The 72,089-nt window shown below is 42.3% G+C and overlaps 1 long non-coding RNA gene across 1 annotated transcript; it reads left to right on the top strand.

Annotated features, from left to right (window-relative positions):
* The first annotated feature begins 5,538 nt into the window (after window positions 1-5,538).
* LOC144824630 (uncharacterized) lies at window positions 5,539-52,917 on the top strand. The gene is made up of 3 exons (XR_013609025.1): window positions 5,539-5,694; window positions 45,387-45,601; window positions 52,796-52,917. It is a non-coding gene; the product is annotated as an uncharacterized LOC144824630 (long non-coding RNA).
* The last annotated feature ends 19,172 nt before the right edge of the window (window positions 52,918-72,089 follow it).

A 72,089-nucleotide genomic window follows, 5' to 3' on the forward strand; every position in this document is an offset into this window, starting at 1 on the left:
TTCTGCAGCCTCGCCTGCTGAACTTTACCCTCTCAGACACTTTTTCTCAGAATTTCTGCTAAGTCCGAAGACACACTCTGACTGGGCCCAGTCCTCTTATTGTATCTGAACAGCGCTCAATCGCAGTCTGACATATCGTTCAACTTTGGCCCAATCTTGCACGAATAGATTTCCGAGGCTGGTGCTTTGATCTTTTGGTGCTACTTTTCACAAAAATGTTTTTAAATCCATAACTCTGGGGTTCTACTGATTGGATTTTTGTAATTTTGGTGTCAAATAATTTATTACAATTTACTCTATTTTCCTAAATTGGTGTGGGGTTTTTATTGTGTTGTGTTTTCACTTTATTATTGTTTGTGTGCTGCATAAATACTTTACACAATGCCTCTAAGTTAAGCCTCGCTGATTTTTGTGACAAGCTGTCCAGGGCTAAGAACAGATTAAAATTAGAGACCTTCTGTGGTTCACCCTGCAAGTGATTGTGACTGTTGCTTGACCAGGGCTCACATCCTCCAAATTCCTTTTTATGTACTGCAAGGCCTATCTCTCCCATAGGATAGCAGTGGGTTAACTTATTGCATTTAATAAATGATAACTTTCAACTGCAAGCAGGTTGTAATGTTGAGCTTGGTGTCTAAAGCATAAGTAAGTAAGTAAGTAATAGTTTATTGTCCGGTCAATTAAAACCTTTACAATTTCTCTTTAAAAGAAAGTAGCAAAAATTACAGCTGCGAGATTCATGATTGAAAACTTCTCAATAATGTCATTTCATAAAAACATCCATGTATTGTATTTACATCTTTAGTACAAGTGTCTGCAGTTGTGTCAATTACAGTACATTGATGAGAGATTTAGTCGTTCTATTTCTTGGCAAATTTTCGGATCCTAAGCATATTTATGAGAGAAATAAGGCTAAAAGATTTAAAGTTATAATGACACTCGTCCACAGCTCGATTAGAGGAGTGGTTATACAATATTCCAATTGCTTGTTGCCTGTGGTAGAAGTAATTGGCAATTAACAGACATGCTGGAACATCTATTGTCCGGAAGAGGGGCAATCTGAGTGTGTCTTGTTTGTTGAGCAGGAAGAACTGAACAATAATGCAGTGGAGGGTGATTCTAGTAGTTTATCGGCCGAGTTTCACCCCAGCTGCTTCCATGAATTGTATGAAGCGACACGGCAGGTGGACGTTCCCTCCTCCGAGGCATACCATTACTGCTTGCCTACAAGTTCTTATCCCCTCGCTTATGAAATGTTGCTTCAGAAAATATTGTTGTTCTGCTTGTAATTCTCTGCAGATGCACAAAAGGTGTATTATTCTTTTGTTAGCTTCCTTGCATAAGCGGCTTGTTGTCTGGCCCGAGGGTCTTTACCAAATGGGAAGGTGCTGCAATGTTGGTAAGATGCCCATTCGGAGGCAAAGATATTTTTCTTTTTTCCTCCGGTTAAAGCCTACACCTAGATAGGGTTGTGGGGAGGGCTTGACGTAGCTTTGCACAACGTACCATCCATGAGTTCCTTCTGTGAGGGCCGCCTTGTCTTCTAGTAGTGATAGTTTTTTCACTGTCTTATTTACAATCTGTTTAAAACAATGATAGGACCCTGGTGCTGCCCAAAGTTCCTCCAGTCCTAGCCGGTCTTTTGATGAGATCAGGTAGTCCTTCCTTTGTTGTATTTCGGTCAATAGGTAAGAATTCAATATTCCTGCTTCCGCTCTTTTGATTTTGTACCAACTCTAGGCATAGGCTCCTTTCCAGGCTCATTCTTGAGTTTGCAGGCCAAATTTGTGCCGGTGAAACGTACTTAGGTAGGCTGTAAATCATTCTGGCCGCTCTTGAGACAATACTGTCTAATGTGGCTGCGTCTCTTCCCCTCATCCACTCGCTCCCATAAGTGATTGCCGGAATGAGCTTTGCTCGCCAAACTTGTAATAGTGGAGTAACATTTGGACCGGTTATTGTATGCTTGATGGATTTTATTGCTGCGGAGATAGAGTTGCCTCTTCTTTTGATGACATCTTTCTGTGCATTAAATGTACCTTTATTATCTATAATCACTTCAAAGTATTTGTATTGGTCTACCACAGTGATTGTCAAACTTGCCAGATGCCAGCGGAACTTGTAGGTGTCCTTTCGTTGATGAATCCTCATCACCTTTGTTTTATCACAGGTGATAGATAGACCATTCTTTGCTGAATTACTGCTGGTTGTATCTAATAGATGTTGGAGGCCAATGGGAGTCTGGCTCAGCAGCACTAGGTCGTCTGCATACAGGAGATTGGAAAGTGGCAGCCCGCCTATTTTTGGCGCATGCGAATTACATGTGTCTAATTCTGATGTTAAATCGGACATGTACAGGTTAAAAAGTATTGGCACCAGTACGCACCCCTGTTTGAGCCCCATAGTCGTTGGTATTTTCCGGTGCCTAAAGCATTGTACTTTAAGACCCTCTTTAATGGTAAAGTCAGATTTTAAGTCATACTTTTGAAAATGCCTCTTGCCATCATCTCCTTGTGTTTGCTTTGCTTGCCTTAAGTTGTCAGCGTGTGGCCAGACGTGGGTCCCTTGCTCACTTTACCACTGGATTCAAGCTAGCCTGGCTGATGAGAGTTGTTAACTCCAAACCGGTCCCAGGATGCTTATTTCCGGTCCAGGGAAGACCTAGCTTGGCAGTTCAGGCTGAAATGTTCGCACAAGGTACAGGGCCAAGACTGATTTGCATATAGCTGGATCTGAACTGGGGTGGCAAACTGAGCTAAAGAACGATGATGGATTCAACACAGATCTGCGACTGGGGGTGAGTGTCTGAAAAGTTTCAGCGCTCTGTCCATCATCTCTTTATGTTTGCTTTGTTTACCCTAAGGTCAATGCTTTAAATGGGAAAAAAATAGTGCAGGTACTCATTTAAATGGGGTGAGTGGGTGGGTCTAGGGGCGGGGCTAAGAACGAGACAAGCTGATACCTATTGACTTTAATACTAGTTGCAGCACATACCAAAACACATTTCAAATGCGTTTCTATAAATATAACAGGTTAATTCATTACACAAAACGACAGCCTAATGCGGTGATGTTTTAACATTTCCTTGTTATATAATATTTGCAGCTTCCATACTGTTATTTGCTGCTGCTTGGCACAACACAATATATTCTTGAGCGTGCACACACAGAAAAAATCAAGCAGACTTGCACACACAAAGCATTCCACACATGTCCTTTACTAAACCTCCCAACAGTGTATCGAATCTCTCCCTTTCTCTCGCTTTTTTCCTCACACAAAAAAGCACTGGCAAACAGACAAACATAAGCCACTCACGCAAAAGAATTAAAGCCATTTTACCCTCGTCGCCTTCCTTTGCTTTCTTAATTGCTCTGTCTCCTGGCTGCCTCAATCATGTGTTTGCAACACAGCAGGATGGTGAACACCGGACGATATGCAAATGAGCCCCCGCTGAATAGTTCAGCGGGCTGAATAGTTCAGTGGGGGCTCAGCTCACCAGTCACGGCTACAGAAGTGCCTTGGCTGTCAGTCTGGTCACCAGCACAAGCAGCCAATGCGCCTACCGTTTATGAGTACCAGTACTCTCCTCAGCCGTAGAGAAGTGCCGGTACTCAGAGTGCTAAAAATAAGAAGTGCCAGTACTCAGTACCGGTGAGTACAGGCCCATTTAAAGCACTGCCTAAGGTGGCAGGGTATGCCCAGACATGGGACCCGTGCTCACTTTGCCACTGGATTCAAGCTCCACCTTGGTAAAATCCTACCATCTTCACCCCAGCACCTGAACTTAGTCTGCTGTACCTCTTGACCCCCAAGTGGTGTCATGCCAGTCCTGGATCCTTGGATGTGGGCTTTGGAGATGCTTTGGCCCCGTGGGCAGAACTGATGCAGTGTGATGCATCTCCCTGCACCTCTGCCTCAGAACCGCCGAAGTGTGATGCATCCCAGATGACAGACTTCGCATTACAGTCCGCAATCTCCTCAGAACTATTTATATTTGTATTTATTTATTGAGTTTGTAAGGTGCTCAGCTACCCAAAAAGGGTTTCCCGGAGCCAAACTACCACTGCATGAAGCATTCTTCATAAGGGGCTCCGCATTGCAAACCCCTCATCAACGGCCTCCTCAATGACACGCAGGACTCTGCATTGCAGCCCTGCAGCTTCTTTGGAATCACTGATGAGTAACGAGTCTTCGATGCAGGAATTTGCATCACAATCCCTTAGTCGGCGGCATACTTGACAATGAATCAGGACTCTGCACTGTAGCTTCTCAGCTCCTGAGGCTCGTCCCTGCACGATGCATCCTCAATGCGAGGTCTTGCAATACTCCACAAACCAGGATTTACAGTACTTTCTTTAGCGAGCCTAACTTGGTCCCTGTTTGTGGCCCACTCTCCATCTTGGGTGGCCTAAGCTTGTGACTTTGTCGTGGTCTAACGCAACCAAATAACCGAGGGTGGTGCTTTGTGCTTCTGGGCCCTATTTTATTAGAAACTTTGAAATTGCATATCTCAGGTTATACTGATTGGATATTTGTAATTTTGGTCTCAAACTATTTATTCAAACAATATATTAAATGTATTCTATTTTTCTAAATTGGTGTAGAACTTTTCTTTTATTGTGTTTTCACTTAATTATTGTTTGAAGTAGTGCAGAAATACTTTACACATTGCCTCTAAGTTATGTCGGACTGATTTTGTGCCAAGCTACGAGAGGGTTAAGCACAGGTTAATTTGTTGTTACTGGCACCTGTGGCCCGTGCAGGTAAGAATGGTGGGCCAAGTGAGGGGGATTTCAACGGACGATGACGAAATCCCAGCCCCACCGCTCTTACCTGCACGGGCCGCAGCTGGTTACAGGTGACTTCACCCTAACAGATATTGTGACTGCTGCTTGAGTAGGGTTTCACCCCCCTAAACCAGTATCCCAACCTATAAACTGTGGTGATCCCCGATGATTATTGGTCACCACATTTTGCATGGGATGGTAGCATAATTTTATGTCAATCAACCATCACTTGAATTCCTGTAAGGAAAATATTCCGGCCTCTTAAAATTCTTTACTGTTGTCATAAAACAGATCAGACATCGGCGAGTTTGGTGTGCCGAAGTCAGGGCCGGACTGGCAATGCCGGGCACCGGGCAATCCCCCGGTCGGCTGTCAGGTGTGGGGGCCGGTTTTTTGGCAGGGGGCCGGTTTTGTTCCTGGGGCCGATTTTTAGGTCCGACGACAGAGTTAGTCAGAAAATAAATCAGCGAACTCCCTACCCTGCTTGACTGACTGCGTCTCTCCTCACTCCGTGCGGGGGCAAAAAAAAAGCACTGCACAACTATATCATCACTCTCTCTCTGGATTCTCTACCCTGCTGCCATCATTCATCATCTGTATAAGTAATGCATTGGATTTGGAGCACATTTATTAGGGGGTGGGTCGGGTTACGCTCCTGCGCAGCACGCTCGCCGGCGCCGCCACGTCTGCGCGCTCTCAGTTCACCCACCTAGGGTGAGGGGGCCGTGGTATTGACATGCGCTTTGGGGTTCACTCAATTAAAAGTGCGCGTGACCCTCCGCCGCCATGAGGCCAGGTCGAGAGTAATAGGAGCATTCCAGAACAACTAAGCCACCCCATAATGTAATTATATCCTGCCTGCCTGTCCCACCCTCACTGCCGACTGTCTGTTGCCCGTCGTCCGCAGGTGAGTCACTGTGATGTGTCCTTGGCCTTTTGCAAATTGCATTTGCAAATTATCATCAGATTAATCAATATTTGGCACCGTGGGTCGGGCCGGGATTAAACAAAGGGTATAGGCTGCCCACACCCTCCCGGCCCAGGGCCCTGGCCGAAGTAATGGCCTAAGGCTACGCCCACCTATACCTTTTTGTTTAATCCACGGCCCCGTTCTGCGCAGGCAGCACAGCGCACTAGCGCCCTGGGCGGCACCTGCAGTGTGAATTGTGGATTTGTTTAATTGTGAACACTGTGCAGGCCTCCTGGCTGTTGGTGAGCAGGGGCCAGGGGTGACGACCCGGCGGTGCTGACTGCTGCAGGTCCAGTGCGAGGAAGGGGTGGTTGGCTCAGGCAGCAGGCAGCAGGCTGCCTGGCCTGCCTGTGCCTGGGAGCGAGGAGTCCAGCTATGCTAGTATTGGTGTATTCGTTATATTCGTTATATTCAAATAGCAAAAGAACAAACTACGAGGTTATATCCTCACTTTCAATGTACGATTTTGTTTCTATCGCCAAGCGGTTGTTTTTGCCTATTACAATTATCAGTTAAATGTCAGAATTCGCTCTATTACAGTACCTCGATTAATAAATACAGGTTTGCAAATCTGCTCAGCCATGTATATTTCATCAGGTATCATTTGCCTAAAGGAATGATGCGTATTTGTGTGGCTTAGTGCCTAAACTTGTGTAAATGATAGTATTTGAAGATGGCGCTCCGAATAAAGGTTTCCGGATGAAACTCATGTTTGTAAAAATACCCTCGGATATTTAGCTTCATCTAGGATGTAGAGTCTCCGCAACGCCGCCCAAAGTGGGTCCATTAAAAACAAAATCCCCGCACATCTTGAGAAGTACACGTTTTCATTACAAGGATGGTCTATAATAGAGCGTTTGGACTTAAGTTGCACGTATCTGGTAACCACGGCGGTTAGCGACGATTGAAACACCAGATCAGAGCAGTCAATTTGAAAACTGCAACCCGGTCAATAAATTAATTAGTTATTCTTATTTTTAAAGGCAGAATAGCAGACCTATTCATTTAAATGTGTGTATCCTGTCCATCGGTCTATAAAGTCTCTGAGCACTGATCAACGTGATGTCATAAGTTGTTAACAGCCAATTGCCTAATTCTTTTTTACTCCTCGGATGCCTTACTCATGAGAAAGCTTACCCTTGCTGACAGACTGACTCTAGTGCTTCTGTTATGGTCTCCACCTGGTAGGTGTCATGGATCCTAGGAGATACATCATCATCACTCCAAGGGCCGGTCCTAGGATTTTTGGGCACCTGGGCAAAAAGGAATGTGCGAGGCCCCTGAAATTTACATAAGTGACACCTTCTGGGCTCGGGGAAGCTGCTTTGTGCAGACTCCAACTAGGCCGCAGCTCCTCCTCTCAGCCACCCCAAGCACAGTCCATTTCGGACTGATGGTGTGAGAATTGCTTGGGGGCTGAGTTAAACCTGTCTGGGCTAAAGTGCTGAGAATGGGCGCCCTGCGGAGTCTCTGAATGGGCAGCCCAAGTGGTGTGCCCCTCCCCTAGGCCTTCTCACACCATCCCTTAGAGGCCCCTGGATGGGGGCCCCTCTCCCTTGAGCACAATTGTAAAGAGATGCATTTCTTTCACTTTGATTGGCAGGGGTACACGAGGACTGGTGGGGTGTTGCCATTGTGCGGGCCCCCATCCTTGTAGGCAGAGTGCGAGGCCCTGGGCAGCTGACCACACTGCCCATGCCTAGCGCTGGCCCTGATCCTTCCCTCCATGCCCTCAGGCCTAGTACCACCAGTACCTACCCCTCCTTTTGCAGGCAACCCTTTGGTTCCTCCTGCCACCGGCAGAGCCGACTGCTGCCAGAGCGAGGTGGTGGTGGCTGGTTGCTAGGCCTGCCTGTGCCTGCGAGAGTCCGGCTATGCTAGTAGTCCTTCCTTCACCCCCCTTTTGCAGGCAACCCTTTGGTTCCTCCTGCCACGGGCCGCCATCCTCTGCCCCAGCAGTGCAGCACTGACCTCAAACATGACACATGAGCTCAGGTCAGAGTCTGTAAAAATGGAAGGGCAGATTTACAAGCCCGTTGCGCCATTTTTGCGCCACTTTTAACATGGGAAAAGTGTCGAAAAAGTGGCGCAAGTGGCTTGTAAATGTCCCCAGGATTTTCTAAATTTTTTCTTTTCGTCAGGGCCGTGTGTGTGTCACTGTCCGACTCCATGCAGGGCCAGCTGAAATGTTCCGAGCCAGCCCAGCAGGCAGGATACGTGTGACTGTGCTCCCTTTGGTGGCGCTGTTGTGCTGCTTGACTCTTGGGCGCTGTAACTGGGTCGAAGGTTGGGGTCAGTAAGTCTGCTTAAAATATATTGGGCTTTTGCTGAAAAATGTATTTAAAGCAAACAACAGGGCTTTATAGTGTTTTTTTTACACAAGTGAGTCCTGTTTTGTTTTCCACTGGCCACTGGTGTTGCCATTGGGCACTGGCACTTGCCAGCGCCACTTAGGCTAACGTGGGGGGGGGGGGCTTTAGTTTGTCCTGAATATAACATGAAAGCCTTTTCTTTGGGATGGAGTCCGAGCCATGTTGGATTACCGAATTTAGAAACAGATACTGCCAACAACACGTGGCAGTCAGCCTGGTTGGTGTGTTCAATCCTTCCATTAGGGTGGTTGTTGTAGTCACATTGATTTGTTTCCTGAATTAGGTTAGATGTTTCGGTGTCAAATTATTGTGTGGTGCACATGGATTTTTCTTGTATCTAGATGTCATTGTGCAGTCAGTAATATTCACGCTTAATAACCGATGTAGTGTGAGACAGCACCCTTAACCAGCTGCTAACACAGTGCCTATTTTTTTTATTCGCTGTAGAAAGTGTGCTTCGTATTCAAGGCACACAGCGACAAGATGCACAGAATATTTTACTGCCTTTACTTATCTCAGTAATTTCAGCATCGAAAATATTCGGCGAGTGACCTCAACATGGAAGAGGGCGTCACAGAGGGCATTGTATAGAAACACAGACATAGGCAAGTCCATTTTCTTGGGGGGGGGGACAAGTTCAACCCCCCAAACTCCCCCTAGTAGTTGTTTCTCACTGCGCTTGTTCACTGCACACCATGTGGGGGCTGGTTTCTCTTTTACTTTGTTCTCCGATTCACTACTTGTGCCTATTTTTGGTGCTCTCTGAAAGAATGCCTATGGGTACCTATGACTGGGAGGGTAACCTGGTGCTCTTTAAGGTCATCATCTACTATTTAATGTGCTTTGAAAGTTGATACTATTGAATATGTAATGAAAAATATGCTGTAAAGTTAACCATTTTGGTCGGTTGTTTTCGAAAATCTTCCCCCAAACCCTCAGAGTATCGGTCGGGCACACTCCCTGCGCTCGCACGCTACGCACTGGACGGGGGCTGGTCTGGCAAAATTTGCCAGGGCTGCTTTCAGTTCCCAGTCCGGCCCTGGCCGAAGTGACATCTATATCGCTGTCTGGAGGAAAGTGGAACAATGCACGCGGAAAATGATATGCCTCGCGGCGAAACGGCAAGTGGAACGAGGCAATGCACACAGCGCGACACTGAGGATATATTACAAACAGAGAAACACGAGTGCCCGCTTGTTTCCTTGTGCTTGTATTTGTTATTGAAAACCTGCGTAATTAATCATTTGAGAACGTTCTTGATGTGAAATCGTTTACTCGGCTTTCAGCCCACGTCGTCTTTAACAGGCTTTTGTTTTTTCTTGATGGTATTTGTGTGGTGATGTTTACTGGATTTTAACACATCATCCCATTCTTCAAAAACTATTTAAAATCTCATTCTCACATGAACAAAGAGAAGAGTGCCGGCAAATTGCAAACAAAAAAAATACGCTGTCCAACGTCAGCGCCTTTTCTCAATATTCAAATTAAAAACCACATATTAACGTATTTATCTTTTCTCAGGGGGAAACTCTGTTTACTAAACTCTCACCTGCGTAGCACGAATAACAGTCTTTCTGCATAATAAATATCCGGATAAGAGAGAGAGAGAGCTCTGCCAAGTGAATATCCGACTTGCCAAAATATTTCTTTTTTTCCCTCGCTGTTTTCGAGCTGAAAACAGCACGGCTATTGATAACAGAGGCTGATGAACAAACGCACGCAGATGTAAACAGTTGCTTGTGGGCCCAACACTTTCGAAAGCAGAAGCAGCCCCCCCTAAAGCACGCCCCCTGGTAATGGACAGATAGCATTTCATGATGGCTCTCTCTGAGGAGGATGTGGGTTGCTGAAATTTCTCTGCATTTTGATATAAAATTAACTTAAGCCAAAACTGACTCCTAACAGGGGCAGGCACATGGGAATTAGAAAAAGAGAATAAGAGGATACGTTGCGAAGGAGACTAAGAGAGAAAAACTAAAAGAGGAAGATAACGAGAGAGATTGACAGGGATTCGGAAATCTGGACAGAGCTATTGAAAGTAATGGAAAATACAAATGAGAATTGGTGAGGGAAATAGAGAGGTATAATAAAAGACTGACGAAAGGTATCCGAGACAGAGAGAGATTGGTAGGGAGTTATAATCTGAGAGTTCCAAAAGAACAAAGCGCCAAATGTTGGTAATCACTATTTACCGATTTTAAATACCGAATTTTACCGATTCGGTATTTGAAAACCGGTAAATAGTATGTAGGTAAATATTCGGTAAATGTAACCGAATCGGTAATATTCGGCATTACCGATTCGGTATTTACGATTCGGTAATTCCCATTCATGCCTATGGGCCTGGAGGCCCATAGGCATGAATGGGAAGCCATTCACTATTATTGATTCGGTAAATACCGAATCGGTAATAGGGGGAACATATTCAAGGGTGGCAGGGTGTCACATTGACACCCTGTTGCACCCCTGAATCGTACATGTGTGCACATGTGGCAGACATACATGCCCTAGGGGCATGTATGTCTGCCACAATGCACTGACAAAAAAGCAAAAAATTGCTTTTTTTAAGGTATTCAGTATTTACCACCAAGTTATAGTCGGTGGTAAATAACGAATCCTGAATGCTAAAATGCATTCACTTGAGTGCCTTCTACATAGGAATTAAGGATTCGGTAATTTACCGATTTGGTGAATTTACCGATTCGGATGATTTTGGGTCCCCTACATCCCAAATGCCCAATACCGGTCGGTAACGGCCGAAATTCAGTAATTTTGGCCGTTTCCAACCAGTATTGTGCCACCTACATCTGGCCCACAGTAATTTACAGATTCCTTAAATTACCGATTCGGTAAATTACCGAATCCTTGAAACCTGCCTCCTACATCTCTAATCCCTAAATACCGGTCTGTAACGGTGAAATTTACCGAATTTCACCGTTACCGACCGATATTGCCTCACCTACATGTGGCCCAAAGAGAAAGAAGTTCAATAGCGATAGGTACAAGTGTTGTCAACAGAGAGATCAAGTATTGGCAAAGTTAATAGGTCTCCCCTATTCGAGATCATAGTGCACCATGGCAGACGCGATCAATGCAAGCTGCATCATAGTTCTTTTTTTTCACTTTCATCTATGCTGCACAACAGCTGCGTGGCTATACAACATGGCTAAAAAAACTATGCCAGAGCTATTTGGCTATGTCAATTTTGTTTTTTTGTGGCAAGACGGGGGCAAGCAACTCAAAGTAGGTGTGTTACAATTAAGGAAGTCAAAAACCCTGCAGGGCGCTGCAGGTTAACAAACAAAAAAAAAATAAGGTTAGGGAAAATAGCGCTATGATGCAGGCCAGCGATGGGTACGTTATAGCACTTTTTTTTAATTAGGCAGGTGAGGGGGTCCAAAATGGACGGAGGGTAGGAGGCCGGGAAGGGACAAGCAACATCACAAACACTGGAGGAAAGTGTAAGGGACTGGAGAAACAACAGAATGTGGGAGGGATGTGGAACGGACGGGAGATCTAACACAACTTGGGAGGCGCGTATAAGGGGCCATGCAACAACAGCAATGCAGAAGCAGGGTGGGGCAAGCAACAATTACGGGTCAACCAAGAGAACAGGCCAAGCAGCAATGATGGCAAGTGAGGGAAAAAAATTACCCCTAAAAGCGCGAGAAGTGGAAAGCACACTGTCCAACAAGGTAGCAGTAATTTAATCAAGCTTCAGGGGAGGTACAAACATAAAGAGGAAGTAAAGCCGGCACCCGCCGACCAAAGAGAAGCAAGGAAATGAGAGTGAAGATAAAGGAAAGCAATGGACGGGCTCTAATCCTACTGTAAGCTAACAAAATGCCTGGCAAGTGGCAGTGCATATGCTGCCTCAGGGTAGAACTAAAAAACACAGCTGGATTATGTAACTCACACAAAATGGTGAATGCGTGTTGTTTTCCAACTGTTTACTTTATATCATGAGAGGGTAATATTTTGCGGGTTCCCACTACATCGACAGCACTAATGCTTTTAAAAAGTTGATATTGTTTTTAACATGCAACTATTTACTCTTGAAAGAGCTGCACTATGGGTTGCAATTCCATGCATGCTGTACTGTCACTCTTTTCATGCATTAAATGCAGAAAAGGGCATTGTATGATGCAATGGGTTTTCAGCAGTGTTAAATTTGGAGATATAGAAAAAATACTGAAGTCATTTACTCACTGTTTTAAACAAAATATTTGTATTTATGTTTATGCAATTAAAACCATTTTGCTTATTACAATTACAAGAATGTATGCATAAAAGTGAGTAAGGTAAGCAACAACATAGGAATTGGTGGAAACGGTATTGCCAAATTAGGTGAACAAGAGGGCACATGAGTTTTTTAGAGTTTGGCCGATAGGGTAGTCTGTCACAAATGTTGCAGAGTACCTTGTCCACTAAACTGATGGTCTGCCTGCTCTATTTAGAGTTGGATGGAAGCCTTAGACCAATATCCCTGTGTTCTTGGGGTCGCCAGACAAAATACCTCATACTGTCCGCCTTTTTTAGAGTGGACAATACAATATACTTTGTTGCCTGTTCAGGGTCACAAGGGAATACCTAGTGCTACTGAACAGGAAACAATGATCTTCACACTCTGGGAAAAAGCTCCCTAGATGTCTGCGCCACTTGGTTTTGGTATTTCAAAAACCAACTCCTGCATTGGTAGTGTATTTGTGAAAAACAAAAAGGTTTGCTGAGCAGCCTCATGAAGCATGTCAGCGCAACAGCAAAGCCACAGTGTCTTCAGAGGAGGCACCATGTCAGCAGCTCTTCTGAAGGCACAGAGATCCCCACCAGAAAGGTGGAGGTCTCTACATTTGGTGGGCTGTTGTCCTCTACGGCAGCGGAGTACATGCCTCTGATGCCCTGGCAGTACTGAGTGCAGCCTGTCATGGCTGAAGACTCACCCAACTCAACAGGGCCTGACAGCTAAAGAAGGTTTCTGTGAGGAATCTCGAGCTTATACTTTGTAGCCCTTGCACAAAGGGACAGGCTTGCCCCATAGAAAACCTGTGGTATATGAACAGTGGTAAGAAAAACAATATTATAGTTAAGAAATCAACATGATACATTTCCCAAACCAATTTAGGGAGAAAGAAAACATGTTAACAACTAAAATGGCACAACATAGAAGAACGCTTAATATGGGGATTAGTAAATATTGGACAAATAACTACATTGGTGTATTGTGTTTGAAACAGTTTGTTAATTAGGAATGTAGCTGCACCAATTGGTGGGCATTTCCAAAAATAGCCATCACCTTTGGACTGGCAAATAAACAAAAGGGACAGTGGCCTGTGTTTGGTAATGAACGAAATAAGCAAACCGTACACAGTACACAAAATGGGGAGGCAGCTTGGGGCGGAGGCTGATTTAACTGCTTAAGGGTTAAGGATGGTTCTAGGGCATTTACACAGTAATGGCCAACAAGATAAAGATATACATGGACATCATTTTAGGGTAGCCAGGGGTCACAGCTGCGACCGCTGGCATGCCTCTCTCTTGTGAACCCTGCCAATGCCTTTGCGACTATTGGCCTTAGAGGTGGCAAGATTAGGGCAAAGAACAGAAAGGAAACACATTACTTATTTTCTGCCTGGTATTCATTATGCCAACATTGAATAATATTCTATTATTCACTATGAGTGTAATAAAAAATGGAGCACACTTAGCTGGAAGAGGACCTTTGGTGGCAGCTGTGGTAGTAACTATGGTTTTAAAAGTATGTTGTGTGCATGCTTGCATCATGGTCGTAATTTAGGTATCGCGGAGGTCGCAGCTGTGACCCATGGTTAGTACTTTGCTACATCTGAAATGCCCTTGCTACTCCAGGCCTCATGTTGAAAAAGCAGCACATTTTTGTGTTTGAAAATAAAAATCAGCTTTAGGATGTTTCTGTCTGTAAAGCAATAGTTGCTTCAGGCTGCTCAGGACAGAACACAGTTGAGACATTAAATTGTTACAGTTTGCCCCGTCAGGTGTTGGTTAGCAACACTTGCTTTAAGTACTCCTTTAAGGATTCAGCAAGCACCATTTTCTTCTCTTGCAGGCAATGTTGCCACCTTTTCAGGAGAAAAATACTGGCCATTTGTTGCTTTAAGAGTTTGAAAGGCCCAAACAAGATACTTTAAACAAAATCGTTTGTATTCATTTCTAACACTACTTTTTTGCTTTTGTTTACTTTATTAGTCAGTGGCAGCCGCGTAGCTAGGGGGTAGCAGGGGGGGGCGGTCCGCCCCAGGCGGCACCTTTTTTGAGGTGGCTGAGGTGGCTGAGGCGGCCGCGGCCACGCGGGCGGGCCGGCACTCACTGACTGACTGAGGAGGCCCGGCCGAGGTCCGTTGCGGCCGCGGAGGCCTGTGAGTGACTGTAGGGCGGTGCGGTGGCTCGTGGCCAGTGGCGCTTTACACACACACACACACTCATATTATCACCTGACACTTTGAGTTTAACCCGTCACCTGCCGTCGGTTACACTCATTCTGATTTCAATACCTGAAGTAAATAGCAAGCAGCACCAGCACTAAGGCTAAGAAATCAAAATGGCGGTTCCGAATCAATCACGTGACGTCATAGTGAGTGTGAACCCGACCGTTGTTGGGGGGCCCCCACCTCGCTCACATGGCCGTCAATCAGTGGTAGCGTTCGTGGAGCACACAGCCGCAACCAATGACGGCCCTGTAACATTTTTTGCCAGCCCTCTCGCCGCCGCACCGTAGTGTGATGCGTTACACGCTGCACGCTCACCTCACCACCCCTCCCGTCGTGTCGAGCAGTCGAGGAGTGGAGACCACCGCCATTCTTTTTGCCTGGCCGGGCCCTGCTGCAGCTGCCCTGTTGCTCAGCTTTACAGTACTCAGTGCTGTCTCTCTGTGGGCTGTGGCTGCGGGCGGGCGGCACTCTGAGCGACAGGCGACAGACATTTAAAATAATTGATTGAGGTGAGAGAGAGTCGGGTCGGACCGTCGGAGTCGAGTCCAATCAGATGGGGGCCCCGGCCCGGGGTAGACATACCAGGGTGGTGGGGCTATGATCGATGCATTAATGATAGCTGCCAAGGTTTCAAATTGCTATGTGTGACGACATCTTCATTATTTCAATGTAATTATGAGTGACACATTTCAACTACTATGAGTGACACTGTCTTGCAAGCAGAATATCATACAATGAAGACGAGCGAGTCAGCGAGGGAAACTTATAAATATTTGAAATTAGACTCACTTGAGCATAGAGAAACTCTGAGAAGATCTTAAAACTGCTGCAAATGCCCGAGATGGCTGACTCACAATTACGAACTAAATTATCAAAATCATGTCACACCTAGCAATCTGAAACCTTGGCAGCTATGAAAGAGGGTGGGCATCACTTCACATGACAAAGCTTTGAAGACCATGCCCATACTTACATATTTCATAAAAGTGTCGATAGGAAGTATGCATAGTTGCCAAGGTTTCAGATTGCTTATGTGTGACATTATTATAATTTCAGTGTAATTATGAGTGACATTCAACGACTATGAGTGACACTTTTTCACAAGTAAAATCTAGCAATGATGACGAGGGAAACATATAAATATCAAAAATTACATCCATTTGAGCAACAGGAAGCTCTAAGAAGATCTAAAAACTGCTGCAGAGCACCAGAAATGGAATGGTGCGGTAGGACTCGACTATACCAAATGGGATGTGAGAGCCCCAGTGTGGATAATCTCAGCTGCATGCTAATAAATTATGATAGTTACTTAGTCACGATAGCCGACTCACAGTGCTGCCAAGTTTTCAGACTGCATATGTGTTTCAGTGGACTTATGAGTGACATTAAACAACCAAATATGTGGTGACACCTAGAGTAGCACTTTTTCTCATGTAACCCCAAGCAATTATAAGTTAGATAAATAACAGAAATGATATCCCATTGAGCAATGAGAAGCTCTAAAAACATTTTGAAACTGCTGCAAAAACGCAGAAATGTAAAGTCACTAACGTACTGCCCCTTTAAAGAATGACAGACCTGTGAAACAATTGGGGCCCCATGATAATAAATAATAAGTCTTTGAAGGCAATACAAATACACAAGTCAGCATTACCCTGTTTCTCTTTGTGACACACACTCGGACATCTGCAGTGATAGCATTAACCTATGAGGCTTCATAATGTATTGACTAATAAGGAAAAAGGCGAAAATAATGCTAATTAGGCAAAAATAAAAGAGAAGGAGCATGTTAAAACAAGGAGAATAAAACAAATCACTTTAACTATGTGGTGGCTGTTGTCCAATTCGGGATCATGCAAAAAATGAATGTGATGGGAAAAGGTTTATCTCATGGACTGTTGTGAACGTAGTCAGTAAAGCTGCACTGCAGGGGCCACCTTATTCATAAGCAAATGTTGTAATATGGAATGTAAGACGTTTCAAGTAGCTACTAACATCAGCCTCAGATGCCACCAAATAAAAAGCAGACATCTCTAAAACAGGTCACGTGGCTCTTCTAAGAATTAATACCAAGAAGAGCAAGGACTAGCATTTAGACTGCAGAACCATAGGACCCTAAACCAGATGTGATGGTCCTAACACAGAGCTAAGCTGCCTCACGCCTGTACCATAAATTAATCAGAGTCAGCTGACTCACCTACACAAAGAATTAAGGGAGTAATACGCTTTAAGATTACACATATTAAAATATTTGCACTTATGTAACTCGCATCTATAATATATGAAACCTGTGGTGCCCATGCATTTGTGAAAATAGAAGATGCTCACATGTTCTCAGTGATTTTTATGGAGCAGGGTCCAAGCATATATGCAATTCACCCATATCTAAGTCAAAGGCCTAACTTCACATGTTCCTTTTTCAATGTGTATTGAGTTAGCATAGGTGGCAGGGTTCTTCAGTCTATCCTAACAAATTTTGCTTTTGCACACAAACATATTTTCTCAAAACCGCCATCTGGATTTAAAAGCTCTGCATCAACTACTGTATTAATAAAATCCTTTAGGGATTATTTTTAAAAATTCACTTGCATACATTCATTAGTGACTCTACCCAGAATGTATTTGAAGGAGAAAGAGTGCATTCTTATGCCCAAATTGTGAATACCTGCAACGGTGTACAGTTCTGGTTGTGCATTTTTGTATTATTACTTGCAAAATGGTCTTGTGTGCATTTCTGTATGCAGTGGTGTGGCCTCAATTGTGCTGTGCCTGTAAGCGTTTGCTGCGGCTTGCACTACCACACTCCCACAAATTGTAGCTATCGAGCAACATAACAGTGTGAGTTTAAGGAATGCAGCAGTCTGCTCATCTTAGCCAATGTAAGTCAAGAATGATGGAGGGTGGCAGGCCACTTAGGATGACTGCAAGGCTCCTAACTTGGATTCAAGCTAGATGTGCCTGACTTCAGAACTTAAAGAGGCCCTGAAAGACATCAGGAGCTGAGATTGAGATAACATCCATAACGTTGTATAGGTGCCTGATTATTCTCTACAGCTTGTGGCCGATTCTGGATGATTTCCAGAAGCGCTGTGTAGGGGGGTGCCTTGTTAACTTTTTTGAGGGGTTCATCATGTGTCCTCGCTATCGCCCGTGTCCATTTAGTCTGATGCCCGGTATGGATGTTAAATATCCGTGGCTGAGCCACTGACACATGACCTCAGGACATATGAATTTCCAAGAACAATGATGTTATTAGGGGTTTAACATATAGATGCATCATGCACTGAGCAGGCAGCTTAGTTTTAGTTTTTTATTTATTTACAAAGAGGCTAGCCTAGAGCTGCAGTGCCAGGTGCATTAAGTTGTATGAGAGAGGAGCGAGCGCGGCGCGCAGCATTGATGACATTGATTAATTACAGACACTGTGGAGACATTTTAGATTCAATGTATGCGGCGGGTCGCATATGGTGCTCAGTAGCTCCAGAAGTTAGTTACAAAGATGGACAGCCCTACAAATGTTTTACTGTTGTTTCTAGAGCATTATATTGCACAAAAGACCGCCACAATTTAAAAAGAACATCTAGCTTCCATGATGTAAATGCTTGTTCTACTCTCAATGAAAAGTCACTCAAAGCGCGACAAATTGTACATTAGAATGCCACGCATAAGACACGCATGGACAAGTCACTCACAGATGATACACAGTAGGAAGCGTTCTACTGTGTACATTGTTGTTTTGAGTAGTTCCAACGTCAGTTGGTAAAGAGCAGCCTCAAAGTGCATAGCTGCCAAGCTTTCGGATTGCTAGGTGTGATATTTTCATAATTTTATTGTAATCATGAGTCCGCCGCCACAGACATTTGCACCAGTTTTAGTCCTTTTCGAGTGTCTCATTGCTGACTGCTCAAATGGGTGTAATTACACACACATTGTTTCTATTAGGTATATCATGAGTGCATGTAAGCCCATATGAGATTTAACAAACTGGATTTTGCTTTGGGGTTGTGCTAACAAAAGTGGCGCAATCCCAATGCAACATCTGGGCCTCAACTAATTTTACATTTTTTTAAAACCCTGCCACAAAGAAATTAGCAACAAGGAGAAGCATGTTAGTAGATCTTTTATACTTAATTGGTCTGCATTTCCTAATATTTTTATAGGGTTAAGGCATCTGCTTCAGAGGTGCCAGTAACTATCAGGGAATAACAATTGGTGAGATAACCCTGGAGGTTAAAGTATTTCTTGGAGAAATTTCTGTTTTGTGTAGTCTCAGATCGACTCGAAGTAGTATAGAAGGTTAATTAATGTGCCTGCAAAGCACATCATGTAATATGCAGGTGACATATTTTGTTTTAATGTAGCTAGGTAAGGTTACTGTTTTTAACACAGTCAGATCCTTTTGTTACTTGCAGTTTACAAATAGTAAGCCTTTTAATATAGCACAGTGAGCAATGTAGGATATATGACTGCTACTACTTTTAACCCCCACTGACTCATGCAACAACACATCTTGTTCACTGATTTACACGCTTGCATGATTTATTTTCAATCTGTATGTGTTATTAAAATCGCTCTGGCACTCTGCATTGGGGTGTGTAGCGTTATAAAAGAAAGTAAAATAGTACTATTTAAATTGTGTGTAAATACTGGGACAGACCAACACATCTGAGATACTTTCAGTACATGCACTTACATAAAGGGGCCTAACAAAGTCAAAAGCATGCCTCTTAAGTACCTGTGAAGAGATAACCAGCTGTATGCTTTTGTCTCCGTTGTATTTACATTTAAGTGTGATATTCCAGGCCACTCGATCAAAAGGAGGCCTAATGGCCCCTTAACTGAGCCGCGCTCTGACAGCTGGGACGTGATGTGACGCACCCCTCTGTATGGTACTCACCGTACAGGCTGTGTCAGATAACAAGACAGTGAGGGTTACAAGGTGTAGGAGTCGCATGCCCTTCTTGTCTCACTTTATTTTATTGCAATTGAAATGGAGCAGACTACAAGCTAACATTTTGAAATTGGATGTATTTATCCGTTATTCTTTTTATTATGAATATCTTTTTCTTATTCTTTCAAGCTTAAAGATGAAGCGAATAAAAGAAAGCGGTGCAGCCTTTAGAAAAAAGAAAAAGGCTAGAGAGGAAGAATTTAAAAAGTATGAAGGTTCACTACTGAAATACCTCAGTCACGAAACAGAAAGTACTAGTACTACTAGTACTGTTACTGAAGCAGAAACTACTAGTCCTACTACTGTTACTGAAGCAGTTTCTGATTTTGAAGTCAATCCATCATCAAAGTCAAGTGATCCTTACACTTCAACAAGTGATAAGGGGTCTGATGGACAACAAATTCCAGCTGTTGACTTAAAAGATGTTGGTCTTCGGCCGAGTAAGAAGATTAAAGATGACACACGTATCTTGCTGGTACAACAAGGGGCGTCTGTGGTTCAACATCTAGATTCTGATTTTGGTGAAGTCATTTGTGAGGGTGCTTTGATCAAAGGACGATCCAGAAAACTTACACGCGAGTGGTTTTTTAAAACTCTGCCAAATAATGAAAAAAATTTGAGGTCATGGTTGGTGTACTCTCCTTCAAAGAAAGCTCTTTACTGCTTTTGTTGTAGACTATTTGCTGACAGAAGTCATTCGAATTTTGATTCTGCAGATGGATTCAACACGTGGTGGAAACTGAATCCCAGAATTTTCGATCATGAATCTAGTGTTGCCCATGTTCGATGTTTCACACAATGGAAGGAGTTGGAAGTTAGAATCCGATGTGGAGCTACAATTGATAAAAAGGCACAAGAACAAGTTGAAAACGAAGTAAAGAAGTGGAGGGAGATACTTTCAAGATTGTTGGATATCATTAGATTCCTAGCTAAACAAAATTTGGCTTTACGGGGTCACCGAGAAGGAATTCATTGCAAGACTGATGATGAACCTGAATCAACAGGAAATAGAGGACATTTTCTAGAATTAGTTCATTTGTTGGCAAAATACAATCCAGTGCTACGTGAGCATACTGTAAGAATTAAGCTGGGAAAAAAGTATGCTAAATCATATATGTCGCCTACTATTCAGAATGAGTTTATAGAAATTATGGGAGAAAAAGTAAGAAGCAAAGTTATCGAGCAAGTGAAAGAAGCAAAGTTTTTTTCTATGATGTTCGACAGCACCCCTGATATTTCTCATAAGGATCAGACGAGCCAAGTTTTACGCTACGTTATGATCAATGGAAATAAAGTGATGGCTCTGGAATCATTTGTCGATTTCATTAAAACTAAAGGTAAAAAGGCTCAGAATATTTCAACTATGATTTTGCAGAATTTAGAAAGCAACGGAACTGATATTCAAAATTGTAGAGGACAGGCATATGATAATGCTGCTGTGATGGCTGGTCAACATACTGGTGTTCAAAGACGCATCAGAGAAATTAATGGAACAGCAGAATTTGTCGCATGTACAAATCACACGCTGAATTTGGCTGGTTTAAATGCAGCTTCTGTTGCTGTGAATTCTGTTACCTTTTTTGGAACTGTGGAGCGTTTGTTCACATTTCTTTCTTCCTCGACCCATCGCTGGGATATTCTGACTTCAGTCACTGATCAGAGTGTCAAGCGTGTAATAGAAACTCGGTGGAGTGCACGTGGAGATGCTGTGAGTGTTGTAAAAAAGAATTACTCAAAAATCTTAAGTGATGTAGAACGTTTAACCGGTGAAGAAGAAAATAGAGTTACCAGGTCAGATGCTGGTGTGCTGCTTGTTGCTTTACAATCTTTTTCCTTCCTGTGCTTTCTTGGGCTGTGGGAATCTGTCCTTGTAGAAATTAACGACACTCAGGTTTACCCCCAAATCAAAGGATTGAATATACAACAATGTGACATAAAGCTCAATGCTTTAAAATCATTACTAACTGAAAATAGGTGTGAATTAGTTAACAAATCAGTAGCTTACGCCAAAGAAATTTGTGATGATCTTCGGATAGTCATGGACCGTTGGTGTAGAAAGAAGAAACTAATGGCAGGTGAAGAATCACGAGGTGCTGAATTGTCATACAAAACTGAGTTGAGGAGAGAAATGTTTTCTTCACTGGACAGAATGATCCAAGAAATCACCACAAGATTTCAACAACTTCATTTTCTTGCTGAAAAATATGCTTTCCTTACTCCATCAAATCTTTTGGATGATAAATACGAATGTCAACTAAATCATTATCATGATGACATTAACGAGGAAGAGTTCCTGGTTGAGAGAAAAAGACTACAGAGTTTTATTTCTGTTGCTGCTACGCAACACGAAACAGAGACATGGAAGGACAGTCCCCTTGAACTTTTGCAGTTTATACTAACATACAGTCTTGAGAACTCCGTTCCAAATATTATAATACTACTGCGAATTTTCCTTACAACTGCTGTAAGTGTTGATAGTTGTGAAAGGAGTTTCTCTAAATTGAAATTGATTAAGAGTTACCTAAGATCTACAATGAGTGCCTTATGTTTAAGAAATCTTGCCATACTGTCTATAGAACAGCAACTGAATGATGAACTAGACTTTGATGATGTCATCAATGATTTTGCTAATAGAAAAGCAAGAAAAATAGTTTAGAAATTTTGGATTTAAGTTTTACTTGAAAATTCAACATGGTGTTTTCATTTACTTTCCTATACATCATTTTGATTTTTTTGTTGTAATTTTGATGTGTATTAAGAGGGGCTGCAAACTAAAACAATATTTTTTATATTATTACAAGACTGAAGAATAAAGTCATATTAACCTTATGTGTTCTTTGTGCTGAGGCTGCTCTGAAGGAGAGATGCACTATTACAAGCTCGTTTTGTGTCCCAAGAGCACACGTCTTTTCATTCCCAGGGAGTTGGTTGCTCCTGCTTAGAAGTAATGACAGTGTGCGATCCCTGGTTGTTGCCTTTGGGCCATCAGAGTGGGCTGTTTATCCAGCCTATGTTGGCAAGGTGGAGCTGACTGACCCCTTTGTGCTGTGTTTAGTTCTAAGGGCGTACACAGTGAGTCAGTCCCTGTGATAATAATTAATTTGCTCTTTTTGAAAGGTAAAGAAACACAGGCTTCGACACTTAATTTGGTTTTGGGTCCCCAGAGCACATCACGTTTGTGCAGGTCCCCACTGCTTTAATGGGGGGACTATGATGTATGGTCATTTAATGGTCAGCTGTAGATGATGGGTCTCTGAACAGTGTCATGTATGTGCATGTTTGCTTTGTGCTGAGGGGTAATTGTTCACACAGCTCTCTGATGGATGTCACATGTGGTTTTTCTGAGTCCCCAGATAGATCATGCAGTCTGTGTGTTCTCTTTTGTACTGCCAGTCACCGGTGTATTCAACTGTCTAGCCTTTGACCGTGTCATGTATGTGCATTTTTGCACACTTTGAACTATTTTTCCATCATCTCAAGAGTATCCCTAGTTTACAGTATTGTGGCTTTTTATCGTTATTGGTCTTGTGTTAAGTCTATGCATAAAGATACATATTTTTTATAACTACTTGTGTTGTGTCCCTTTGTAGTGTTCTTCACTGTGTTACTGTGTATGATCATAAATGCTTTACACACTGCCTCTGAGATAAGCCTAGCTGCTCGTGCTACGTTACCACAGGGTTGAGCAGGGGTTATCAAAGGGTGTAGCCCCCTTACTCTGACTTAGGAAGAAGGGTCCCCACTTGGACAGTGGCCAGTCATTGCCAACTAGAGACCCCCTTTTTTAACAAACAACCATTCCGATTTTGAGAGGAGTAAACATCTCAATGCCCATTAGATTCCCCATGTTAGACTAATATTCTGATTTGTTACGTTTGCCTCAAATTGTAAAGCGCTCTGATATCCTTCGGGTTTAAGTTTGCCCTATATAAAACTTTATAAATAACTAAATGTAACTTTCATGATCGAGGTAACTGTTAGCAGCAATACTAGGTGTCTCTCCTCTGAGACTCGGACATCTGAGGGGTAGCCCCGGGCGCCACAAGCTCTAGCTACGCCATTAACCCAGAAGAAGAACACATTTAAAAGTTCATTCTGTTTATATTTGCTGGTTTAGTATGTTCAGAAAATGACTACAAATACCAGCTTTTGGGGATTTTCCCTATTTTTTATACCAGCCAGGACATCGATAGACCGGTAGTGCCGGTAGGAAATCGATTAGATGGCAATCCAACATGCAGGTGGAATAGCAGTTTTAATGAAAATGCATATTTGTATTAACATAATGATTTGTAAACCATGTTTATTTTAACATGAATAATGTAGGCCTTCATTTCAACATGTTTGTTGCCTCCTGTTGCCATCCTATTCTTGCATGCAGTCATCTTTCTCTGCTTTATACAGTGTGCATTCAATATAGAAGAGATGTTTCGTAGGCAATGTTTTGAACACATTTTTCTCTTAGGTACAACATGATGCTTCTTTCTCAATCTTCATTCTCATGCCGTGATAGCATAGCTAACACACCAATGTCTTTGAAAAAGCTTTATTGTTTGATTAATTAAAATCTTTACAATAGCAAATTAGCAGTGTGCAATGGATCACACAAAAACCCCTTCGCAAAATAAGGAATCACAAATTGCGATTCCTTAAATGTAATATAAGAAGCACAAAAGAAAGTGTGATTTGGCCTTAAGGAATCACAAATTATCACCAACTTCAATTTGATGGTAAATAGGGATTTCACCTAAAAATACACTATATTGCATTTTTTAAAGCGCCATGTGGCACACATTCATGGCCTTAGGTCATGTATGTGTGCCACATGTGCACACATGCACATTTCAGGGGTGCAACAGGGTGTCCTTTTGACACCATGGCACCCTTGAAATTGCATTCTCAATTTGCGATTCTCTAATTGCTGATATGGCTAATGGCCATATTTATTAATCCAATTTGCGATCACAAACTCTGAAATTCACTGAGTTTCAGCGTTTGTGATAACAATTTAGCAGTGTGCAATGTATCCAGGGCAGGACTGACTACCAGGCGTTTTGGAATTCTGCCGAGCTGGGGGCTGATTTCACTGCGGTGGGGGCTGATTTTGTTCATGGAGGCCTGCGTGTACTTCGAAATATTTAAAGCAAAACACATTTTGTTCAGTACACGCAGGTCCCCATCAACTAAATCAGCCCCCAGCTCAGCAGCATTCCATAACGCCTGTTAGCCAGAATGTATCACGCAAAAAACCCTTGCAAAATAAGGAATCGCAAATTTTGCGATTCCCTATTTTGCAATTGCATTTAATGAATCACAAATTGTGATTCCTTAAATGCAATGTAAGAAGCACCAAAAAATGCGATTTGGCCTTAATGAATCGCAAATTACCACCAACTTCAAGTTGGTGGTAAATTGCGATTTCACTTAAAAATGCACTATTTTGCAGTTTTTTAAAGTGCCATGTGGCGCGCATATATGCCCTAAGGGCATGTGTGTGTGCCACATGTGCACACATGCACATTTCAGGGGTGCAACAGGGTGTCCTTTTGACACCCTGACACCCATGAAATTGCATTCTCAATTTCAAGCTCGAAAATTGTTGCTTTATTTGTGTCAATTTAAGTCGCATCTTCGCTAAAAGTCAGGTGTCTGGATTTTTAAGTTTGCGCATTTGCACTTTCCTGATTGTTTGTACCCTCAAATTTACTGCATTTTTAAGTCACATTTTCATTTTAAAACTCGATGTTTGGTAGTTTTAAATCTTGCGCGTTGCACATACATTGACAGTTGCCTGACTTCCTGTTGTCAGACACTGCCTGACATCCGAGCCCCACACACACCTGGTTCCAGTGTCCGGACAGCTATTTAAATCACATGCTGGGCCGCGGCAGGCGCAGGCCATGCTACCCAAAACCACCCTAGTATTGTATATCAGGCCCAACACTCTTAGAGAACTTAATGGACATCTTTACTGTTGTTGTAGAATCCCCATAGACCACATATGGGGGCCTGTTTCATGTAGATTTTGCTCTTGGACCATGCCTCAGCATAAGTCCGAAATGCTGGATCAAACATCCGAGGCACAAATACGTTTTAAAGGAGGGCTTATAAATGCCCGTTCCATGGGCAGCCATAACCAGGACATTAAAGAGCTAATTCTAGATCACAACCTAGATTTTCTGCTCGTAACCGAGACATGGCCTAAAGAATGGAGTAACCCAGATCTTGCAGTGGCGTTACCTCACAGTTACGCCATACACCGAGTTGATAGGAAAGAGGGAAGGGGAGGATGGGTGGCAATAATAGTTAGAGACTCCTTACATTGCTCAACTTTCAATCTAGAACAACTTAAAGGGGCTGAAAATATAGGATTCTGCATTTCCTTAAATGCCTCCCTTACCTTTACAGGAGGACTAATTTACCACCCACCAGGTTGCCCCATGAGATTTTTAGATTCTCTAGGAGAATCTCTAGGACAGCACCTGCTTAGATATGCTCATTTCACGCTCCTAGGTTTTTTTAATTTGCATTTAGAATCCACGGGAGAACCTTACGTGAACAATTTTCTTCAAACTATAGAAATGTTTGGTCTGATCCAAACAATAGGCACCACAACTCATCAAGCAGGACATATCCTGGATGGGGTCTGCTCCAATTTTTCCCATTTGGAAACCTTGTCACCCATCCCTCAAATTTGGACTGATCATCCTTTTATTCCTTTTAACATACATTCCCCTCTCCCTACCAATACTGGAAAGCTGAGCCGACACTTTTCACCCAGACTCAACTGGCCACAAATTGCTAAAAACTCCCATCTTAGCAAGTTAGCCCATTCTCTGCTCCCAAGTCTTACCGGAGAGGTGGTACAAGATTCTCAAACTTTTCACACGTGGATGCAATCAGTAACTAGCGCTCTTGCCCCCACAGAAAGCAAAAAGCAATACAAGAGGGTTAATCAAAAAAAGATAAGTGCCCCATGGTATACGCCGGCCCTTTCAGAATCCCGCCTCTTATGTAAAAATGGTGAGCGAAAATGGAGGAAAGAATATGACCCCAATGCTAAAATACTTCTTATAAAACTTAGGAATGCATATCATACACACATAAAAATCGCCAAGAAGGATTATTTTACAAAAAAAATGACTGATGCCCAACAAAGTCACAAGATGATTTTCTCTATGGTAAAATCTTTTATTCATCCTAAAGCCCTGCAAACAGAGATTCCCCCTCCCAAATTCTCTGTGATCATATCGCAGATTATTTTGAGGACAAAATAAAACTTATACAGAAAGACTTCCCGTCGGATGACATTTTGGTTGGGAATATGATCATGCAAATCAGGATCTCCCTCAGATGCCTGTCCTCCTCTTATTCTACACCAAATTGTGGATATTGTGAACCCCATTATCAATAATATAGTTAATGCCTCCCTTAGTTCAGGCATATTTTCTCAGGAATGGAAAAGAGCTTCAGTGAAACCTTTAATGAAAATAGAAAATAAAGACCCCACTGAACTTTCGAATCTTCACCCTATATCCCTGTTACCAGTATTAGGAAAAATAACAGAACGAATGGTGCATTCAGAGCTAACAAATTATGTGGAATTACATAATGCCCTTCACCACCAACAATCAGGTTTTCGACCAAAGCATTCCACAGAAACAGCATTAATAGAACTCACAGATTCTATTAAAACTATACAAGTTAAGGGAAAAAACGCCGTCCTGATTTTACTCAATCTCTCGGCGGCGTTTGACACCATTTCTCATAACATCCTCATAGAAAGGTTGAGAGATAGCGGGATAACGGACATTGCTCTCAACTGGATCAAGCCCTTCCTCTCTGAACGCACACAAACTATATCTCTTGGTTCTTATACCTCTGCGGACAAGAAAATCACCTCTGGAGTACCTCAGGGCTCAACCCTGAGCCCTTTGCTTTTTAATATTTATATGGCCCCTCTTATTTCACTCATTGAGTCATACGGCATCGAAGTTACATCTTATGCCGATGACACCCAATTAATTGTAAGTCTGGAAAAAAACTCCACTGAAGCAGAACAGAATTTCCGTGCCTGCCTGTCTAATGTCTTTCAATGGATTAAAGATAACCACTAAAAATGTCATTCGTGTAAAACCGAAATACTGCCAATAGGCAAAAACACTAAATTTACCCCTAGTGACTGGTGGCCAGAGGGAACTACCGCCCCCCCCTGGAAACAGTAGAGGTTGCAAGAAATATCATAGTCTATTTTGACTCATCACTCGCCTTTGATCACCACGCAAGGAGCTTAGCAGGAAGCTGCTTCAGCATCATAAAATCTTTAAAAAAAGTTTTTGACTTCCTCCCAATAAATTCTAGAAAGTCGGTGACAGTTGCCCTGATACTTTCAAAACTCGATTACAGTAATAGTTTGATGGCTGGAATAAAGAAACAAACGTTAAAAAAACTTCAGAGTGTTCAACATGCTGCAGCACGACTTGTTTTAAAACTTCCCCGTAAATCTTCTGCCTCGGCGGCCCTCAGGACATTGCATTGGCTCCCTCTTCATAAAAGGATTCTTTTTAAAATTCTTTTAATCGCTTTTAGAGCCCTACATAATATTGGCCCTAAATACCTGGCGAAAAAATTCACACTTTACCTGCCTAATAGAGCATTAAGATCGGCTGGATCAAACCTAATTAAAATACCAAAATTCAAGACCAAGGGTGGCAAATCCCTTAGCGTCTTAGCATCCAAGACTTGGAACGTCCTCCTGAAAGTACTTCGACTTCAATCCTCAGAAATCCATTTCAGAAAATCACTGAAAACGTGGATTTTTAATGCAACAGATGTATCAGTCCTAGCAGCAATCTAACACGTCATCTTTTCTTCTGCTCATTCTCCCCAGCGCCAGGATGCTCTTTCCGGAGCGCTTTACAAATAAATAAATGAATGAATGAATGAATGAATTTGCGATTCTGTAATTGCTAATCGCAAATTGAGAATGCCTTCCCATTCATTCCTATGGGCCTCCTAGCCCATAGGAATGTATGGGAAGATATTCCTTATTTGCGAATCTCAATTTGCGAATCGCAAATAAGGAATATGTGAGATTCGCAAGGTCATTAGCAAATCCCACATACATTGCATTTTGCGATTCTCAAATAGCGAGTCTCTAAAAATCGCTATTTGAGAATTGCAAATGTATCCTTTGATACATATGCCCCATTGTAACTAAATCTTGATTGTAATAGAATTTGTACTCACCATAAGGAGCCACTGGAGCACTAGGGATGGGAACTGTATCGTTACGGTCTGTGGAACAGTGCTGACAAATTTCATTTCAAACTGAGTGGCGTAGCCAGTGTGTATTGGGCTAAAAGGCAAGAAAGCAAATGAAACCCTGGCTACTATACTATGACTATGAAATACAGCAATAATCAGGGCCCATTGGTCCCCTCAGTTTTCTGGGTCACGGTGCAATGGCACCTGCTGCACCAGTGGAATCTAAGGCCTTTTTCAAACTATATCATTAATTTTACAATATGATTGGGTGGGATTTATGAGCAGTGGTGGCTGGTGTCATTTGAAAGTGGCGGGGCTTATAAATTGAGGCTGAGTGCTCAGTGGCAACTGAGAGTAGCGAGCTAGCCCAACCGGCATGAAGAGGGTTTGGGGGATCTTATCCCGAGAAATTTTGAAAAAAGAGCAGTTAAATGATGCATTTTGAAGCCAATTTGAGAAAGCAAGACAACTAATAAAGAAATTGTGAAAGTGTATTGATGACATCAATAAAGAGATTTTATATGGTAATAATGTAGGTAGCTGCTTATTCAGTATAACCACAGAACTTAATAACAGACTTCGAGATAACAATCCTGAGTACCTCACAGATTTCTTTATTTATCGACCGTAGGAAATTCAATAAACTGAGGAAATACAAGCTATTGTGATTTGTCGGACTGGACACAGTGAGACAGCAAGGAATAAACATTAAAAGGTAGAAGGGCTCCCTACAAGGCACTGTAATTTGGTAGAAATTAATACTTAATGGTAAAGGCCACACAACCACTGTGTTACTTTTCAAATTATGAGTTTTCTCCAGACAAAGCCATCAGTCTGAAACTATACTGTCTACTAGTATGGATGACGTGACGCCTGCACCTTGTAGTCCTCTTTGTCTTTGTAACATTTCCTATGCACTGATTTACACATGTATGCTTATTTGTCTCTGCATAATTTGTGTGTGTGATGTAAAGGGCTCTAAAACCCTACACTACACAGCACTCTAAGGCATGTGAGAGAATTAGATTTAAAATGTTTACGATATTGAAACTTTAGTGGGTGGTACATGAAGAATGAAAGGTATAATTGAGATAGCTTTAGTTAGTTAGAAAGATGAATATTTGCTGAATGCTGCAGAGCTCGGGATGCTGTCGGTGTAGCAGGTGATGCTGATGCTGGGAGAGATGCTGTGAGATTCTGATGAAGAACCGAATGCAAAACCTATTATCATAACTAATTGGGTTAGAAAGAAGATTGGGGAACAATTTCAAGGAGGAAGAGAGTGTCAGAGAAGGGTGCTATGCAAGCGTTGGTATTAGAGAGGCCATCTAACCTGTCCTGATTCCTGTCCTGAAGCCTTTATCCCCTTATCTATCCTAAGGGACCCTTACCAGCCCTTAGGCTAGGGGATTGTAGATGTACTTTTCTCTATGTCTTCCTTTCTGAGCATAGATCATTGCGTGAAGCTAATGTCCATGTTTAATTTCTCTTCTAAGAACGAGGGTGACTGCACTGTGTATTTGAGATGGTTCGCATGAATTTAATTTAGATAAAGATTTAAAACTTTCCAGAGTCTGTGGGTATTTCACTTTGATAAAAGAACAAGTTAGCATGTGTCTTTTCACCATTAACAAGTTCAACTAATGATCCATCGACCAGAGAAAATAACTTTTTGATCAATGAAAGGTTAGTTAGGAATAAAGAATAACTAATCTTAAATTGTGGAATTTTTTTTTATCATCATTACAATTGCCCTACAGCGAAGATTATATTAGGTCTCGACCAGCCATATTCTGGTTAAAAGTTTAGCAAAATCCAGCAGCGTCGTCAACAAGAGAAATTATAATGGACTGCCTCAAATGTGACATGGGTGGTAATATACCGTGGCTTGCTGCAGTCAGAAATAGCTTGTCTTTGGTAAATCTTGAGCACATTTTCCTAAATCCAAATAACATAGAGGGCATAACCAAGAAGACTTTACAGGAGGCCCTATATGACCAATATAGCAACTCAAGACACAACATAGAACTTGTGAAGTCGTCAGTTATAAGGTATATGTCTCTGGTTCCCACTAACTGCACCCCTACCCATTTGCCATCTAGCAACCTCCTACTGAACTTAAGTCGCTGGGAGAGAAGCCTGTTGTTTTTCCTTAGAGCAGGCACCTTAAAATACCTACTGTGCTTCCCGATAGGCTTCAATATCAACCTCGGGCAAATGCCTTGCCCCTGTGGCAAACAGAGTAATCAATCAAAGTTACACTTTTTATTTTTCTGTAATTTCTATTTGTTATATACTAAACGGTTTTTTATTCCTTTTTTCACGGCTACTGCCATTGCTGATTTCAGAATGTGTGATGTAAAGGGCTCTGAAACCCTACACCCAATCCTTAATCTTAATAGTGTAGATTTAATTTTCAGTGTAATCTCCTTTCTGAACGCGGCAGTATGCTCACGCGCTTCAATGAGCATCTTCTAAAAAAGATTGCACTTGTTTATATCTAGCTGCTACTTGTTTAGAATCATAATTTTCATCATTAGTTGGCGTCCTTTAAAAAATATTGCCCTGCAGACCATGGCTTTTCAGAAATAGCTTATATCTATATGCACTTTAATACAACAAGCTGCTGTCCTTGCACTGCTTGTTACCATACTGTGCTGTGCTGCTATTTGTTATCCTTGATTGCTCCTGTATTCATTCAAGTTGTTATGATAAGTGCATATTTGCACGTACCATACCTTGCTGGGTAATGACATAGATAACTGTGCTGTAGTGTAGTTCCTATATTTCCAATAGGGTCTGCGCATTGGAATAATATACACTATAGATTTGACATAGGACTGAGGTCAGTATGTCTCTATTGAGTATACTAAACTTAATTGTGTGTGCCAGCTAACTCAGAGGTCACTAGAAACTTTCTCCAATAAACAAGAAGGGATTCGTTTCTGACAACCACATAAACATGACAACTTTGTTTCCCCTAGAATCGAAACCTATCTTCAGAGTCGTGGAAACAATAGATAACTAGTTCACTCAGCCAATCGTGCATGCTTCGTTTCTACAGAGTTGCATAGAAATAGAGAGACGAGCGTTTCAATAAAAGGGGTTTATTGAACAGTCTTATTTCTCATGCAAGCGATATGAACTGCTACAATCGTTAGACAGATTGCAAAGTATAATGCATACAGCGAGAACAGTAATATAAAATAATACTGTAATAGCATTGTCTGTTGCTATGATATATATTTAAATACATACATAAATAACACAGGCTAAAATACTCAACTGGTGCTTCTAAAATACACCTACCCCAATTTACCTAACCTAGTTCTAGTACCAGGGAAGAAGTAGGTGTTTGTCTTTTAGCATAGGTTTAGTTCTGCCAAGAATTGACAAAGATTTCTCTAGGTTCTAATCAACTCCATACCTTTAGAATGAGAGAGGTTGGAATCTCTTTCACGGGACTTGATTTCCCAACACCCCGCAAGGGGAGTCAGATACACTGGAGCTGGATTCTCGGCAGGAGGATGACAGCTTCTGGTCAGTGCGTCAGCTGGAGGGTTGGTTTCCTTCGGCACTTGCTGTAGAGAGCTGCGTCGTGCAAGTAGATAGTCGAACTGCACCGAACCACACCGTGCTTTGCTATAGCAAGTGAAGGTATATTTATACATTGAAGGTGTTTAGGAATGCCAGTATTGACCTAAAAGTCGGGCATATGAACGTGATGGATGAACCCCTAAGGAATAGTTGTTCATGCATAATAATGAGTTTCTTGGAGAAATCAATATCCAGGCTAGGGGAAGTCCCTTCAGCTTAAGAGTCTGGTTTTCCAAAAAATAGTTGTGACGTAGATGAACGGATGGAAGAAGCCATGCCTGCATTTGGGTAGCATGGGCTATGCCTAAATAAGGACTGGATTGCGATGCCTATATAAGGGCATTGCAAATTGCATCTATATAAGGGCATGAATCGGGAAATTCATTCGGAATCTAAAATCGAACACAACAGTGCAATCTAAAAGAGTGGTCTTTCTATATATTTGATTCTCTTTCATAACATGATCATTAATATCCGTGATTTTGCCAAACTACAAGTCCTTGCTATTTATTGTCATTTTTTGATTTTTACTAAACTGTTTTTACGTAATTATTTTATGCTGATGTTTTTATTGACCTGTGCTTTTATGGATATTAGGTATCCGAATAAAGATTATTTGAATTGAATTGAACTTAGTAAATCAGCATACAGTACCTGTAAACTAGCAGCGATAAAATTTAGAAAAGTGCATGTGCTCAGATGCATACATAGTAGTTCAGCATCCTTTACTTCTTAGCTAGCAACAAAAGCTATGATCCATAATAAATCAAATTACCATAGATGGATACTTGTGAACTTGTATGAGGAATATGATCTAATGATATCATAACACTTTGTAAAGTAAAACCTTATAATAAAAAGCTGACTTTGACAATTCACAATACAGTACTAGATAACAAGCAGCATAACCATATAGTAAAAAACAGGGATTTGTCACTTCACTATACATTACAAGATAACCAGCAGCATAATAGTAGTGCAACAATAGTTAAAACTTCCCAGAACAATTTCCAGCATACAGAACTTGATAGCTAGCAGCAAAAAGGATGGTAAAGTGCAAATGCTCAAATGCATACATAGTAAATCAGCATACAGTACTCATAAACTAGAAGCAAAAAGAGTTGGAAAAGTGCACATGCTCGGATGCATACATAGTAATTCAGCATCCTTTAATCCTTAACTAGCAGCAAGAAAGGGGAAAAGTTGAAAAAGTGCAAGTGCTCAGGAACATACAAATTGTATCACTCAATACTACCATAATATTTATTTAAAAATTGTTTAAAAAAGCTAAAAAATTTAAAACACATAAGTTCAGATAGAGGCGCCAGCAGACAGTTGCGTCCTCTTCTGCTGTGGTGATATTGTGCTTTAAAAAACAATTCCTCAGGTATCTACGACGTACTGGTTGTAATTTGGGGCAGACAAATAGGACATGATTTAAGTCTTAAATACAGGAGTTACATAAATGACATAGGGAGATATTCACAAGGACGTAACTCTGATTTATCCCCACTTACCAGATCAAAAGCGGAGCTAGATTTAACACCCCATTCACAAGCTGGTGCAAACTGTGGACATCACCAGTATTCCCGCGATAACTGCCCCAAAATTTACCTCCACGGTGGACACCACCAACTAACCCTAATGAGATGCAGAGTAGGTGTTCCAGTGGAAAAAAACACATGAAAAACCACAACACCACTTTCACAATGAAATGCCAGATTCGTGATTCGAGTCAAAACCACGCGATAAGCCGCGGCAGCAGCAAGTATTAAACACCTGCTTCCAGCAGGTGTAAAGCCGGACGACTACCTGCAACAGGAAACGGAGCCCTGCACACAGCCACACCCAAAGAACAAAAGACGTCATGAAGCTACTCATCATGCAGCTCAGAGCCCCAACAGGGCCACAACAACCACCGCTACCACCCCCAGGACACGTACACGCTCCCCCAGACCACCACAGAGGCAGAGCAGAGTAAGACACCGGACCTACCGAAAACGCATCAGTCTCACAGACCTAAATCCTGAGGAAGTTATTGCCCACTACAGGCTTAAAAGGACAATCATCATCCGCATCATGACCCACATCGGCCACACGTTGACTCTCCGAACACAGCAGAGAACCAACATCCCTCAGCAGACAAAGCTGCTGGCTGTGCTGCACCTGTTGGCCTCTGGTACCTTCCAACCAACAACTGCCAGAGACGGTGGGGTCTCACAGCCAGCCCTATCAAAGTTCATCACACCTGTCCTGGATGCCATCATTAGCTTTATACCCCAGTACCTTCACTTCACCATACTGTGCAGGAACAGCAATAGAACAAGCAAGGCTTCTATGCTATACAGGGATTCCCGGCCGTGTTGGGGGCAGTAGACTGCACACATGTCCCACTTGTGCCCCCTGCGGTTACTGCACACCACTACTGCAACAGAAAGCACATGCATTCCATTAATGTGCAGGCAATAGTGAACCTCTGGGGACTCTTCATCAATGTCGTTGCAAACTACCCAGGCAGTGTGCAGATTCCTACATCTTCAGACAGTCCGTCATCAACCAGCGCTACCAGGATGCCACATATGGGACTGGATTGCTTGTTGGTAAGTGCCAAATCAACACATCACACACCTCAAAGCCACCATCACACAACTGTGGGAATGCACACATGACCAACCCACATACAACATGGCAATCAACATGCCCAATTACCAGACATGACAACACCACTCCATGGTGATCCTGGGCTAACATTGCACACCATACAGCCATATCATGGCACCACAGCCGCACAACATTGTGTAGATGTGGAATGCAGCCATGTGCGAAGGACGCAAGTGACCCATGAATGGGAATGTACACAACAACAAGTGAGACGTGGATGTGAAGGACAGACGTGGGTATGCAAACCACAAATATGTCCATGCAGGCCACATCTGCTGGTGACCGGAGAGTAGTGAAACCACATACAACATGGCAATCAACATGTCCACCTACCAGACATGACAACACCACTCCATGGTGATCCTGGGCTACCCCTGCACACCATACAGCCATATCATGGCACCACAGCCACACAACAGCTGAACGTGTGTAGATGCAGGATTCAGCCATGTGCGAAGGACGCAAGAGACCCGTGAATGGGAATGTACACAACAACAAGTGAGACGTGGATGTGCAGGACAGACGTGGGTATGCAAACCACAAATATGTCCATGCAGGCCACAACTGCTGGTGACCCGAGAGTAGTGAAAAGTGGATGTAACCATGTCACACCAGGCCGCGGCCCCAATAGCGGAAATGTTGCTGGTTGCGTCCCCCCCTGTGTGCGTGAGCATAGTGGGTAGTCCCTGAGTATGCCAAGGCTGCGAAGGGTGTGGACAAAAAACGGTAGCGCAGAGTGTGGTTCTCGCCCGGAAAGGCCATCAGAACTGACAGGGTGGTGCCTCGCAGTCCGCCACGAGGCCTACGCTGTGAGCAGCGGGGCCTGCCACCCTGTGCGCCTGCTGCTCCACAGGAACGCTGACACCCAGACCAGGCCTGCCCGGCCCAGTGCCCCAAGGCTGCACTGCTCACCTGCTGACACCGTTGTGTGTCAAAGAGGGCCCACCACGTGCCGGGCAAGCACTAAGACCCAGTCCACAATATCTGCAGCCTCCACACACAATCGCTGGCCCCCACGATGCTGGCCCGTATTACTCCTTCCTCATTGACATACTTCACCGGTGTCACCTTTGTCACAGTAGGTCCCACATGTGGAACTGTGTCCTGAGTCCTGAATGTCAGTGACCCCTTGTACATGGCGGCGGCCACAGCGCCAGACCCCCTTCGATCAGTGTAGCATATTTCCATATGGCAGTCCTGCGACACGTGGTGCCACTAACCCTGTGCACGGTGATTGATCGTCAGCCTCCCACGGAACATCGTTAGTGTCTGAGCCTGTGGCCTGGGGGTTGTCATCAGCAACAGGCAGGTACGGATTTCCCCGTGATGGGCTGCAATGTGTAAAGGTGCGTTAGCATTTTCAGGTGATGTTTAGCACACGTTCTTATGAACATACCCCAAAGTCTTTCCTGTCTAGAGATGCCCTCCCAAGCTCCTGTTACATATCTTAGAGGGAGTAAGTTCAGCCTAAGCAACAGATTGACCCTACATACTCCATGTTTAAGATTCCATAAAACGTAAGGTTGGGGTTTTTTGCAAATACTGCTCCCCACAATACAATTATTGTTTCTATTCTCTGCACACATTTGAATTTCTCTTTCACGGGGAGCCCCATAGATTGTTTTCTTAAATCTAATTTTCAAAACCTGTTTACATAGATCTGCCACACTCTCCCTTTCTAATCCGAACATTGTTATGGCTTTTAAATAATTCCTAAAAAGAGCACTTTTTACAATATTGCATGTTACATCAGATAATAGGGTGCGTCAAGACAAAGAAAAAGAAACATTAACTAGAACTAGAGAGGAAGTTGCGCAGAAAATCAGTCAATTGAATTTAAGTGCTGAAGCATTGACAGTACTAGTGAATATAGGTCCTGGTTTTCCATCATATGGAGATACATTGAGTGGCCCAAAACCACAAGAAGTAACAATTCCTTTGAGTAATCCCAGAAAAGGGATATTAATAACCAATGATCAGGCCAGTGAGTGTGATTCAATCATTTCATTATTGGATCTTCCAATAAGAGAACCCGTAAATGAAACCCCAAAAAGAGGCACACCGGGCAGTTCAAAAGAAAAAAGGTCTATGGTACCGATAGGAACCAGAAGCACCAAGGCGGTCACTCCTGAAGATTTAGAAAGGTGGGCACAGGGAATAGAAAAGCGAAGCTCAACTCCAAAGATCTTAGATATTTACAGATTGAAAGTTGAATTGGAAGAGATGATAGCTGGAAAGGTGGGAATAGAAAGATTGAACCTTAATAATGATGAAGAGTTGTTGTTCATTTGTAGGAGTATAACCAGGAATGCAAAATTGTTTAATGAAAGATTGACAGAGCTTGCTTCAGAGATTGGAGTAGATATAGGGAGATCGAAATTGTTACAGAAACCATATCGAATGGAGTTTACTGACAAGGATTTACACAGAATATGAATGCATCTGGTAAGAAGTTACAGGTAAAGGAGATAATTAAAATTTTGCAAAAGTGGGGAGACATTGACAATTGGAGAACTAGATGGACAAGAAAGAAGGAGGAAGCACAAGCAAAGGAAGCATCATCTGCATTCTTATTAAACGAATCAAAAAACCAGAAAGATTGTGTCCCATGAGAGAGGTTCCTGGAGATGGATATGTTCATGTCCCATGGAGGAGACAGGATATTTAGTCATTTACAAATAATTTCCCTAGGTTGAGAGAAAAATCCGGTAAGTAGTACAAACAGATTGAAAGATTTGTGAAGGTTTCAAAGGTCCTGGATGGGTTGTTTATATTGTGGTACCAGCTGACTTATGGACAGAGTGTAAGATCACAGTTGATTCACTTTTCTGAAATCGAAAATCCCTCCAAAAGAGACAGATTGGGTATCAATAGATAGAAAAACTCAAGAGCCAAATGAGTCTGTGCATGCATATTATGAGCAGTTATTGCAGGTATTTAAGCAGTACAGTGGTTTTGAAAATATTGGTGATAAGGATATGGGACATTTTGTCTATCAGTTTGTGTATGGTCTGAAACCGGAGATTGGTCAGATGATTCAGCAGCACATGTTGTGCTGGCAAGGGAAGTCGATTGACGACATTTTAAAAAATGCAAAATTTTGTGGCAACAACATTGAAGCAAGGCATAGACAGATAAAAGAGAAAATTATATGAGCACAAGTGAATTTGACAGAACAACAGGAAATTAAGTTGAACAGTCAGACTGATAGTCAGGTGCAAAAGCAGAATCAGAATGGTCATGCGGCGATTGCTGGTAAATTAAGAGGACGAATGAATAGAGAAGAAGCAAAGAAGAAGTTTCCTTGTCGTGCATGCAGAAAGCTTGGTCATTGAAAGAACGAGTGTAAGAGTGTTCAAAATATTATTGGGTCAAATCAAAATTTAAATCCACAGACACAGAATGAAGTGATTATGAATCAGCTGCAGGAGGTAGTTACTCCTCAGTATCAGGTGCCACCATCTCATATGCCAAACTTTGTGAACCCTCAGAAATACAGTGCAGACCCTGGATTTCACTGAAGAAATGGTAAGAAAATTTCTGTGATTACAGAATATTTTTTACAGAATAAGGCTGATGAAATGGATAATGCGCAATGACGGTGCCTGAGGGGTGAGGTAGAGGAGTGCGTACTTGGTGCATCCTTGCCAGTAGATCAGTCAAGTCCATTTATTGATGGGAAAGTGGAAGGTAGTGATATCACTTTTCTATTGGATACTGGTGCAACTTGGTCTACTGTGACAACAGTAGATATCCCAAACCTACCCCTCTTGGGAGACACAATCCAAATTATAGGAGTGTCCAATCAACAGATTAGAACCCCACTCACAAAGCCAATAGAAGTGCATATTGAGAATTTTAAAGACATGCATAGGTTCGTAGTTTGCGATTCCAGTTCAGTAAATCTGTTAGGAAGGGACTTGTTGTCTGTTAGGAAGGGACTTGTTGTGCTAAATGAATTGCACAATCTACTGCACACTGGATGCTGGTGTTGCTTTCAAACCCCTGGTGAAGATTGTATATATAGAATGATGCTTGCTTGCTAAGCAAGGTACTGAAGTAGATGAGATATATTCATTGGTGACTGAAAATGAATTACCAGAAGAATTAAGAACAACAGTGAATCCAGAAGTGTGAGATTGTACAGAAAAAGATATTAGACTAATGGCAAATGTAGATCCAGTGAAAGTGACAGTGAAAGAAGGTGCAGTTTATCCAAACACCTGACAATACAAAATGAGTCCAGAAGTGAAAGCAGGAGTTCGAATGATTAAACAAGGCATTCTAAAAGAAATAACGGGTAGTCCTAAGAATTCGCCAATAAAAGGACTTAAAAAGCCTGGCGGAAAATATAGGATAGTGCAGGATCTGAGAAAGATCACTAAAATTGTAGTGCCTTGTTGTCCAGTAGTGCCAAATCCAGCAGTGATTCTCTATCAGATACCCTGGAATACAGGCTGGTTTACAGTAATTGATTTGTGCCAAACCTTTTTCTCTAGTCCTTTGCACCCAGACAGTCAGTATGTGTTCGCTTTTAGTTTCGAAGACCGTGTCTTGGCATGTTGTCAAGTTCCTTAAGGGTATACAGAGAACCATTCGATTTTTAATCAAATCCTGAAAATATATCTAGAAACATTGGTGATGCCCATAGAGTCAGTCCTGGTCCAGTACATTGACGATTTACTAGTGGCATCAAAATCACAAGAAGATTGTGTCACTGACACAATTACCCTACTGAACTATTTGGCCAATGGAGGACACAAGGTGTCTCCAGAAAAATTGCAATTTTGTAAACAAGAAGTTATATATTTAGGTCACAAAATAGAAAGAGGAGTTAGAAAAGTGCCCCCAGAAAGAATAAAAATAATCAAAGAAATGCAACTACCTCAGACACAAAGGGAGGTGTAGTAGGAGTAGTTTGGTACTGTAGGCAGTGGATTATTGGGTTCTCCCTGCTGGCACAACCTCTGATACAGTTAACACGGAAAAGAGCAAAGGAACCGATTGTCTGGAATGATGAGTGTGTGGAAGCATTTGTGAAATTGGGACATTGTCTGTGTAAGGCCCCAGCCATGGGCAAACCTGATTACACAAAATAATTTGCGTTGTTCTGTTGTGAAGAAGAAGGTTGTGCCCTTTCACTTTTGACTCAAAGGTTTGGATTAAACCGACGTCCAGTAGCATATTTTTCTGCTACTTTGGATCCTGTGGATTCAGCTTTACCTGGCTGCTTAAAAGCAGCAGCTGCTACTGGTATGAGTCTGGAGCAAAATGAGTCAATTGTGATGGGACATTCAGTAAGGGTCTACGTCCCACACTCACTCTGAGATTCTTTTAACAAGAACTCGAACACAGCACCTTACTCCTAGTCGCATGACTATGTATGAAAGAGTGATTCTGGGAGCAGAAAATGTGACAGTAATACGATGTACAATGGTAAACCCTTGCACACTATTGCTAGACCCCTGTTGTGAAGAAGTAAAAGATGAAGTGGATCATGATTGTTTGGATGTGACTTAGATGTGTACCAAGCCCCGCCTTTATATAAAGGAAGAGCCCCTGAAGGAGCCAGATCATGAGTTATTTGTAAATGGCTCCTGCATGAGAACTGAGGGAGGAGGACGCTGTATGTAAGGTATCAGGGGTCATCGAAGCATCCTGTTTACCGGGAGTCAAGTATGCACGAGTAGCTAAATTGGTGGCCTTAACAAAGGCATGCAAAATTGGGAAAAATTGGAGAATAACCATATTTACGGATAGTCAATTTGTTTTCAGGGCTGTGCACGACTTCGGCCAGCTCTGGATGCAGAGGGGATTTCTGACTTCTTTAGGATCTCCTATTAGGAATGATAAAAATTTCAAATAATTATTGGAAGCAATACAATTGCCAAAGGAAATAGCAGTGGTCAAGTGTGCTGCTCATCAGTCAGGACATTACTATGGGGTGGCAGGTAACAGATATGCTGACCAAATTACTCAATACTGTGCAAGAAATAACATGGCAATAAACAGAAAAATTGAACCAAATGAAGCCAGCTGCCAACTTATGTTTTTTTCAGCTTTAGAAACATGGGATGAAGTGAGACAGTTGCATGATGAAGTTGAGGCAAGCCAAAAGCAAATCTGGATAAAGACAGGTTGTGAAAGGAGGACAGAAGATGATGCATGGGTAAACACCGATGGCAGACCAGTTATGCCAGACTGCCTACTCTCTCAAATGGCTAGAATGTATCATGGAAACACACGTGTATGTAGGGATGCAATGATTAGACTATTCAGACAGAATTGGTACCATTCAAAGTTTAGGGTAGTCGCAGAGAGCCTTTGCCAAAGATGCTTATTTTGTCAGCAGCAAAATCCAGGCAGAAAGACAGTGGTCAGTTGGAGAAAAATTGGAACGGCAGAAGGACCATTCACAAGGTTGCAGCTTGACTTCATAGAGTTGCCTCTGAGCAACGGAATGAAGAATGTCCTTGTCATATTGTGTTTGTTTTCACGATGGGTGGAGGCATACCCCACTAGGAGAAATGGCAGTTTAACAGTTGCTAAATTGCTGTTGAGGGAGTTAATTCTTCTTTTTGGTTTCCCAGTCACTTTGGAATCAGATAGAGGACCTCATTTTAATAATGAAATAATTCAATTAATCGGTGAAGCATTCAATATTAAACAGAAACTGCACTGTGCACGCTGCCCAGAGGCTTCTGGAGTGGCTGAGCAACTGAATGGCACAATCAAGTCAAGGTTAGGAAAAGTGTGTGCATCAACATCACTGAAATGGCCAGATGCTTTGCCTCTTGTGTTGATGGGACTCCGAAGTATTCCTGACAGAAAAACAGGATTGAGTCCCTACGAAATACTTATGGAAAGGGCAATAGGACACACATTTATTCCTGGACATAAATTGATTAGCATAACTGATGGTCTGGTTTTGGACTATTGTAAAGGATTGGCTGACCTAGTGCATTCTGTCTCTCACCAGGTTGGAGAAGACTCAGTTGCCAGGCAGCCAGCACAGGCACATGATTTGAATCCTGGGGACTGGGTGGTAGTGAAGAAACATGCCAGAAAATCGTGCCTAGCACCCAGGTGGGATAAACCACGTCAAGTCATACTGGTCACTACAACAGCAGTGAAGTGAGCAGGTTTACCCAATTGGATACATGCGCGTCAAACCAAAAAGGTACCAGGCCCTACGGAAGAAGAACAACAACTGGGTGAACCAGTTGAAACAGCTGAAGGTTGTGAAGTCAAAGAATCTAGAGTAATAGATTATGAAGTAATAAATGAGGAACATCTGAGCACAAGTCAGGATGATTGGACACCAGTGATTGACATAGCTGAAGTTGTTATTCAAAAAAGAAGCAGAATCCGATTAGAGAGACAGGAAAATAGTGAGGTCCACCCAAGGACCTGAGCAGGGTCAGACAGGAAAAGAAGAACACGTTTGGGCAGCAGAAGGGTCAATTACAATAAGACCTGATCAGGACCAGTTAGGAGAAGAAGAACAGCTTCAGGTAGAAGAAGATCAACTTGAAATAAGACCTGAACAGGACAAGATAGAGGGAGAAGAACAAGTTCGAGTGAAATGTAATCACAAATATAAGACCTGAACAGGAACAGTCAGAGAGTGATTAAGAACAAGAACAGATTGTGCCTAAACACTCTGAAAATAAAAGATCTTTAGAAAAGATGAAGAGGATGAAAGTGCAGTTCAAATTAAGAGGATCAGAAAAGGTGATAACTGGCCAGGTGGAGTCAAAGGATTGAGATACTATTTGAGAAAAACAAATGAAAGACCAGAGCAGGTGAATGAGGTTAGTTGTCCAACTCAGTCTAAACAAACAACTGTGAGAAACATACAAAGAAGCCCAAGTCTTATAATTTTGAACAATAAGTACAAGGCTCCTGAGTGGACCTACGTAATTCTAGAATAATTTGAAAATCTAGATTTGAGTGAGGAATAAGAAGAAGTAAATGCTGCACAGATTGATGAAAGAAAAGTGAGACCACCTTAGAAATAAGAGCTCAAAATTCCTAAGTGAAGAAAGAAAGAGGAAAATATATCTTCTCAAATTAGAATGGCTAAAAATAAGGTCACTAAGCGACCAACATGAAATTTCACACAAAAATGTTATAGAGCCTGCATATGTAGTATTCTATTAGTAATCTCGGTATGGTTATTTCTAATGGTAGAAGTACCATTATTTATGATAATAAAACAAAAAGAATGATACACTTACCAATGAAAAGACAGCTACAATGAAAAAAGATAGAGTAGAAGCAGCAGATGAGGCGGATTTACATCACACAGTATTTGTTAATGACACGTCTTTAAATGTTTTCACAAAATTGTTATTTTATTATGTAGATACAATGAAGATTAGTGATTGCTATGTCTGTATAAAATTACCAGCGCCAGTATCAGAAGGAGTTACATATCACCATTTACCATTAACATATGGTATATCATGTAGCATTTGAGCCAGTCTATTTTATGCAACAGGAATATTTCAGTACTACTATTCAAACTTAGATGTAGTATTTTCAGAACTTCCTATTCGAAAGAATATGAATCCAGTACATAGTAGTCGAAATGCACAATTTATGGTGAATTTTTCTTAACAATGGAGTCAATAGTTATAGTTAAGGCACACAAGTATAATTTAACATTTATATTGCATGAAGAAGAGAAGGTGTTTTTGAATTTAGTTGAGAAAAGGAGACAGGATTTCCAAAAGAAATCTGTTGAACAGAATACTCATGCACCGCCATGGGCTGAGAAAGCGGGAATTTATGCAACAGGCAAAGATCATGCTGAAATGGCCCTAGACTTTGTGAAGAAAGGGAAAACTTGCCTCCATAGATTAAAGGCATAGTATTTATTGGTTTCAGTGACTTTGAACATAATTTCCTAATTTTGGGAGGTTGGGGACTAAAAGGAGGTACTGATCCAGTATTTCATGGGTTGTACTACGTGTGTGGGAATAATGCTTACTATAAGCTGCCTGCAAGGTGGTACGGAAGCTGCTATTTTGGGATTGTATATCCGAAAATGTACCTCGTAAAAAGAATCACTGGAAACAATGAAAACATTAAAGGACTAACACGAAGAAAGAGAGCTAGTTTTTAAGAAATAGTAGGGGACATATTTGGTGCATTGCTACCTTCAGTGGGAGTCATTCTAAATTCACAAAGAATTTGTCAATAGTCAACAGTAGTTGATCGTCTCTCAGCGGATACTGCTGGGGGTTTCTTGATGATAAATACAGAGATGGTTGCAATCAGGTCTATGGTTTTACAAAATCAATATGCGCTTGATATTTTATTAGCAAAAGAGGGCAGAGTCTGTGGAATGCTGAAAGTACAACATTGTTCCGCTTACATTCCTGACAAAAGTAAGGAAATTAGGGGATACATTAAGAATATTACAAAACTTCATGAACATTTGAAACCACTGGAGGTTGACAGTGTATGGGAAAGACTAACAAAGAGTATTTCTTCAATAGGGACTTGGTTTACTAATTTAGGAAAAGGGTTTTAAGTCAAATAATTCTTCCCATAGTTAGTATAATGATGATAGTTTTAGCAATAATGATTTGGTGTAAATGTTGTAGAAATAAAGGAAAAAGAAGAAAATATGACGTGAATGGAAGGAGAAAGAAAAGAAAGTATGAAGAGAGCAAAATGGAGGAAATGAAGGGTAAAATGTACAAAAAGATAAAATATTTAGAATACAAAGATGAGACTAAGAAATAAAAATAAGAAAATGAAATTGAGAGATATTGAAAGTTGGCATCTGGTTGGAATGGGTAATTTTGTGAAGGCTCCAAATGCCATCAAAGAGGGGATTAATGGAGCAAGGACTCGTAGAAAAGAAACCTGCTCTGAGGCAATCTGCTTGTTTAACTCACTAACATGTTATTAATTACGTTTTATGTAAAACTAACACGCACCACATAAACACATGGATTAGTGAAGCTTGCCAATGTGTTTGGTAACATTAACAGCTCCAACAAATTACTAAAACCACTTTAACTGGGAAATTTTTACTGCGCATGCGTCAATTGCATCTAGGCATTATATTACGAAGTAACGCTTGGAGGGAAATTCTTGTGCATGAGCAGAGGGCACTAAAATGGAGTCTTAAAGACTTGTATGCATGGCACCTGCTTAGTTGAAGCAAAAGCAAGCTATTTTACTAATGCTAATGCGGGGAAAGTATTAATAAATAAAGGGGAATAGAATAGAGATGGGTGCTATACAGTGAAACAAAATTGTTTTTTAAAGTAACGTCTGTCTTTCTGACTTTATTACTAGTGCGCATTTGGGCCTCTTGTGTATAGCTTAAGTAAGCTGAGACACATTGCAGCTGCGCATTACTATTGAGAGTGGACCCTGAAGGATGACGCAAAGGTTGGAAGAGGGACAAGGTTGCAGAGTGTCCGTGCCTGAGAACAGGCAGTGAAACGTTCAAATAAATGGATCTACGTGTCAGATTTTTAACAAATGTTGCAGCTGAAATGTGAATGAAGGTGAGAAATAAAGATCATGAATAAAAATTAGCGGGATGGGTTTGTAAACAATAGTCTAACTGAAATTGATGACACATAGCATGGTGTGATGATCTTCCCCCCTTGCCTGACCAATTAGATTTTGAATTTTTACGATATTGAAACTTTGGTGGGTGGTACATGAAGAATGAAAGGTATAATTGAGATAGCTTTAGTTAGTTAGAGAGATGAAGATATGCTGAATGCTGCAGAGGTTGGGATGCTGTCGGTGTAAAGGGTCATGCTGATGCTGGGAGATATCCTGTGAGATGCTGATGAAGAACCGAATGCAGAACCTATTATCATAACTAATTGGGTTAGAAAGAAGATCACAGAGGAATCTTGAGGAGAAAGAGAGTATCAGAGAGGGGTGCTACGCAAGCATTGGTATTAGAGAGGTCATGTATCCTGTCCTGATTCCTGTCTTGAAGCCTTGGTCGCCTGATCTATCCCGGGGGATCGTTACCAGCCCTTTGACCAGGGAGTTGGTCTTCACACCACTCTTGGTTAATATATTTTTCGCGTTATTTGTAGATGTACTTTTCTCTCTGTCTTCTTCCTTTCTGAGCATTGATCATTGTGTGAATCTAATGTACGTGTTTAATTGAATTTGTCTCCTAAGAATGAGGGTTGCTGCACTGTGTATTTGAGATGGTTCACATGAACTTAATGTAGATAAAGATTTAAAACTTTCCCCAGTCTGTAGTTATTTCACTTTAATAAAAGAACAAGTTAGCATATGTCTTTTCACCATCAACTAGTTCAACTAATGGTCCATCAATCAGAATTTATTGATCAGTGAAAGGTTAGTTAGGAATGAAGAATAATTAATCTTAAATTGTGGAAACACATAAACTTTGACTCCAGCGGTTTACACAATTTTCAGTGTGTTTATGGACCCAGGTGAGTATATCGTAGTGGAGTATCTGTTGTTGGTACACCGCTAGATCACTAGCACTACCGGCACCTAGGGAAACCTAGCAAACGTATACATTTTTTAAAACTAAACACCTAGGGGAATTTAGGATGGGGTGACTTGTCTGGCTCTCACCAGGTTCTGTTACCCAGGATCCCTTGCAAATCTCAAAATTTGTCCAGAAAAAACACATTTTCCTCACATTTCTGTGGTGGAAAGTTCTGGAATCTGCATGAATCCACAACATTCTACCAACCCCACATTCCCCAAAGTCTTTCGAGAAAAATGGTACCTCACTTGTGTGGGTAGGCCTAGTGCCCACAGCAGGAAACGGGCCAAAATGCAACGAAGACAACACCACATTTTCTAAGTGAAAACCAAACCTTTTTTTGCAAAGTGCCTAGCTGTAGATTTTGAACCCTAGCTCTGCCGGCACCTAGTGAAACCTAGCAAACCTATACATTTTTGTAAACTAGACACCCAGGGAAATCCAGGATCGGGCGACTTGTCTGGCTTCCACGAGGTTCTGTTACCCAGAATCCCTTGCAAACCTCAAGCTTTGTATAAAGAAAACACATTTTCCTCACATTTCTGTGGTGGAAAGTTCTGAAATCTGCGTAGATCCACAATATTCCACCCACCCTGCATTCCCCAAAGTCTTACAAGAAAAATGATACCTCACTTGTGTGGGTAGGCTTAGTGGCCGTGACAAGAAACGGCCCAAAATACAACGTGGACATAACACATTTTCACAGTGAACACTGACCCTTTTTTTGCAAAGTGCCTAGCTGTAGACTTTGAACCCTAACTCTGCCGGCACCTAGAGAAACCTAGCAAACCTATACATTTTTTAAACTAGACACCCAGGGGAATGAAGGGTGACTTGTCTGGCTCTCACCAGGTTCAGTTACCCAGAATCCCTTATGAACCTCTACATTTATTAAAAAAAAACACATTTGCCTTACGTTTCTGTGGTGGAAAGTTCTGGAATCTAAGTGGGTCCACAAAATTCCACCCACCCCACATTCCCCAAAGTCTCCCAAAAAAAGATGATGCCTCACTTGTATGGGTGGGTCTAGTGCCCGCGACAGGAAAGGGCCCAAAGCGCAACATGGACACACCACATTTTTACAGTGAAAACTGACCCTTTTTTTTTTAAAGTGCCTAGCTGTAGATTTGGAACCCTAGCTCTGCCACCCCCTAGAGTAAACCTAGTAAACATATAACTTTTTTAAAACTAGACACCTAGGGGAATTTAGGATGGGGTGACTTGTCTGGCTCTCACCAGGTTCTGTTACCCAAAATCCCTTGCAAACCTCAAAATTCGTCCCAAAAATAAATTTTCCTCAAATTTCTGTGGTAGAAAGTTTTGGAATCTGGGTGGATCCACAAAATTCTATCCACCCTGCAATTTCCAAAGTCTTCCAAGAAAAATAGTACCTTACTTGTATGGGTGGGCCTAGTGCCCGCAACAGGAAACAGCCCAAAACACAACGTGGACACACCACATTTCCACAGTAAAAATTTACCCTTTTTTTGCAAAGTGCCTAGCTGTAGATTTTGAACCTTAGCTCTTCCAGCACCCAGGGAAACTTAGCAAACCTATACATTTTTTAAAACTAGACACCCAGGGGAATGAAGGGTGACTTGTCCGGCTCTCACCAGGTTCTGTTACCCAGAATCCCTTGCAAACCTCAAACTTTGTAAAAAGAAAACAAATTTTCCTCACATTTCTGTGGTGGAAAGTTCTGGAATCTGCGTAGATCCACAATATTCCTCCCACCCTGCATTACCCAAAGCCTTATGAGAAAAATGATACCTCACTTGTGTGGGTAGGCTTAGTGGCCGTGACAGGAAACGGCCAAAACACAACGTGGACACACCACACTTCCACAGTAAAAATTGACCCTTTTTTTGCAAAGTGCCTAGCTGTAGATTTTGAACCTTAGCTCTTCCAGCACCCAGGGAAACTTAGCAAACCTATACATTTTTTAAAACTAGACACCCAGGGGAACGAAGGGTGACTTGTCCGGCTCTCACCAGGTTCTGTTACCCAGAATCCCTTGCAAACCTCAAACTTTGTAAAAAGAAAACAAATTTTCCTCACATTTCTGTGGTGGAAAGTTCTGGAATCTGCGTAGATCCACAATATTCCTCCCACCCTGCATTACCCAAAGTCTTATGAGAAAAATGATACCTCACTTGTGTGGGTAGGCTTAGTGGCCGTGACAGGAAACGGCCAAAATGCAACGGGGATATACCACATTTTCACAGTGAACACTGACCCTTTTTTGCAAAGTGCCTAGCTGTAGGGAAAAAAGTGCCGGCACCTAGAGAAACCTAGCAAACCTATACATTTTTGAAAAGTAGACACCTAGGGGAATCCAGGATGTGGTGACAAATCTGGCTCTTATGAGTTTCTGCTACCCAGAATCCTTTGCAAACCTCAAACTTTGTCGAAAAAACTAATTGTCCTCACATTTCTGTGGTGGAAAGTTCTGGAATCTGCGTGGATCCCCAAAATTCCACCCACCCCACATTCCTCAATGTCTTCTCAGAAAAATTGTACCTCACTTGTGGGGGTAAGTCTAGTGCCCGCGACAGGAAAGGGCCCAAAGCGCAACATGGACACACCACATTTTCACAGTGAAAACGGACCCTTTTTTTGTAAAGTGCCTAGCTGTAGATTTGGAACCCTAGCTCTGCCACCACCTTGAGGAAACCTAGTAAACATATAACTTTTTTGAAACTAGACACCTATGGGAATCCAGGATGGGGTGACTTGTCTGGCTTTCACCAGGTTCTGTTACCCAAAATCCCTTGCAAACCTCAAAATTCGTCCCAAAAACACATTTTCCTCAAGTTTCTGTGGTGGAAAGTTCTGGAATCTTCGTGGATCCACAACATTCTATCCACCCTGCAATTTCCAAAGTATTCAGAGAAAAATGGTACCTTACTTGTGTGGGTGGGCCTAGTGCCCGCAACAGGAAACAGCCCAAAACACAACGTGGACACACCACATTTCCACAGTAAAAACTGACCCTTTTTTTGCAAAGTGCCTAGCTGTAGATTTTGAACCTTAGCTCTTCCAGCACCCAGGGAAACCTAGCAAACCTATACATTTTTTAAAACTAGACACCCAGGGGAATGAAGGGTGACTTGTCTGGCTCTCACCAGGTTCTGTTACCCAGAATCCCTTACGAACCTCTACATTTATTTTAAAAAAAACACATTTGCCTTACGTTTCTGTGGTGGAAAGTTCTGGAATCTACGTGGGTCCACAAAATTCCACCCACCCCACATTCCTCAAAGTCTCCCAAAAGAAGATGATGCCTCACTTGTATGGGTGGGTCAAGTAACCGCAACAGGCAAGGGCCCAGAATGTATTGAGGAGACATCAAAGTTTCCTATCACAAAAATAACCTGGTTTTGTAAGGGGGGGTCCAATGAGCTTTTGGTCTCCTGCCAAAGCACACATCTCTGAAAACTAGACACCCTGGGGAGTCCAATGAGGTATGGCTTGCATGGATCCCCCGACATTTACCTACCCAAAATCCCCTGCAAACCTCACATTTAAAAAAAAAAAATCTAATTTTTATCAAAATTTCTGTGTGGAAAGTTGTAGGATCACCGGGCTGCCACTATTTTCCCACCACCCAGAATTGCCCCAGGTCTCCCGAAATTAATGGTACCTCACTTGTGTGGATGGGCACAGTGGCTGCAACAGGAAATGGCCCAAATAGTATTCTGGAGACTTCAAAATTACCTATCACAAAACTATCCCGGGCTCGGCGGCCATCTAGGGAAACCTACCAAACCCACATATTTATGAAAACTAGACACTTTGGGGAGTCCAATGAAGTATGACTTTCCCTACCCAGAATCCCCTGCAATCCTCAAATTTAGCTGAAAAAAATCACTCTTTCCATACATTTTTGCGTGGGATTACCGTGCCGGCACACATGTAAAAGGATACCTCACATGAGTGGGTGTGCCAAAGGCCTGTGACTGGGAAGAGCCCAAAACATAGTGATCAAGGGTATAGCACCGAGAATTCTAAGCGCTGCATTTTTAAAAAAAAAATTTTTTAGACAATTTTAAAATTGGACAGCCACACAAGTGAGGTATCATTGTACTCGGGAGATCAAGGGGACCGCTAGGTGGCAGGACATTTGTGCCAGCACCGTAATCCCACGCACAAATGTATGGAAAAAGTGATTACTTCAGCTAAATTTGAGGTTTGCCGGGAATTCTGAATAGGGAAACATTGGGGGATCCTTGTAAGCCATACCTCATTGGACTCCCGGGGTGTCTAGTTTTCAGAAATGTGTGGGTTTGGTAGGTTTCCCTAGATGGCCGCCAAGCCTGGGACCAAAAACTTATGGGACCCCCCTTGCAAAAGCAGATAGTTTTGTGATAGGTAATTTTGAAGTCTCCACAGTATGATTTGGGCCATTTCCTATTGCAGCCACAAAGCCTACTCACACAAGTGAAGTACCATTTTTATTATCAGGAGACCTGGGGGAACGCTGGGTGGGAGGAAATTTGTGTCAGCTTGGTGGTCCTGCAACTTTCCCACACAGAAATTTAGGAACAAAATGATTTTTTCAGCAAAATGGGAGGTTTGCAGGGGATTCTGGGTAGGGAAATGTTGGGGGATCCACACAAGCCATACCTCGTTGGACTCCTCATGTTGTCTAGCTTTCAGAAATGTGTGGGTTTGATAGGTTTCCCTAGATGGCAGGCGAGCATGGGACCAAAAACTTATGAGACCCCCCTTGCAAAAGCTGATAGTTTCGTGATAGGTACTTTTGAAGTCTCCATAGTACGATTTGGGCCATGTCCTGTTGCAGCCACTATGCCTACCCACATTGAAGGTGATTGACCCTTTCACACATAGCCAGATTTAATTGCAGGTAGTCTCCTTTTTTTCTGGTTCTTTAGAGATCAGAACAGTCACTTTAGTTAATAAACAAAAACCTATGCAAAATACTGCAATTCTGTTTCTCGACTTGTTCTTCAACAAAAGTGCACTACACGTCTAGTATCTTGCTTGAATCAGGATGACTGGCCTGGGACAGAGTTACTTAGAGTCAGGAGGAGGATGGAAGAACTCAGGGCAAGAGCTGCAGGACTACTTAATCAACAGCTAGAAGCAAGAAGTTATCGACTTCAGTTGAAAGGTGTATTTATTTGAGTAATGCTGCTGTGTGTGTGTGTGTGTGTATATGTGTTACACTAATGGCAAAAGTAAAACTCCTGCTCTTGTTTTTTTGCTCTGCCTCCGAGTCTTCTTGCTACACTCCTCATGAAGCTTGCCTTCCTTCTGCCCTTCTCCTTGACTCTAAAATACAGTTTCTGTTTTAAAAAAAGCAGGCCTTCTAGTCTCCTGCATGAATAAAAGGCAAAAGATGAGCTTAACACTCCTGCTTACTTATCGGACCAGTCCAGACAGGCACCCAAGAGTGTTGGATATTCCAGAGGAGATGCACAACCTAATTTTGCAATACAGTATAATTTTTCTTTTAACAATCATATTTGGAGAACTGGAAGGGTGGGTTCACTCCCAACCTAGAAGGCAGAACCATTAGATATCTGATACCTTTGGTCTCGGGGCAGAAGGACTGTTTGCAATGCATTTAACTGTGCTCTGTCGTACTCATTCTCTCGTTTCCTCCACTACAGATTGATGACAAATGATGTGCTGCTCACTGCCCAGATGACTGTTGTCCTTGTGTAGTGTTTGTCTATGTCAAACCTTTCACCAAATTCCCTTTCCCATCCATTCATCAAACACCTAACCCTCTTCCCTGTGCTGTGTGATTTATTGAGGTGTGGCTTAATCAATGGACCACACACTTGGTGGGGTGGATGTGGTGAAAGCAACACCAGCTTACTACAGGATCTTCTAATCAATAACCCACACTTGCCTAATTTACCCACCCGCACATCAAAAGTGATCCATATTTTGGATATAGAATTAAGAACATCAGTCGTCAGCATCATCATTCAGGCCTTGTGTTGCATAACTGTACACCTAACCTAAGCTTGCCCACTCCATATTTTGAGTCCATTTGTTATGATGCAAGGATTTCATAAGTTACTACTAGCTCCCTATTACCCAAAAATGATTACTATTGCTATGTTTGATTTTTTTAACACCATCAGGAATTCTTGTTGTGTCATCACGTAGTACTTTGGTGTCAATTCTTCGTAAAGCTTTGATATAACCCACTAACTGGCTTTTCATTTCCATTTAGTTGCCTACACTGAATAATCAATCATTCAGATTAATCCTACAGTTGGAGCTGAGCTGGGTGGAACTGGCAGTGGGACCTCGCTTGTGAAGTTCTGATGCCTTCCCTGTTAATGATTCATCTATATTCAGGTAGGACAGCTATGGAGTGAAGTGAACTAGTTAACTTAGTACGTACGTAACTAACTGTTACTATTATATATAGGTCATGGCAGCATCCCCTTAATGTGCAAGGTAGTTCAAGAGCTAAAGCTCTATAAGTTCTTCACTCTATTGTACAAGCACATAAACAAGCTTCATTAAAGCTGAAGTTAGTAGTGCAAAGTAAAAGTAAAGCAAACTACTTCAGGCATAACTTTAAATAGTTTCCCATTTATTTTTTCACAAAGAAACCCATCCTCTCCACCCACACAATATGCCCTTCCGCCTCCCAAAACAAATTGACCCAAGCCCCAATGTTCCAAAATTCAATATGTCCAAAGAATGTCAAACCAGGTCCCAACCCCCTTCCCAGTCTCTACTACCAGCCACAACAAACAAATCCCTTCCACCAAAACAAAAAATGTAAACAAGGTCTAGAATAGGGTATCTTGGATGTTGGTCCAGAGCTGGTCCACGTACTGCTACATAGTGGTGTTCAGCTGCTGCAGGATGCAGCAATGGCCTGGTGATGTCAGTGTGGGAGGGGTGAAAGCAGTTGATGATGCAAGCTGGCAGTGACAATGGGATAGCTGGAAGGCTAGAGGCAAAGGGGGACTGGGGCCTGACTGAGAGGCATTTGTTTCTTCCTCCTCTTCTCCTAGGGCCACAAGCCGCTGGTATTCTTGCTAAAGCAGGGCATAGTGGGTGTAGGGGGCTACGCGGAGGGCCACAGTGTTACGAGGAAACTCTGTGGCCCTCGTGGCCTTCCGCGTAGCTCTGCTACACCACCCGCATCCACCCCCTATATTATTAACAATGAATTCTACAACTTAAAAGTACATTTAAACCACTTACCTGAACTGCGGCGTCCCTGGCCTGCCGTCCTCCTCTTTGTAGCCGTTTCTGCTTAATCTTGCAAAGACTGGGCATGCGCGTGTGTCCTCACATTTCTCACAAGAAATGCGCAGAAGCATGCGCATGCACAGTTTTCACAAGAATAAGCAGAAACGTCGACGAAGAGGAGAAAGGCAGCCCGTGAATGTCGCAGTACAGATAAGTGGTTTAAATTTACTTTCAAGTTGTGGAATTCATTGTTAATATAGGGGGGTGGAAGCGGGGGCTGGCCAACTCCGCTACACTGCACAGTGTGTGGAGATTCGCCTTCTCCGTGTTCTCCGTGGAACGCGGAGGAGGCACATTTCTGCACACTCCGTGGCCGGAGCGGAGGTCTCCGCCTGTGGCTATTTCTCGCTGGAATGCTCCAACCACGGCCCCTGCAGAAGGGCCGCTATTTTCTGCCTGTTGGGTCCTATGGGATGACTTAGCAGGATCAGCTAAATTGAGAAAAACTAAAATAAATAAAATTGTAAATAATGCTCTGTGCAAACAATTGTTTTAAAATTACAGGGTGGCACAGTAGCAGTACATTGCTGATCCCCTAGGGCCATATGATTATAATGTGATATGATTAGGAGAGTCACAGGGACAATTTATGTTTTACCCACACATGCTTTGCATAAAAAGCACCAACTGTGTAGCAGAAACGTATTAAGGCAGAATAACTCTGGATTAAAAAAACTGTGGTTTGATTTTATTTTCTAATGCTTTTCAAGTAATTATTAACTATAAGCAGACACTTTGAGTGGAAAAATAAATTACATTTCATTAATGATTATGCCATTATACACTATGGAGTACAAGTTGTGTGTTGTGCTAAAATAATGGAGTCATGTTCATTGCTACGCAGCGCGTCGGGTATTTTGCTACTCTCTCTACCTGTAGGTGACAATGATCTATTTTTCAATACAATGGCTATGTTCTTCTCCAAATGCATTTCTTTTTCTACCCTGTTTCCAAAGGGGCATATGAACAATAAATTAGACACCAATTCACACAACACATGAATATATGAAATGCAGATGTTATCCTGTCTGCCGTAGGTACACCTTGGGGAAAATGGTGGATTGCACTCCAGGGACAGTAACGGGGTTTATCGATTGTATTTGGCACGTTCATCACAGTGTATCCCATATCCCAAACTTGACATCAAATCATGCACTTATTCCTATTTTACTTACTGACCTCCCCCACCCACCACATATTATTTCCAACAAATTAATTTGCTGGGCACTAAACAAAGAAAGGCAACTTGACTCTATTGCAGGGTAGAGGGATTACACGGATAGGATAGAATGTTTTTGATAGAATAGAGGGGCCACTAAACTGATCATCAATTTGTCAAATTTGGATTATTCAATCAGTGTACTAGTCAATGCAAGTTAAAAGGGAAAAATCTAAACAGGTGTCAAATAAATCTCTTATGAAAAACCATGAGATATATTCTGGAAAAACTTCACTTTCAATGGTTATAAAATCAAATGGGGCACATGCCAAGAATGGGTTTTCCATCTTTTTGGTAGGCTGAGAAGGAAGAACTTTACAATATATTCAAAACATTGTAAATGCTACATTAACTGAAGCAGATTCACATTGTACAGCTACAACTGCAGTCACAAATTGAATTAAACCATGGTGCACTTCGGTCATATGTGACTAAAAACGCCATGGGCAGGGATGCGAAGTGACAAAGGACAAAGGATGGATAGGATACATCTGGCTCACTTAACAAATACAGCGAGTCAAGGGAATAGAAATAAAATACAAAATGCCACCCACTTTCAACCATAGCTTTGATAGCCCTACATAAAAAAGTAATTAAAGTAGGTGAGCAGCATATTCCTCATGAGAATAGGTGATTTGCCTATTCCTCTAAACAATCCACATTTTCATTCATCCTTTCATTCTAATTCACTCATAGCCACCATAATTAAGCTTTACTTTCTCTCATCCAGTCTTTCATCAACATTTCCAAACCATTATCCATTCATTCAATATTCACCCTTTCTACCAACCATCCCTTCACCCACCCATGCACCCTTTCACCCACCCACCCTTTCACTTATGTACCATTTTCCTTTCTTTTAACCTTCTGTTCTTTCACGTTTCCCTCGAGCTATCAACGATCAATATGTGAGCATTTGTGAGCTAGAAATAGAAAAGGCCATAATACCTCAACCACCGCTGCAGCTGGTAAGGATGAAGGGGTTCATGGTCATGTGTTGACAACAAACTAGTACTAGCTCACTGGTACTAACAAACTGGTGCTACTCTCCCAAAAGATCCCTCCGTTCATCCTCAAGAAATCTGCTTGTCGTCCCCAGATTTAAAAAGGTGAAATGGGGAGGAAGAGCCTTTTCTACTCTGGCCCCTAAATGGTGGAACAATCTCCCCCCCGAACTCTCCAACCAACCCTCTTTGGCGACTTTCCGGAAGCTCCTGAAGACTTGGCTCTTCTCTCAGGCTTATTATTAAACTATTTTTTTCTGTATTAGTATATATGTTTATGTGTGGACTGCGCCTTGATGCCCGTTGGGCTAAGTTTGCGCAATATAAATAAACTTTCATTCATTCATTCATTCAGCTAGTGAGTATAATAGTAGTTGCAAGAAAGTATGTGACTTACCATTGCCCATTCCGGCTGCCACTCCCCCATCCAACAGACTGTTCTCCACCTGCAGCACTAGTGTAGGTGGCATCACTGGTGGTCTTTGTGGCTAGAATAAAACATTATACATATTTTAGAGTCCACATATGCCACCCCTTAAACACATCACTGGAGTTCAGTTAGCACTGCAGTATCTTCTAACAAAAATATCACTCTAGACATTTGATTGGTTCACAAAGTTAGAAAAGCCTGGAGTGGAACAATGATCAATGAAAGACATATGGTGTTAGGTGGCAAATGCAATGGGAGTGGGACCTCAAACTTTTTTCTAGCCATGCTGCACTGTCATGATAAACTGCTGGTATAATGTATAAATGAAAGAGACAGCAGCACACAATATTGGGACGACAGCTGGTCCATGATGACCATGGCCACACTCTTGTGAACTCAACTGTTAGAGCATGAGCAGGAACAAGAAAGCCTTCTCAACAAACATACATGGTGAATATTATTTATAATACTATCTTACTTGGGCCTGCAAACTTCACAATTGACTGTAGAGTATCAAAATGTGTTATTTTAAATTTTACTCCTAGAGTACCACAAGATATATAGGAGAGAGGGAAAGATTACCAACAAAGCAGAAGATAAGTGAACTAGAGACTACAGTAGAGACCTGAAAAAGTCAGCTACCTAAAAAGAAAACAATGTAATAAAAAAAGATAATGCAGGGATAACAGAAATGAGAAAAAAATTTAATCCATTGTGCTTGCTATGCATGAGTGGGTTCATTTCCCGTCCTCATAGCCACGTGGAAGGAAATGGTAAGGGTGTCAGAGAAAATTAATTCCTCACAAACAAAACCCGCCTCCAAGCAGCAACTGCCATCCTGGAACCCAGCACCAACATTCCAATACCCCAAAATTCTACCTTAAGCCCAAAAGAATCCTAAAAGCCAACAACAGGGAAAGAATAATAATAAATATAAATATGAATATGACTCATAGTCTAAGCAGAGCCCTCAGCTGCGGCATTGGTGGTCTGCGCCTCCTGCTGACCAGCCTCTCCTGACCCTCAATGTCCCTCTTCTTGCCTTTAGGTGCTGATGTAAGAAATACAGACAAAAAAAAAATATTAGTGGTTCAGATAATAATCTCCAAAAAATTATTATGACTGGCAAACTCAGTCACATAATTGTATTATTCTAAAACGTTTGATCTATATTTCTAGTTTTAAGTCAATCGACTATTGTTGAGTTGCCCATATTAATCCTAAAATCCCAATTCCAAATTTCCTTGACAAAAACTACATTTGGAACTAATGTATTGCTGTAAATGATCTTTGATTCTATTCTCATTTCTCAACCTCCTGACCAAGTCAGTCTCCCTCTTTTGCAATGCATAGATACATACTACACATCGCTGTGAAATAGCTAGGAACTGTACGAGCTACATAAACAAAGTCACAGAGAGAACGTGCTTCTCGCTGATATTACTAATTCACTATAGTGGCAGGAGGGCAGTCTGCAATGGCTACTTAATTAATCAGCCAAAGTGAGCGCCAATGATAAGTATGACTAGGTAGCTCTGAGCACCTGCTTAGCACAGACTAGAAACTGAATCACATAATAATATTCCAATGTAAACTAAATGGAACTTACCACTAAGTGTGAGCAGAATGCTATTCAGAAAAAAATTCTAACATTGTAGAACACAAATACAACAAATAATTAAAACTCACAGAGCCCCGGATTCTCGATGCTTAGCAGATCGACTGGATCCTAGTCCCAGTCTAACATATCTGCCCAGCAGTGCTTCAGCTGCTGGATGGTGCACCAAACCTATTATGGGCACCGCACACACTGCCATACCCTCCCCAGCTCATCCAACACTCCCACAGGGAATATTCAGTGCCTGGCCTGCTGCCTGCTACCAGCATGGATGGGAAGCGGCGCACCACAAAAAAATGACTGCTGCTACCTCTTCTCACAAAAGATCACCCAGGCTGTACATCTGGGGGATGGCGCCTCCCGCAAGTAAGCCATCCCTCTGCAATAGTGCTGGGTGGGGTAGAAGCAAAGGAAAAAGAAGAAAGGGAAAATAAACAAAATACTGAAAGTCACGAAAAAATGTTTCAAAAAATATAAAATACACAAAGACACATGCAAATAGAAGAAAATAAAAATGAGGGGTAGATACATTTTCAATAGGGAGGATTAAAGAGATTAAGAGGGATTGTAAAAATAGGCTGAGCATCATAACAGAGAGTAGAAAAATAAGATGGCTGCGCTCATGCAAACGGCCTGGTGCCGCCCATGTGTGATTTCCGAAGGGGAGAACGCATATGAGAACCGCATAATGCCGTACCCGGGATATTTGCTATGCGAGGAGGCACTCTACGTCGCACATAACAGTGCAATCAGGCGCCCGGCAAACTCCACCTGCACGCAGAACTTCACGTAGAGCAGTGGCGTTTTATAGCTACTTTACAGAGTTCAGCGAAGCAGAACTCTGCCCAGGCCTAGTCCAAAGAATATTTTCCTGCAATCCTGAGAATAAATATCACCCACTACAAAAAGAAAAGTCAGAATTCTCCTGGGAATGGATGGCTCCTTTCGTCAGTGGCTTCTAACCTTTCTCTAGTGGCAAAGCCTCTACAGGGGTTTACTCAGGGGTTTACTCATAATGAAATGAGTGATCTGGTACCCCCGGGATAATGAAGGCATGAGTGCTTTCTTAGGGCTCAGAATCAATCTCTGTAACACCCTACTCCTAGGAATGCCTAATTATAAGACCTTCTTTGTCAAAAATGTGATGGGTGTACATTGTCTGTGTTGACACCGATCCACAGAGAAGGAAAATGGCCAGTAGCTTACTTTTTAGCCAAACTGGAAACTGTGGCCATAGCAATCTCTGTGTGTTTAATATCCATTGCTGCTGTTAGCGTTGGAATTCAGCAGAGTCAGGAGATGGTAAATACCTTTATTGTGATGGTCGTTCATTCAGTTTTAATTCTGCTCATTCGTGCTAAGATTTAGCATATGACAAACGGCTGATTAAGCTGATGTGGGCCAATAATGTTAGCGGCTGAAAACATAACAAGCCACAGATGCAATATTTTGAACCTTCTGCACTCTTGCTTATTCCAGATGCAGATGAAGAGGCTGAAGATTTGCATCCCGACTGAATGGATGTCACAGAATTGTGAACCTAGCCAAGACCCGACATACTGGATGTGCCACTTTAATCGGCCAAAATGACCTTATTTGTAGATGGCTCTTGCTTGAGAGACTGGTATGTAACTTTGGGAGCCGCATATGCAGTCTGCCCCATTTTTGCAATATAACCTTAGCTGAATTAATCGCACTGACAAAAGCGTGTCCTGTGGCCCAGAAATTGAGAGCTACCATTTACACTGACAGTTGGTATGGGTTTTAGCATGCACCATAATGTTTGGACACTTGTGATTACAAAGGGGTTTTATGACATCCTCTGGTTCCCCTATGAAAAATTAGATTCACATTTTAGATCTCCTTGAAGCACAACAGTTGCCCAAAGAAGTTGCCATTATGAAATATTCTGCACTCAAGAACGGTGATGAGATAGTCACATCAGGAAACTGATATGTAGAGCAGGTGGCCAAATACTGTGTTTTTGAGTCCAGCTCATCCAATGTTGGTGAACCGTGTAAAATTGACAGTGACAGTGTAACAAAAATGTTATTTTCTACAAGTCATACACTCAACAAACTGAGAGATATTCAACATGAAGCACCTACTAGCGAGAAGTAAAGATGGGTTTGACTAGAATGTAGCAAGGACGAGAGCTATACCTGGGTTTCAAATTATGGGAGGCAAGTGTTGCCGAATTCACTGTGTACCATGTAGGGAGAGATGGTATGATATTTATATTGCAGAAATACTTACTCATTTTCGATCCTTGTTCAGGAGTTTGTGTCAGCGATGCCATCAGTTAAATGCCAGAAAAAAGACAGTTGTGACCATGACTCCCATAGCAAAGTCAGATGATCCTTTTACTCGAATTCCAGCTGACTTCATTGTCATGCCTGTTTAACCTGTAACCTGGATCAGCACACAGTAGGGTTTCACTTTTAATAAGCACCATACAGGTAAAGAGGCTGAACATAATATTTTGGTGAAGGTCCCTGCTATTTCTGTAAAATATTGCTTGGCCCAAATGCCAAGGAGAATTTTGTGGTTACAATGTGATAGGTCCACGAGGACCATTGTTTACTGTTACTAGCAAGCACTGGCAAAGCCAATAAGTTTCAACTATACAAGACCTATTGGCATTGGCAATGTGTTTTTGCCATTTGTACAGCAGAGTGGCTGCTGTTTATCATGTCCAAACGTTAGTGGTTTGTATTGTCGTACAGTGCAGTGGGGGAGAAGTGTCATAGAGTTGAGTAGAGGGGGAATAGAGTTTAGTGACAGAGAGTGTCGTAGAGTGCATTGTCGTAGAGTGGAGTGGGGTGGAATAGTGTGGAGTGGATTTAGGTAGTGGTGTTGGATTGGATTGGTGTAGATTAGGTAGGATTGGATTAGTGTACAGTGGGGTGGATTGAGATGAGTGGGTGGATTGGATTGGAGTGGGGTGGATTGAAGTGGTGTGTGGTGGATTGTATTGGGGTGGATTGGAGTGTGGAAAATTGCAGTGGGACACATTGGAGCGGAGCAGGTTGTTTTGGATTGGAATGGGGTGGATTGTAGTGGACTGGATTGGATTGAAGTGGGTTGAATTAGGTTGCAGTGGATTGGAGTGGAGTGGATTGGATTTGTAGTAGACTGGGTTGGAATGGAATGGATTGGGTTGAATTGGATTGGATTTGAGTAGGCTGGGTTGGATTGGAATGCAGTCGGGTGGGGTGGATTGAACTGCACTGGGTTTAATTGTAATGGAGTGGATTGGATTGGAATGGAGTGGGGTTAGGTTGATTGCACTTGAATGGGGTGGATTGAAATAGATTGTCGTGGGTTGGAGTGGAGTTGACTAGGGTGAGGTGGATTGTAATTCGAGTGTAGTAGACTGGATTGGGTAGGATTGGATTGGTGTGGGGTGGACTGGATTCGAGTAGAGTGGATTGTGGTGGATTGGATTGGAGAGGGGTGAATTATATTGGGGTGGATTGGAGTAGGGCACATTGGAGTGGGGAGATTGTTTTCGATTGGAATGGGATGGATTCTGGTGGATTTGATTGGAGTAGTTTGGATTGGATTGCAGTGGATTGGAGTGGGCTGAGTTGGAGTGGAATGGCTTGGATTTGATTGGAGAGGAGTGGGTGGAATTGGATTGGAATGGGGTGGGATGGATTGGACTGGAGTATGGTGGACTGGACTGTGTTGGGGGATTGGATTGGGGTGGGATAAGTTGTGGTGCATTGGAGTGGAGTGGATTGAGGTGAGGGGGGTCGGTTTGGAGTGCAGTAGATTGGATTGGGGTAGATTGGATTGGTGTGGGGTGGACTGGATTGGAGTGGGGTGTATTGGATTGTGGTGGTTTGGATTGCAGTGGGGTGAGTTGGATTGGAGTGTTGTGTATTATAAAGGGCCGGATTGGAGTGGGGTGCATTGAGTGGAGCATATTGGAGTGGAGTAGATTGTTTTGGACTGGAGTGTGTTGGAGTGGGATAGATTGGGAGGTACTGCATGATTATGTGTTTTATTGAATCATTTCAAAATTACAATGATGCTTTGCAATATTTAGAACAAGAGAAACAGCATCTTTTGAGAACAGCGCCCATAAGCAAATACAAAAGAAAACATGATTGCAATGTGAAAATATAGACACACACCCATCATGACACATTCATACCAGATAACACATCATGCACACTATTCTACACACAAACCATTGCTAATTACCACAGTCAGATGAACACAATTAAACCCAAAGATAATTCCACACATGCATCATCACACCAGCACACATTCACAACATAAGACACACCTCCCACACACACAAATTACACTGACAGACATGTCACCAAGTATCATTTACATTTATGCCTCAAAGACCTGTCTTTCAAAGTGAAAGGAAATGATTTTAAAGCCAAGGGAGGACAGGACTATTCTGTTAATAAAATCTAGATGGCTGAGATAAAACTTTCTTGTTTGGCTGGGATGAAGGCTTTCATAACGCTGCAAATACAAGCTGCACATGAATACCCCAATTGATTTCAAAAGTTAGATAACTCCTTTCTGCGCTGAGACACTCTAAAAACAAGCATTACCAAAGCCAGTAGCTCTTGTCCAGGCGAACAATTTGCAAAGCTGATAGAATAATTAAAAATCAAACTTAATTATAACTGGAATGGTTTGTGAGGACTAGAAGGACATTAATGCAGGGCAGATGAGAGGCAGGGGAGGGGTTTAACTGAAAAAATAGGAGAGGCAAAAAAAAGCAAACAGGAGGCAGAGGATCAGGGATACTTGTGGGGAGAAAAGCACATGACAGAGACGACAAGTGGAAAACAGATACAATCTCATGGAGTGCTTCACAAAAATATACTTTTTTTTATCCATTTCCCTAACCAGCCAAGGAGCAAAAAGAGGAACAAAATCATTCTTCCCTACTGCCAGTGACAAAATAATTCACTCACACCTCTTCTACATGCTTACATCTTGCACCATTGCAAGTCTGTCATCATCCTGGCTTTAATATGCATCCGAGGAAGCTTAGCAATTAAGTTTTGCGAGTCTCAGGTGAGGTGTCTGCTGTTTTATTGCACCACACACTGGTGTAAAAAGGCACGTCAAAAAAGGGAGAGAAAAAGGAACATATGCTAGGAAAACAATAGGCTTACAATGAACTTATATTATTGATGCCCTTTGGTTTTAAATGCCTTGCATTAAAGAAAAAAACTGCTCCAGTAAACAGCAATGAAAACAAGCAGTGATGGGGGGACATGGAACAGGCGCCCTCTGAAAACAATGTCTGACATTTGATCTTTGTCTTTGAATGCTCAGCAAATGTGACGAGATAAGAAGATTTACAGGCCCGTGGACAGATGTTGAACAGACCTCGAAGGGAGTGAAAACAGGAAAGATCGTGTGAATTTCTTTTCAACAAAGAAAAAAATGAATCCTGAAACAGATGCTAAAATGGTGACCAATGGTTTGAGATAGTACTTGGTCCATGCTCTCGAGGAGGACTAAACACAGACAGAGGCATGACAAATGCATACCATGGACATATGGGGGGAAAGAATAGGAGAGCGATGATGGAGCCAGCAAATGCGAACCCTAAAAGTATATGCAGAATGTTTCGAAGAGATAGTGCAAGCTCTGTCTAGCTGACATCCCAAAATGCTAGCTATAGTATCAATCACTGTTAAAACCCAGCAAGCTAATGAAACTATCATCTTCATTTGCTATCAAGAAGAGCATTGAAAAAGATTGTGTATTGACAAAATGTGCTGGCTGCTTTTTTAGGACTGCTGTATGAAAACCTTTGCAAACATTGAATGAAAAGAAGAGAATTAGGATGAAACCGTACTCGTCATTTGTTGTCATAGCTTGATGACACAAATTAATGTCTTACCCTACTTTATGTTTGATACTTTTTTCTAATTCATCTAAGCAGGAGATTCGCCTAGGGCAGGGTTCGCCAAACCTTTTTTGAAATAAGAGTTACTTATGTTCAATTTAAAATCTTCCACAGTTACAAATGTTATTAGTGATAAAATAGTGACCACATCAGTGGCTACTCTATCCAATACTACTAGTAGTGATCACTTCAGTGTATCAGACAGAGTTCCAGCAGTAACATAAACAAGCACTGGCAAAGCCAATAGGTCTTGACAATGCCGAGCTATTGGCCTTGTCAATGTGAATGTCTTTTAGCCATGTTGTCAGCAGCACATCAACTATTCAACATGGCTGAAAGTCACTGAAAGTCCAGAATCACAGGATGTTGAGCCGATGCCAAGCCTCTTCACCCCCAAGTTGAATTATTTGTCCTGCTCCTCCTAACACCAAAAAGCACAATGATGTGGCCTGTGCTGGCCACATCATAGCACTTATATCATTGTGCTGAAAGACATTCCATCCTTGCTTACTATGGTGCAACGGATTGAAAAGTGTGACCTGCCTGACATTTTACATCTGTTCACCACAGAATAAAAAGAAAAAAAAGGTCCACTACTACTAGTAAAATGTGCCTGGATGACTCGCATAGGCCCGAGCTCCAGAGCTTCTTTCAAACGAGAATGGAAAGTAGAAAGTTTATGGTTGTTGCATAGGGAAATCTACATGGAGATGTCACAAGTTGGCCTGAGATCAATATACTCAAAGAAGTCATTATAATAAACACTTCTCATTGCAATAATTGGTTAGGGGTTATTTTGTGGGGGGTATGAAATGGTTTATGGTCTTGAAGAGTACCCTCTTACTTTTGAAAGCCTTTGAAATTTTTTAGATGAGCTGCCTGACAATGCGTAATTTCTTTTACTGCTGTCTTTCCTCTTGCATTTAGCTGCACCCTTTAATTCCCCCTATTAAGGCATATATGCTGTAGAAATTCCTGTGACTGTAACAAGGTGTGGATGGTTTGCTTTTCAGTTACTGGAAGGTGGTGTTGAAGTACCATAGTAGATTCTTAAAGTTTCTTCTCAGTCACATGTGCCTGCTAAGATATTAAAGCGAAAGCTTATTGAGTGTTCCTTCTGAGACATCTATCTGGACATCATCTTGATTAGCAGTGTTTGGTAGTTGTTAGTGGGGGAGTTGGGGATCATCCACAGACAACAAAGTGATGGAAGGAATGCTTGGATTAATCTCCGCCTGTGACATTCTAGGCCATCACTATTAGCTGTCTGTGCCACACTAAGCTGATGCCAGCCATATGGAAATCATGCTAGTTCCTGCTCCTAGAGGAAGAGTCAGGTCTGAACTACAAAGCGAGAACCCTTCCAGAGGTCGCCACAAGCAACAACAGGTAGGCTACTTTTGCCTTATCAGTGAGGTACAGCTTGTGCCCTATAGCACACTAAGTATTTGTTAGAAATGGGAGTCTCTAGTTGGCAGGTTGTTACACTGTCCAAGTGGGGATCCTTTTTCCTAGTCAGAATAAGGTGGATACACTTCTCAAATAGCCCCTGCTCACTGCCTTGGTAGCCTGGCATTTGCAGTCACGCTTATCTCAGAGGCAGTGTGTAAACATTTGCACATAACTACCAGTAGTACCGTGAAAACAATACAAAAGGACACCACACCAGTGTTAGAAACATATTCAATATTTTATCTGTGCAGACAAGACTAAAAACTATCAAAATCAACCATAGAGTTCTTAGAAATATCAATAAGCAAATATAGACTTAATATACAGTTCCTTGATGTACACAGCTCCGTCCAGGGCTATCACGACATCACAAAAACAAATCCAAACAGTTCTCGCTGACCGCAGCATCGTGGGCCAGCTATGGTGTTGGGAAGACCCGCAAAACAGTACCTTTAAAGTGTAGGGTGTCAGGGACCTCGCAGTGAGCTCGGAAGTCATAGGGCGCTTGAAGTTACACGCATTTAGATTGAACTCTGTAACTGTTGAAGTTGAAGCGCTGGTGGCAGCCGGCACTGGGGATGGTGTGCGAAGTGCAGCGGTGTGGCATGCGGAGCCCTTAGGTTACGGTGAGGACAGCGGCTCAGTGACGGCGTCCCACAGCATCGATGAGACCCAGGATGCTGTGCAAAGTGGTGCGGTGCTCGTCCAGCAGCTGGCAAGTCAAGGTGCAAGTAGTGGTGTTGTCATTGCTTAAGCGCTGTTATCGGCTGATGAACCGGAGTCGATGGCGCCGGCAGGCCAAGGTTGCTGTGTGGGGCAATATGGTGCATTATGTAACTTACGTACAGAGCTCTCAAACCATGGTGCGAGCAGCAGCATCGATGTTGGAGCAGAGCGGTGTCCTTGGGGATACCAAGGTGGCAGTGTGAAGTGAGATGGTGTGAAGTGCAGTGCCCAAAGGTCGGGGTGGAGGCAGTGGCTCAGTAGTGGTGTCAGGCATCATCTTTGGTGAGTCCAGGGTTGCAGTGCAAAGTGCGGCGGTGCCCTCTGTGGTGCCTTCAGGACAAGGAGCAGGCAGCAGCATTGTAGACAGCGTTGGTTGCTTTTTCTTCTGTTGCAGCACAAAACACACAGTTCCCAGTGCTGGTAGAAGATGAACTTAAAGTCTTTCTGTCCTGAGACTTCTTGAACAGGGGAAAAGCTTTCCCTCAAGCCCTTGGAGAAACTCAAATAAAGAAGCTGCAGAAAGTTTAGTCCAGTCCTTTCTTTGCCCAAGACAGAAGCAGCCCCTGCAGTGCATTGTTTTACCTGCTGTAGAAATCTGGGAGTGTTAACTGGGGCACAGCTTCTTACAGTACAATTGCACTTGATGTCAAGGTATCTATTGCAGAATCCTGTTTGTACATATAACTCCGTTTAAAAAAAACATTATCCATATTTAAGGTTTGGTAATTTTTAGTACATTTATCAATTTATTTTTAACTTTGTGAAAAAAAATAACGTGCAACTACTATATTTCTGCATGTATATTTATATGCCTGTTTTTCGCTCTACCAGTAAACACATATTAAATAATAACATACTCATGTGAAAACATGAATTCGTGATATTGTTATCTAATCTAGGGAATCAATTTTAAGGAACGGTCTTAAGGGTGAAGAGGCTCTCTTTAATAAGTTCAGCAAAAAGGAACCATGGATTTTGGTGGCTGATAGAGAAACGTTGCCACAGACAGTAGCTATCAAATACGTAGCAGACCTTGGCCACTCAGCAAAGGTCCTTGTCTCAGAGCCAATCCTTTGCCGCACATGAAGCTAATGTAGTGCTCTATGTGGAGTCACAATCATAGTTTTCAGCTGTGCAACTTTCACAAAATTTTGAATTTTCGGAATCTTTGTGTGTGCCTCATCTAGGAGACCTAAACAAGGATTGTACCAGCCGTCGACAGGCACCAGGTCACCAACCGCCTTTAATAAGGTGTTGTTTGTAAGAAAGGAAGGGTCCTTCTCAAAAGGTGAAAAGCATGAAATCCAGAGGATGGCACTGTATAAATATGTGCTTCAGTTGAGAGCTCCTGTCTGTGCTTAATTTGCAAAAGAATAAATGAAGGGGATCAAAGTTTTGCTCATCTGGTGCTATCAAATCTTGGGGTTCTGATAACCAAGTCTGCAAGGCCTTCATTCTACCTCATGCCTCAGACACTCCCTACTTCTTTCACTCTTGTAGATTCTTTTTGATCCCTACTTTCTCCCTGGTCATTGTTTTCCACATCCCTTTCTCTTGCTCTGGATCAAAGTCTCTTGAGACAAAAAAGCGCCCGTCCCCCAAATTCAGTGCTGGCTGGCTCCACCTGTAATCACAAACTGAAATTAAGCACTGACTCCTTTTACAAATGAACTTCAGTTTCTGGTTTCTGGGGATTCCTTAGAACAGAGACTATCGTGCTACTGAAGTTTCTGGTTGACAACCTGCAGTGGCAAAGTTGTAAGTTTTTAGCTTTAGTTCTTTTCTAGTACCGAATAATTTTCAGGCCTTTGCTCAGTTCTGAAGAGCAGCAAAATGTAATGTGGGCCATACCTAGTCAGTTGAGTCTGAACTTTAGAGGCCACTGACAGACAGGTAAGTGACATAATGACCTAAAGAGATGGGCAAAATATGTTAAATATTTATTGAAAAGAATGAAGGATAGTGATGAAGCCTGTGTAACCTGACAATGTGGGAGCTGTTCAATTAAAAAGAGGGTAAGGGGAGAGACAGGAAAATTCGTTGAGAAAAAAAATAAAATGACTTCTAGTGTGTTAGAGATGTCTATTGCTATGAGCATGGCCAACAGAATAGAATGGTCTATAATATAAATGTGGGGTTCTGGACAACTGGATCACACTTGTCACATCCAGTCTACCAAGGTGGTCCTTAATTCATCCATAGCTATTGTTATAGAGTCTCATTACCACTACATCCAAGAAAGCCAAGCTGTCATGAGTACACGACTTTACATTCTTCCTGGTAACAGGCAAAATCTAAACCAGGTCCTAGGCCAGGCAGTGGTGAGTTTTAAGGTGTTTCTTGAAACACATCTCAAGATCATGAGTGTTGTGCATTATGGGAGGAAGAGCATTACATAGAGTAGCACCACCCTGCCTAGTGCATTTAAGGGTACTAACTTTGCATGGTAGACTTGATATGGTGGCAAGGAGCAGATAGATGCAATGTATTACAAAAGTATTTTGGGTCACTGTTGTGAAAGGTTTTGAGCACAATGCAAAAAGCCTTCAATACAAATCCTTTAGATATGGGCAGCAAGTGCAGTTTAGCTACAAGGAGAGTGATTGGCCAAATGTCTGGAGTCCAAGCAAGACACCAAGTGCTAGCTTCTGTGCTATTTGCAATCTAATTATTGAATATTTGTGACCTTTCAGATAACAAACGTTTCCATAAAACCAGCGAGAACAATTAGCAGCCTGAATGGCCTAAACGCTTGCCTTCCTGCTGAGACAAAGCAAGGTATTCATGGTACTCTCGGATTTGCAAAACAGGTTGGCGCTACTTTGTTGACTTGAAGTGAGAATGGTAGGGAGGCAGCAAATGTTGTGGCTAGTGCTCTCGGGGGTGTTGATGTTTTAACCTTGCAGGCGAACTATAAACAACAATGTCAAAGCTGAAAACCTTATCAGAGCTGTATGTGGGGTCACATAAACGATAAACAACTCAGGGCTAAGGAACAATCCCTGGACAAAGCCACTCTTCAGTGTTTTGACTTCTGATGGAAAAGGGGGAAAGTAATCCGTCTGAGATCTTCTTTACAGATACGATGGGCCCGATTCACAGAATGAACTTAAGACTAAATCCTAAACTTACTACTATTTAGTATTCACAGAATGCACTTACTACTTTCGGGATTCAGAGTGAACTTACTACTTTCGGGATTCACAGAATAAACTTACTACTTTTGGTATTCACAGAATAGATTTAAGACTACTAACTCTAAGTCCGAACTCGGGCCGGAAATTCCGGCCGGAGGCGGAGCTTCTGGCTTGGGGGCGGAGCTTGCAGCCCAGAGGCAGAGCTTCCGTCCCGGAGTCGGAGCTTGCGGCCCAGAGGTGGAGATTTCAGCCATGGCTAAAATCCCCACCTCCGAGCTGGAAGCTCCGCCTCCAAGCCGCAAGCTCTGCCTCCGGGCCGGAAGCTCCGCCCCCAAGCCGGAAGCCCCGTCTCTGGGCCGGAAGCTCCGCCTCTGGGCTGCAATTTCCTTTTTTTTTTTTTTCTTTGTCCTCATAAATGCCACCAGAAATTGTCAACTCTAGATGGGCTTTTCTCCTGGCCACTAACACGGGCTAACTGTTCCCGCCCTGGATCCCGTGGATAGCCAACGGAGATCACCCAGAGGTAGGTCGTTTCCTTATCCCACTCCCATTCATGATGTATCAAGACCTTTGAGAGGACAGGACCACAAAACCTCTGGCATAATCATTGGACATTTTGTGTACCTTGTCCGTTATCTCTCAGACCATGCAGTTAGTTGGGACCAGATTTTAACAGCACTTTCTCCTCCGCACAATAAGTCTAAACGACTAACAGCCATAATGTTCTTAAGACAGTTTACAAATCGAGGAGGACTTACAGATTTCCACTCCCTGCAGATCTCTCTTCTGGCTATAACAATGACATAGAAGATAAACTGTGAAGTGCTGTTACTGACATCATAGTCCAGGAGGAGACCAAAAAATATCAATCTGGGGGAACAAATGATTGGTATGGATAGAACCTCTTCTAGGAACCCACAGACCTGATCCCAGTAGCTGATAATTTCAGGGCAGTCTACAAACATATGTCTATCGTCTGCACCTGGTGACCTGCATCTTAAGCAGACATATTCTTCTGCCGAGATCCTTGACAATTTCGCAGGAGTCCAGTAAACCCTATATGCTGTGAATAAATGGTTCCTTCTAAGGTTGGATGGTTTTATAATTTTTTGGGAAATTGTGAATGAATCTATCCAGACCTTCAGCATTTCTTCGGAGTCTTGAGTTACGAAGTTAGCCCAAAGCTTGATGATTTCAGCTCCTAGTTCGTCTTTCGCCCCCACCAATGCATTGTACCAAAGTGACACCTCTCCTTTCCTTCCTGTCCCCCTACTGATAAGTTCCAAAATCGGAATCTCGTCCTCGTTGGCCCAACACTGGCTCCCCCACCAGGAAGACAACTGGTAGAATTTAAACCTGGAAATGGAACCCCCTGTTAAATTTAAAAGAGATTCCCAACTTAGTTTTTTGGAATCATTACACAGGTCCCCCCACTTGGTTAATCCTGCAGCTCTCAAGGGAAGAGCCAGCCGATCTAGTAAGCAGTCTGGTGTACCTGGAGAGTCCCATATGGGGGCTTGCGAATGATAGTACGGTATATCCAGAATTCTACGGATTTTGCCTTCCAGATGTTAAGTGCTGTCCTAAGAAACTTCAGGCGAACCTTCTTAAAAAACTTCTGGTCCCCAAATTTGTAAAGAAAAAACTCAAGACCTTGTGGCAAGTCTAATAACATGGCCTGGAAAAGTCTTCCGTGTGAGGAAGAATCTAGTTTGTTTGCCAGAAGTCTAAAATTCTTAAATTGAAAAGCATAACAATAAAAAAGTATATCAGGCAGAGCCAATCCGCCCAATTTCAGTCCCTTTCTTAATGTCCGCCAGGCAATTCTAGGGGACTTGGTCGCCCAAATAAACGAGCCAATCCTTCCTTGAAGGTTAGAAATATCTTTTTTATTAAAATGTAAGGGAATGGAATTAAATAAGAAAGTAACTTTTGGCAAAATTATCATCTTGACTAGATTGACTCTACCGTAGATGTTAAGAGGTAAAGTGTTCCATCTAGTCAAGAGCTTCCTTATATCCTTAACCACCGTCTGCCAACTGATTTTAGTGACATCATCCAGATTATGAGTAAGCTGAATTCCCAGGTATCTGATTTTTAATTTGGCTTCCGGTATCGGGGCCAGGTTGTTCCAGCTCATTATGTCTGTCTTATCTTTATTGATCCTGTATCCCGAGACCATGCCAAAGTCCTCAGCCAATTCAAATAACCTAGGAATAGCCCGCTCAGGATTAGATGTGTAAAGAAGCAGGTCGTCAGCATAAAGTGCTGTCTTAAGAACCAATTCTCCAATTTGAAAGGGTAAGATCACTGGGTCAGATCTCAAGGAGCAAACAAGGGCTCGATATAAATGTCGAAAAGGAGAGGGGACAGGGGACAACCCTGCCTCGTTCCCCTCGAGATATCCAACCATTCGGTCAAGCTGCCATTGACTAATACCTTGGCTCGAGGGCCCCTATATAACGTCTCAATCCCTCTAATAAATATATCTGGAAATCCAAACTTTGCCATGGTTTTCCATAAAAAAAGCCAATTAACCTGGTCGAATGCTTTTGCAGCATCAATCGTAACAATGGCCAACTGCAGTCCCCTCTCCACTGCCATATCCATTGCTCCTACAACTTGAAAAGTAAGTTCGTTTAGTTGACGCCCAGGTATAAACCCCCGCTGATCAGAGTGAATGATAGACTTAATTATTTTTGCCAGTCTAGACGTAAGGATACCTGAATAGATTTTTAAATCCGAATTAAGAAGTGAGATGGGCCTATACGA

Source organism: Lissotriton helveticus, chromosome 3_1 (genome assembly GCF_964261635.1).
Source record: "Lissotriton helveticus chromosome 3_1, aLisHel1.1, whole genome shotgun sequence".
NCBI lineage: Eukaryota > Metazoa > Chordata > Amphibia > Caudata > Salamandridae > Lissotriton > Lissotriton helveticus.